General features: G+C 45.1%; 1 gene segment (V, D, J or C); it reads right to left on the reverse strand.

Moving 5' to 3' along the window:
- Positions 1–34783: 34783 nt before the first annotated feature.
- LOC149992552 (immunoglobulin heavy variable 4-30-4-like) lies at positions 34784–35519 on the reverse strand. The segment is given in 3 exon segments: positions 34784–34855; positions 35075–35388; positions 35474–35519. Coding segments are annotated over 3 exon segments (432 nt in total).
- Positions 35520–72089: the final 36570 nt, after the last annotated feature.

Consider the following 72089-nt stretch of genomic DNA (forward strand, 5'->3'; position numbering starts at 1 on the left):
AAAAGGCCCAACATAAGAATCATTGGTTTGCCAGAGAGCGAGGAAGATGAACTAGAACTTGAAAAATTGAGCAAAAATATAATAAAGGAGAACTTCCCAGACTTGGGGAAGGAAATAGACTTACAGGTCCAGGAAGCACAGAGAGTTTCAAAAAAACTGGACCCAGGGAGAACCACTCCAAGACACATTATAATCAAAATGTCGAGGATTAAAGATAAGGAGAGAATCTTAAAAGCAGCAAGAGAGAAGAAAAGAATTATGTACAAAGGGGTCCCAATTAGACTATCAGCTGACTTCTCAAGGGAGACCCTGCAGGCAAGAAGGGACTGGCAAGAAATATTCAAAGTAATGAAAATCCAAAACCTACAACCACGAATACTCTATCCAGCGAAATTGTCATTCAGAATAGAAGGACAGAGAAAGTGTTTCCAGGACAAAATAAAACTGAAAGAGTTCATTAGATCCAAACCACTGTTATATGAGATGTTAAAGGGACTGGTTTAGAAAAAGGAGGATCAAGACAATGAAATCTAAAATGAAAACTGCATCACAAGAAACAACAGAAGCTAGGGAATTGAAACAAAGGCAAACTAAACAGGCAACGAGAGTGGAAAAAGAACTATAGGTACGGGGAACATATTGGAGGGAGGTCAACAAGGAGGGGGTATGGGGAGAGGGAGGGAGATGATATAGGAATTAAGGATCATGGTAGGAGGGAATGGAATAGACAGAGAGAGGTTGAGAAGAACTGTATGCACAACTAATGGACATGATCTAAAAGGGGGGGACAACTGGAGGGAGGGGGGCCACCGGGTGGAGGGGAGCAGAGGGAAGAGAAATTGGCACAAATGTAATATTATAATCAATAAAACACATTAAAAAAAAGATTCAGTGGATATATTTCAGATGATTCAGATTATTCACATCTGATGATTCACTGGATTATGCGCAAGTGTCAAAAGGACACTCTGTCTTCTGTGCACTGTGCATGTTGCCTTCCTTTACAACAGACTTTTCTAATCAGAGACTTCAGAGGTGAGCGCAGAATCAGGAACCATATCAGGCTTCCTGAGTGAAACTGTTACAGGAAGAGGAAACCACACAGGAAACCAGCCCAAACATCCCACAGCACCTGCTCCTGGGACAGTCCTGGTGTTCAGAGAACCTGAGTGCACTCTGCTAGCTGTAGCCCCTCCCGCAGGGAGGTTTGTGTCTGGGATGAGGTTGACTCCCCGTAACTGTGTCTCCCCGCACAGTAATACACGGCCATGTCCTCGGCTCTCAGGCTGCTCATTTGCAGGAACAGCGTGTTCTTGGCGTTGTCTCTAGAGATGGTGAATCGGCCTTTCACAGAGTCCGCATAGTATTTCTGACTTCCATCATACCATATAACTGCCACCCACTCCAGCCCCTTCCCTGGAGCCTGGCGGACCCAGTGCATCCAGTAGTCACTGAAGGTGAATCCAGAGGCCACACAGGAGAGTCTCAGAGACCCCCCAGGCCGCACCAGGCCTCCTCCAGACTCCACCAGCTGCACCTCACACTGGACACCTGCAAACACAAGGATGTCAGGTCAGGGAACTGTCACCCATCCACTGTTCCTCTCAGTAATATGTACTCACGTACTCAGTGTCTCTCTTTCTCCATAAATTACCTTTTAAAATTGCAGCAAGGAAAACCCAGCTGAGCCCAAACTCCATGGTGAGTGGTCTGTGTTCTGTCCTGACCAGGGACAGGGAACACCTAGTAATCCTTGTCCGGGCTCCTGTCCCAGAGCTGCAGGGTCGGGGCTGGGCTGCTTTTCATGAACAGAGAGGCCCTATTTGCATGTCCTCCTACTACATAAAGAGTTCTGCCAATGAAGACCTGCAGAGAGGGCTGTGCCTCAATGCAGATGTGAGTGTCCTGGGGAGGGTGGTCATGATATTATTTTAACAACTAAACACAGAATCCCAAGCTGGCCTGGCACATGTCCAGGAGACCACATCTGATGACATTTACATAATTAAGACCCTAGCTACCAGCCAGAGACATGCAAAAGCATCTTCAAAGTTGTTTCCCTTCCCCCATCCTCCAAACTACAGGCTTTGGGGTATTCTGGGGGACCCCACTCTGTAACAAGAGGTACTGTGGACATGGGTGTAAGTTCAAGTATGCCTCACAGTCTGTACTTCATACTCTTCCTGTGTCATTTTGTCATCAATAGAGATTCCCAGTGCCAGGCAAATATGACCACTGTGGAGTGGAGGGCAGTATAGCTCAACAAGGATGGGGCCGACCTTTTTATAGGTTCCCCACTTAGGAGGAACCCTGGGCCCTGACTGAGGGCTGTACCTGTCGGGGTCCCCCTGGGAAAGTATTGAGACTTGGAACCCCACACAGACCAGGTAAAGGAAATGAGCCTCTAAGATCTGACTGGAGAACTGGGAAAGCTGGGTGCATACATGCCTCGATGTTATAGCTATGGGCCCCAGTGGGAATCGGGCCATGAGAAAATGCTTTATGTCATTGAAAGCTTGCCCTGTTCCTTTACTTCACTTAACTGCTTTAGCATACCAGCAGGAGACGTTTTAACTTTAACTCAGAATGAACTCACCCTCCCTATTTTTCAGCAATCCGAAGGCCTTGTGTCCAATACACCATGACCTGAGGGAGATCTCAACGTTCCTTCAATTGTTAGCCCTGAACAATAACTGTTTTCTGTAATCAGCACTGTTTAACATTGATTGATTAATTTTACGTGCATGCTATATGCCCTTAAGCTGACTGCACTCTATAAAAGACTTTGTAGGAAGGCAGTCGAGGCATTTGTCTCTCAGACATTGATCATCCTTCTCTCCCCTAGCACAAGTTGCCTGGGAAGTCTTCCTTTCATCCATGACACCAGGAGATCTCTGTGGGTCAGGTGTCCCCAAAAGTAATTACTCACGATGGAGTAACCAGAGGCAGTGCAGGTGAGTGAAAGGGACTAGGAAGGCTTCACCAGCCCTGGGCCTGACTCCTTCAGCTACACTTAGGACAGAACACCTGGGGACAAAGAGCATCAGTCCCAGTCAGTCAGGTGCAGTCACCACCATCCAATAGACCCACATCTGCCATCTGAGACATTCACCCTGAGGTCTGTCACCAGGCACAGGAGGAGACCCAGCAGTCTCATCTTCTCTAGAGAACAGCCCTGCCTTCCCCAGAGACCTCAGTCCCATGTGAGGAGAGAGCTGGGAGCCCCCACAGCCCAGGGGAGAATATACCCTGGCAAAAGAATAAATTGCTTGTAAGGGACTCTGATCCCATAAGTGGGCAGGGACTGGTTCAGAGTCACCTCTGGGTATCTCTCCTCCTGACCACATATCCTGTGTGACCTGGGTTGAGAGGACTGTTGGGTTGTGAGGTACATTCCAAACAGGTCAAAAGATGGCCACAAATATTTTGGTGTAAAAGGAAATTTGGAGTACCATTTATTTTCCTGTAGATATTATAATGGAGTAGCTTTATGTTTATACACTTTGCAAAACCATAAATATTAAAATATCCATGATTGGGAAAAATTTATAATTATAATATCTTGTTTAGTAATATGTTGATTTCAAGTTAGTTATAAATAAGGTCCCAACACATAGGACAGTTTTTCCCAACCCCATTCCCTTTAACTCAAACACCTATGGCCATGTTTATCTCACTGACTACAAAGCATGGGCAGGATGGTCCCCTTGAACCTTGCTGTGTGAGTCTTGCACTTGTGTCCAAGGCTCTCTGTGCTAACTCTCCCTTGAGGCATCAAGGCCTACAGCAGAGACCCTCACAAATTACATCAGTCAGAAGCACAATTTTTATGCAAAAAAAAAAAAGCAGTCACTACACCTCTCTATGTAGCAGCAATGTCCAAATATTGACAAGATGATGAGGGCAGAGTCATGACTGACTCATGTCCTCAGATTCTGGCATGAATGGTACATTGTTCAGAGGCAGATGAGTGGGGAGGGGCCCGTTATAGCTTTGCTCAGAAGGAAGGTCACTGTGACCCTCAAAGGAACTCTCTCCATCTGCAGCCTCCCTGGGAGAGCTGGGACCTGTGGCCAGAGGGTCCTGGGCTCCTGCATCACATGGAAAATCCTTCATATTCAGGAGACAATATTTTAAAAACATAGCAATTGAAAATATGCTCTACAGCCTATGCTTGTTTTTCATTCCCTTAACAGGACCTCAGTGGGACACAGGAGTTTAATTTTAGCTAAATTTAATTCATCACTCTCATACCTCAATATTTCAGCTTAAAATTGACCAGACAGCTCACTCTCACAGAGACTGTACCTTTATCTCACTAATGTTTTGATGAGAAACGCTGAGGCCCTGTGGTTGGGGAGAGGAGTAGCATTGCTGGTTCACAATTGGTGAGAGTCCTGTACAGAGAAGAAGCACACTGCCTTCCTCCAGAGTGATGCCCCACAGGCTGCCCATCTCTGTGATCATAACAATAAATGCCAGACAGCATGAGCCAGTCACCATCATTCCAATTTCAGGGACCTTTCAAGTTGCTATTACAAAGGATGAACATTTTGTTCAGAAATTATTTGAATTTTAAGCATCCCATGAAACATATGTATCATTGTAAAATTTTATGATCATAATTCCCTGTACAGTCACATGCACATAATGGCTTCATCATCAGCAACAGTGCATGCATCTGAGGGTGGTCCCATAAGATGCTAATGGGGCTAAAATATCCCACTCGCCTGGGGACGTCGTCGGTGTTGTAATGTCATAGCGCCTCATGGTGCTCACAGGTGTGTGTGCTGATGGTCATGAAAACCAACCAGCTGCACTGCCAGTCATGTAACAGCACAGTCCATACAGTCACAGGGGTGTCTGAACCCTCCAGGTCTGTGTAATTACACTGTGAGGTTCCCACAGGACAAAATTGCCCAAGGACGCATTCAGGGCCTATTCTCTCCTTAGCTGCACAGGACTTTAAAACAATTTGTGACATCAGCCTCTCTGTAAAAATAACCTTATATAAAGGACAGTCCTTCATGAACTCCCATTTCTTTTGTTTTAAGTGATTAAGACGTTCCTTATACCTGAGCACCTGCCTCCAAATAATAGGGATGCTCAGAGAGGCTGGTGTTTGATCTTGAAAGGTTTCTAATTCTGGTAGTCTTATTACTATTGTGTAGTACCCATGTGTTACACCTTTTGTTTCAACTTCTTTGTAAAATAAAGGTTTTAATTATATTTTTACTTGTGCTTTTCTCTGAATTTTCTTAAATGCATCTTTCAAACCTGCAACTATTAAAATTTGGGTGGAAAGGAACGTATTGATTTCCTCTGTCTGGCTTTCTGTGTCAGTCTAGTACGCACAGGCCCCAGCCAAGGTCACACTTACCCTGTACCATTGGTTTGTGTCCACACCTCCAGCAATGACACTCAGTCTTTCAATTGTGGGTTTTGATGTGTCTCCTCCAACTTGTACAAAGTCCTCAATTATATCTTTACATATTCAAGTGTGTGATGAGATGGATCTGTAGGTCCTTGAGAAAGAAGCAGACACAATCTACTTCTTGGGCCATTACCTTAAGTGCAGACACACACATCCTGTCTACAGGTCTAATCCTCTCCATCCTCTGTTACCAGTGGAAACACAAGTCAGGTCACAGGACCTTGGGAGTCAAAGATGCTGTGGATCTGGGTGTGAGGTTGAACATGCCTCATGGTTCCATGCTTCAAACTCTCCCTAAACTATCTGGCCATATATAGAGATCCCCAATGCCAGGCATAAATGACCACCATAGAGTGGAGGGAAGCGCAGTCCATCCTTGGGTGGGGATGACCTTGTTCTTGGTTTCCTGCTCAGGAGGAACCCACAGTCAATGCCAACCATGACTAAGTGCTGCACTCTCTCTGTCCTGGTGAAATGAGATCCTGAGGGAGCCAAGAACAGAAAGAAAAGTGATTTGTGTGAGCAGATTAGGGCAGAGCTCGTATTCACAGTGGTAACATCTGGATGACATCTGGAACACATGAATGAAAGCCAATATTTCAGTTCTGCACAGAGATTTCCACCCATTTTTACTCTTCTAACCTGTACATAAAAACTTTGTTTTTTTTCTTATCCCTGAACAAAAGTATTGTTAAATAATGTTACTATGGACTCTTCTGCATCCCTATGACTGTGTCAGATGGAATGAAGGCACAGTCCACACCATCAGGACTGTAGGAATTCTGACATGAAGGTTGAAATACATAGTCCACTGGGCCTTGCTTGCTTAAGGAAACCTGCTTCTAAACCCCGCAGAACCAGGCCGATGGCATCCTGTAGGAAAAGAGAAGGTGAAATGCTGTGGGGTCCTACCTGCCTGGGCCCCCACACTTCCTTCTGCAATGCTTTGGACAGTGGCAGAGTCTGTGCAAAGGAAACATCCTTAGCCCCCTAGTGGTGAATGTGAGCACATGCTCATGATCCCTGTACACCAGCCCTCATGTCTTTATCTCCTAGTATGCACACAACACGTGTTTCAACAGCTCTTGTCAATTCCCTTCACCAGGACTATAAAGATGCTGTGGAGTATGGCAAGTCCTCCTGATGGGGTGGGTTTTGGTCATTGTTAGAAGCTATGGAAAGAAAAGTGTCCATCAACATGAGGAAATGTAAGTCAGCTCTCCCTGGCGGTGCCCTGTCTGCACTGAATTTCCTTCACAGCCCTTCAGCAGTGGCACCTGCCATGGGGTCCGTAGTATGAAGAACAGAGAAAATGTCTGTTCCTGTTGGGACACATTAACAGCTTCCTTGGGCCCTGGATGTGGCCTGACCTGCCCATGCTGAGCTGTGTGGTCTGTTTCCCAAAGACATTGGTCCCATGGCCAGCTGCAGTCTCTGTGGCTGGAAGACAGCACTGTGGTTGCTGACAGTTGGCTCCTCCACTGTTGCAAGAGAAATACATGGACATTGAGTCCATCACTGCCTTGTACAAGGTCTTCCGTGTCCTTTCACCTGAGGGCACCAGGCGGTCACTTCAACAGGGACACAAGGAAGTTCCCTTGCTGACTCCTGTCACCTGGAAATTTTCCCTGATGGATTTAACAGGCTCTACTCAATGTGCCCCCTATACCCCTAGTGGTTTCTGTAGGCTCGGGCTCCATATGGTCACCTCTATAGTGACCATGTTTCCCCTACCATGTTCCTGACCTATGGTCAGGACACTGGGCAACACCCCTATGTCCTCACACCCAAGCACAGGAGCTGTTCATGCTAATCAAGGAAAAGAGCCCATGATTTATCCAACTGAGCTGATCCACTCTTACTTTTCCACTAGTATTTTCCATAATCCATGTGAGAGCTAGTCCATCCACCTAAAAATGCCACCTGTAACCCAAGCAGCATCTCAGTGGTCATTTGGGAGATGTTCAAGACTAGTAGCCACGTGACAACAGGAACTGACAGGGCCCCAGGTTCTCCAGGGTCAGCCACTGAGGAATAGAGGTTCCCTGATCCAGAACAAAAGGATCATCAGCTCCTTGCATTCATCAGGTGGCACACCCCAGTTTAAATAATTCCCATTTCAACACAGAGACATTCTGGGCACAGCTGACCCTAGGTAAGTGCTTGTCTTTCTGCCCCAAGACATTATGGATATTTTAGGTTCTAATTACTTCATGTTTTCATCATAGGGGACTTTTTATGGTAAAGAGTCAGCTTTTAATAGTCTCTACAGCAGCATTCCTCCACCCCCATATTGGGGAATTTCTGTTCTAAAATCCCAGCACTTTCCACAAGTGGACTCATGAACATTCATCACACGGCCCAGAGTGTATGAGTGCAAGCTGTACATACATCCTCAGTCATGTCCAAGTGTGAGTGTTAGTAGCCAGACACAATGACCAAGGCATCGCAGGTGAGAATGCAGACACTGCTGGTTGTTACTGAGGCTCCCATTCAAAGGTGGTCTTCTCCAGGGTCGGTCATGGAAGAGCTGTGGTCATTTTCCATATGTGGACTCTGCGTCCTCCAAATCCAGCAGCTCAGCAGGCACTGAGTTTCCTATTAGGTCCAGGGATAGAGAAGAGCATCTGATTTGGTTTTCAGTGTGTGGGGAACGTCACAGGTGGCTCCTACCTGGGAGAGCACTGAGAAAGTCCCCGTTCCCACAGGACCTGGGATCTGTGCTGCATTGATCAAGCAGGTGTCAGTTATGTGTGCCACCATGTCATTTCAGTTAGTGCATATTTATTGTTTATGCTGACCTTGTCTTTAAAATGTATTATCACACTTGGGATCAGCATCAAGGAAACATCCTTCTAACAAACTATCACAGTAATCATATGAATCAAATAAATCTATATTTTTCAGTAAATTGATGTCACAAATGTTCCCTCAGGAAGGCAAATTGCTGTTGGTTATTATCCAAGATCAATTTGGAGAAAAATGCTTTGCGAGATCAATTACGTGTGTCATGAGCGCCCCCTGGTGCTTCTGAGCGCCCCCTGCAGCCCAGCCTTCCTGTCTCCCTCAGGGAGGTTTGCGTCTGGGCTCATGCTGACTTCCCGGCTGGATTCCTGTCCAGCCCCACCAACTGCCACACCCTGTGACTGTTACCTAGTCCCCTCAGCTGACCCACTCAGGGTAGGATTTCTCTCACTCTCTTCTTGGTAGCAAGTGGCCACAGCAGATGGTTGGGACCTGGCTTCACTGAGGATCCTCCCTTTTCCATTCCCACTGACAGTGTCCCCAAGCAGGCACAAGATGAGGGCAGGGGGTTCAGTCACCATGAGGATGCTGCTCTTGCTACCTGGGCTCTGGGTGGTGCTGGCTCCAGTGAAATGTTCTCAAGGTCGTCCCTCATGGTGTGACAACTCTGAGGTCGTGATTCCCAGGGACGAGCTGCACTGTGGTGAAGGCGTTCAAATGCCAGACTGGCTCTTCCACATCCTGGGTTTAGGGGTCAGGGACACGTCATCCACATGCTGCGCAAGAAACTGTTTTGACCCCAACATCTGGTGACGATGACTCAGCATGACCAGGGAGCCTTGTAGGTGAGTGACCCCTTTGTCCCTCTCGACTGTTACTCCCTCAGCTACCTGGAGGAGATTCCTCTGTCCATGGTCACTGTGGATACATGCTAAGGGGACCATAAAGGTGTTATGAAGTTGGATGACCTTGCCTATTATATCAAACCCTTCAAGGATTTCTGAAGTTTAGATCATGTAGTTTCTCAGATAGTGGCCAAAACCAACCCAACAAAACCCACATATATGCTGGGGTACAAAGAAGAGAGGCACCCCCTCTTGTCTCAAGCAAATGCCAGTGCAGCCTCCAGGCTCAGCAGTAAGATTTATGAAGAACATCTAGGAAGTGTAAAAGGCTTCTCATGGGTTCCAATTCAGTTAATCATTTCTTCAATTTTGTCTGCAGTGAGAATGAGGTAAATCAGAGCCACAAAAGAGGAAGAAGTGTCCCTGGGTGCAGCTGAGAGATTTGAAGTGAACACCTGCTCCCAAGAGGAAGTTCCTTCCTTCACCACCAGGCCCTCACCTGCCTCTGGGGCTATACTCCATGCTCAGGGGTCAAGATCGCCCCTTGGTGCCCTGCAGCCCAGTCCTCTCCTGTTCCCTGCCACACACACTGGAGTTTTACTTCTGAGCTTCAATTGACTTCCCCTCGCTGTGCTTCTTGCACAGTAATACACGGCCGTGTCCTCAACTCTCAGGCTGCTCATCTGCAGGTACAGCGTGTTCTTGGCATTGTCTTTGAAGGTGGTGTATTAGCCCTTCACAGAGTTGGCATAGTACGTGGTACCTCCACCCATACTAATGTATGAGACCCACTCCAGCCCTTCCATGGAGTGTGTCAGACCCAGCTCATACAGTAACTATTGAAGGTGAATTCAGAGACACCCCCAAGGCTGCATCAAGCCTCTCCCAGACTCCACCATCTGCACCTCACACTGGAGATCTGAAAACACAGAAACGTCCTCGTCAGGAACCTGTTGCCTGTTCACTATTCCTCTCACTCATATCCACTCACATAGTCAGTGTATTGCGTTCTCTATAAATCACCGCTTACAATTACAACAAGTAAAACCCAGCTGAGCTGAAGCTCCATGGTGAGTAGTCTGTGTTCTGTCCTGACCAGGCCCTGGGAACACTTGGGAATCCTGGGCTGGGCTCCTGTCCCAGAGCTGTAGGGTTGGAGCTGGGCTGCTTTTCATGAGCACAGGACCCTATTTGCATGTCCTCCTCTATAGGGAGATCTGAGGTTGGACGGTGACATGAAGGACATGGTCCCAGAGTGTGATTGTCCAAGAGCACTGGTCTTTTAAGAATTACTCCCAAGCGTTTGACAATTTGGCTCAGTTGGTGGTAGCATAATCCTTTTAGCAAATACTGTGGGTTAAATCCCAGGTCTGGACATGTATGGCCCTCTATCTGGTCAGGTAAGGGAGAAAACCAATCTCTCTCTCTCTCTTCTTTTCTTTCTCTTCGTTTCTCCCCTTGTTTCCCTCTAAAAAGAATGAAATAAGTCCTCTGGTGAAGATTAAAAGTAATATGAAAAATAAAAGAACTACTTCCTACATTTGGTTGTGCCCTCCCCAGTGACCCAACTCCTCCAGGAGATGAGTACATGACCTAGAAAAATAAATTGTCATAAATGGAGAGGGATTTAAAATGAGAGATGCCTTTGATAGTCACCAGTAATGAACACAGCAAAAGGATTCAATTCTCATTAGCAGAGGAGGTCATGTTCAAGAGGTTGGAAGTTCCATCTGACCCTATTTCACCTACAAGTGATCAGAGTATAAACTAGAACAGAGTGGGACCCTAGAGCATGTGGACCCAGTGTTGGAGGAGGTGGAGCGTCTGTGTGGATCATTGGGAGACAGAAGCGTGAACCCTACAGAGAAGCAGACAGTGCTCCTGGGTCATGTTCCTTCAGTGGCATTTGCTGTTCAATGTGCAACAAACTCACTCCTCAGTCTTGTTTTTATTCTCTAGACTCTGTGCTAAAACCAGTTAAAAAAAATTGGGGGCAGAAGGAAACTCATTTGACTGGAACTGCTTAGGTGAGGATGTAGGTAGTGATTGTGGAGTAAGCATGATTAAATTATAGAAATTACATTATGAAAAACCTTGATGCCAATGATGAATATGAAATAACTGAAAATAAATTAAATCATAACTGATATGAAGAGCATCCTTTTTATTCACTCATTAACTATATTTCAATATCCTCCCCTTCCTGGGGCTGGTGGATCTAACTTTCTATATAACTGGTCAGCCACAGCTGTTCAGTTTTATTTTCACCATCAACATCTGTGGCTCTGTGGAATTGTGATGTAGTTCTAATCAGGAGGGCAAGAGACAGGTTCACCACTGTTTAAGCAGAAGTAAATTTCAGAAGTATTAGATCTGTGCCCAGGAGAATGGAGGAGTCAGGTCGATCATTTAAAGCATTTATTGAAAGAGTTTCAAGCAGGCAGGCTGAGTCTGAGCAGACTGCAGCCCTGAGGAGAAACAGAGTAGGCTTTTTAATAAGAAGCTTCATCTCCTACTTCTTTCATTTATTTTCATGTCTGCACATGACCTTCAGAATGCTGTCAACTTGTCCATATGAGATGTGTGTAACCTGGGCGTGAAGTCACATGCTGCATGGATCAGTGTGCAGAACTGTGAAGAGATACACCCAAGTACATGGATGGAGAAATTAAGCAAGCCTGGAGTCAACACTTCCAGAATTCTTATCTATTTATTTTTAGAGAGAGGGAGAAAAACATCAATGTGTGGCTGTCTTTCACACACTTCCCAATGGGGAACTGGCTGGCAACCCAGGCATGTGCCCTTGTTGGGTATTGCATCAGCAACACTTTGGCTTGCAGGCTGGTACATAATCCACTGAGCCACAAAGGCCAGGGCAGAATTCTTGTTCTTTATGTTGTGATTTTTCTTCTCATGTAGCAAGACAAGTTTTCTTATGTCACTTTCCTCAGCAATAACCTCACATAGTAATGCAGTCATTAATATAAAAAAAAAGAGTTGATTTGGAAATTAATTCTTCTAGAATGTGGATGGACCTGGTGGGTATTATGCTGAATGAAATAAGTCAGACAGAGTAACACAAATACCATATAATCTCTCTGTATGTGGAATCTAAAGAACAAAATAAAGAAACAAGCAGAATAGAAACAGACTCATAGAACTAGAGAACCAACCAGAGGTTTATAGTTGGGATGAAATTTTGGAGCCTGAGGGAAAAAGGGAAAAGGGGTAAGAAGTACAAATTGGCAGTTACTGATTAAGTGCAGGATGTGAAGCACAGCACAGGGAATAAAGTCAGTGATATTGTAACAGCTTGTGGGGAGCCAGGTAGGTACTGGGCATATGGTGTCATTACATCACAAAGTGTATAAATGTCCAACCACTAAGCTGTAGGCTAGAAGCTCACATAAAAGAATATACAAAATGTCACGTGGAATTGAATGAAAAGAGAATTACCCCAAATTCCAGGGAGGTTAAGTTTAGGGTGTGGAACAGAGTGTGACAAGAAGAAGACATGACTGAATACCAGGACTGTGCTCACATGTATTATATGTTTACTGAGAAAATTACAAAGATCCTGTAGGTTTATTAGAGATCCCCATTGAGAACCCCAACCTTGTATTACACACCTGTGGTTCATACTTCAGTAACTAACTGGGGGTTCTTACCAGGACTTACTATAATACGTAATCTGATTTGCTGAAGGGCCTTTCCTGTTTCTCTTAGAGATTTCAACTATGTGAGTGACAAGTGCTCCATGTCCCCTTGGTGTTATGATTGTTGTTAGCCTGGACGTCCACCAAGCTGTCATGGGTCACTCAGTCTCTCTGTGGTGCTGTGACTATAATGTCAAGCCAAGGACCATGATCAATGGGACTCTTTCTCCTCCGGCGTGTGATTCATATGCTTCTTGTGCCTAATGTCCATCCTGCACATTCCCTGCTGCTGGCCGGCTGTATGGGGCTGTGCTGCACTGTAGGGTCCAGCAGTCTCCGGTTACATTTAACTGACATCAGTCAGAAGGTTTAATAATTCACTGGAATTATGCGGAAGAGAGTCTGAAAGAGCCTTTTGCCTTTTGTCCACATGAGAATCTTGTTTTTCTTCACATCAGACTTTTCTAACTCAGATTCATAGGTGACTGCAGAATCAGGGACCATGGCAGCGTCTCCGAGGAAAACTGTTACAGGAAGAGGAAAAGAGACAGGAAACCAGCCCACACCCCCAACTGCACCTGCTCCTGGGATGGTCCTTGTGCTCAGAGACCCTGAGCGCCCCCTGGTGGTCGCAGCCCCTCCTGCAGGGAGGTTTGTGTCTGGGCCCAGGCTGACTCCCCGTCACTGTGTCTCTCGCGCAGTAATACACGGCCGTGTCCTCGGCTCTCAGGCTGCTCAGCTCCATGTAGGCTGTGCTCGTGGACTTGTCTGCGGTCATGGTGACTCGGCCCTGGAACTTCTGTGCATAGTATGTGCTACCAGTGTTGGGGTGAACTCTTCCCATCCACTCAAGCCCTTGTCCTGGGGCCTGTCGCACCCAGAAGCCTTGCAGGAGACCTTCACCGAGGCCCCAGGCCTCCTCACCTCAGCCCCGGGCTGCAGCAGCTGCACCTCGGAGTGGACACCTGTGGAGAAGAGACAGGAGTGGGTGGAAATCCCCCTTGACTGTCCCTGGTCCCCTCCTCAACCCGGGGACTGGGGAGTCTCCTGTAGCCACTGCCACCAGGAGGAGGGCTCTCCAGCTCCAGTCCATGCTGAGGGGCTGTGCCGTCAGGACCTCTGTAGGGGAGGGTGTGGCTGTGGGTGATGCTCTCAGGGCACAGACAGACCCACATTCTATCTAGTCTACCTCTTCTCATTTGCATATTCATAAGGCAAAGTTTATCATAGCTGAATATTGAACTCCACCTGAGAGAAGGTAGAGGACACAGGGACCCTGCTCAGTGGGAGACTCAGGGTCCAAGTCCTAATCTGTGTTATCTGATATGTGTCCCCCTGCCAGATCCCTAAGCTCTGTGAAGACATAGCTCCTCCCACTGGGGAACGAGCTGCCACAGGACACGTTCCTCATTGAAATTCCACCTTTGAGTGACACACAGACAACCTGGACCATACGTAAATGTCTTATAGCTGGGCCAGTTTGTCTCCAAACTCCTGCATCTATTGAGCTAGTAAAATCATCCCTCTCCAAACACTTTAGAATTCAGGTATAAAGAAAGCACAGAAATACTCCCATTGTTTATGGTTCATGTCTTATCAAGATGTAAATGCTCTGATAAAAGAGAATATTTTCAATCACTGCCTTTCCAACCCTTATTTTAAATGTTTTGATGGAAGGAGAAAGACCCAGGCTCTCAGGTGCGGATACAGTAAGAGCAGACACCTAAAAGTAGGTCTGGCTGGTCACAGTCCCTGTGGTGCACTGACTGGGACCTTTTGCACTTTGAACCCTGGAGTCCTGAGTGCCCCCTGCAATTCAACCCTTTTGTTTTTCTACAGGAAGTTTTATGTCTGAGCTCACTCAGACTCTTTCTGAGTCTCTCACATAGTAATACTTGGAGGTGTTTGTCTGCAAGCTGGCAACATTTGTGAATGATCCGTTTAGACAGAGGATTTTTCTTTCACAGATGAAGCATAATGTGTCATATAACTAGATTCATTCTGATAAGACCTACCTTCTCTGGTGTTTTCTTTTCTTTCTTTCTTCTTCTTCTTCTTCTTCTTCTTCTTCTTCTTCTTCTTCTTCTTCTTCTTCTTCTTCTTCTTCTTCTTCTTTTTCTTCTTTTTTTTAGCATGTCGTCGGCAGCCGTCCGTCTCGAGAGACGATGGTGTAGCTTCTTAAGAGTCTATCTGCACCGCCGAGAATGGTTGTGCAGTCCGACTCGGGAGTGACACGGTATCTGTCTCCTCCCGTGTTGAATCGACATCTTGTGATGATGCTGAAGCTACAGAGCCTGGGCAGGGTGATATGGAGGGTCTGCTGTTGCCCATGCAGCAGACCCCCCCTCTCTTCGCAGCTGAAGGATCCAAGGGAAAGACGGAGTCAATACAGCTTGGCTTCAGGTGCGCCGCAGGAGTTGCCGGTGTTGACTACAACGTCAAACCGCCTTAGGGACTCCGGCTCCGGATTTTCTGTCGGGGTTTACTCCCTTAGCCTTTCCCCTGAAGAGGTATGCCGCAAGGCAGCGGAGGTTTTTTGGAGTCAGAGTTTTCCTTCTCTGATTTAGCATGTAACATGCAGTTAATATAATATCAGTGAGTGTAAATCTAGCATATTTACAAGAGAATATCAGAAACACTGAGGGGCAGGAGCAGCTGGAAGTTCACAGCCCAGACCTGGACACATCCCTGCCTAAGATAAGGCTGTGTGAGGTCCAAGAATGATTCTGACCCAGTCACACCACCACACCCAGGACCTTCCTGTCAGCATAACAGTGGGATGCACCTGGACAAGCAGGAGCAGAAAGATGCTCTGGAGGGAGGACAGAAGCTTCTGACCCCATGCCAAGGAGGGAACACAATCAGGAAGTCACTGGGAGAACTAAAATCTTTGGAGCCAGTGGCAGAAACCAAATTCCACAGTGGTCTCTATGACAACCAGAAGCTCCAGAAAAGGCCCTGAGAGATTTACAGAGACAGAAAATAGAGAGCTTGTGTCCTAGGTGAGTTAATTAATTATGATCACAAAGTACTGACATACTACAAAGCACTACAGGACACCTGTAGGTACTGACCTTTCTATCAGGTCTGGGTGAACCAGGAACTATGGGAATGACAAAGATGAGGACCAGAGTCCTAATGGACATACTTTCAAATGACATTCCCATGGAACTCAGTAGTGGGACTGACAAACACCAAATTCTTAAAAACCTGATTACTTGTTAGAAGCTAATAGGAAAGAGTAGGCAGCCTACAGGTCATAAAAGTAAGTGCAGGTGAGAGATGGGAACTAAAAGGAAGAAGCAAATGGAGAAAATGACAACAGTACCGACTGAGAATTGAACAAAACTATCAGCAGGCTCACAAGCAGACCCTTAGTCATCAGGAACTCCCGATAAGAGGTCCAGTAGGAAATCACCTCCCCCCTGACAGGACGGCTGCTGTCAAAGGACACAGAATGGAAGTGAAACAGATCAACGCTGGTGACCGCGTGGGGAAAGGTAGCCCTCACCCACTCTGGATGGGAAGGAAATAAGGATGAAATTATATCTTCTATTTTTTATTTCTGTACTTTTGCCTTCTTATGGTACATTTCTCATATAGTATATTTTACATGAAATGTTTCTTTTACAATTATAAAAAGCCAAAATATTTTTTAAATTTTGTCATAATTAAATTAGAGACTTATAAAAACAAAAGTGCTTTTTATAATCATTGACAGAGTTAATAGGAACTTGTGTTCCAGTTTTCCTCTCAGTAATTAGTTGTAATCAGAACCCATTTACTTTCACTAAAAAGATATGAAGTGCTTGAACATCTAATACAGAATCACGTCAGTAAGTGCTTAATTAATACTTATTGTATGTCTGGGACTTTTAAAGAAATGCCTCATTCCGGCCCATAAACTACTTGTTAGCTCCCTTTAGCCCTAAACTAACTCAGGAGGTGTCGGCAATAACTGTCCCCTTTGCGGTCAGGCTCCTCTAGCCTCTTCTCAACCATGTCATGGCCTCGGGCTTCAGTGTCTATTTTTGTTGAACCTACATTGCCCACTTTTAGCAAGAATTCTGTTTAGAGAGAATCCACCCCCCCCCCATGATATCCGATCACCCTGGTCTGCGTTTACCAAGAATCCTGTCAAGTTGCTTCCACAAGAACCCCCTCCTCAGGAAGTCTTCTCTTAGTAATTTTCATCCGCTGACATCCATGACCTTCTTCTTGCTTGCAAATCCCTCTTTGCCCAAGGTATTCAATATAAAGCCTAATTCTATACTAAGTCCTCTTTCCCCTGATTGCAATTGTTCTTGATTAAAGTCTGCCACATGGAGTCCTGACTTGTGTGGCTCAGTGGTTGTGTGCTGACCTGCGAACCAAAGGGTCACCAGTTCAATTGCCAGTCAGGGGATATGCCTGGGTTGGCAGCACGTGAGAGGCAACCACTCACTGATATTTCTCTCCATCTCTTCCTCCCTCCCTTCCCTTATCATTAAAAATAAATAAAGTATTTCTAAAAAATCTGCCACATGGAAAACAGCAGGTTGGTTTTTACAAAAAATAAAAAATAAAATTTGAAATACTGGTTGATTGAGTTGTGCTGCTACTAGGTTTTCATCCAAATAATAAAAACAACTACTTGGAAAAGGTATTTGCACTGCTCTGTTCTTTGCCGCATTATTCACTGTAGTCAATTAATAAAAACCAGCTCAGTGTCCATCAATGCGACAATGGATAAATATGTGCTATGTCCTCACAGCAGATTGTTAGTCTTAAAACACGGGAACTCCTGTCCTCAACCTCAGCATTGCTGAAAGTAGGTGACACTATGCTCTGGGAAATAAACCCATAATGGGAAAGCAAATGTATGATTCCACTCACGCTACAAATTTAAATTAGATTTCACTTCCAGCAGCATATGGAGGCACTTGAGGCCTGGGTGTGGTGAGAGGCAAAGGCAGGAGATGGGGAATCTTGGAGTGTCAGCTGCTCTGGAGTCCTGCACCTGCAGGAGAACCACAGACGGAGGTACCTGGAGGAGACAGCTGCTGTCAGGACCACATCAGACCTGGTCGTGGACGCTGTGCATTCACAGGGGCCTGGGGGTGTTTGCTTCTGTGTGTGGAGCCGTCCATCCCTCAGGGCCCTGCTGACAATGAGGGGACAGTCAGCCTGCATGGAGTGCAGCTTCCCACCTGGGAATGAAAGAAAGGGACATAAAGCCCAGGTAACCATTGACATCCATTGATTACAGAGTGAAAAAAAAAATTCAGATATTTTTCCTTTTCTGGGGCTGGTAGATAAATTTTTTATAAAACTAGTCATCCATGGTGATTTGGTCTTATTTTCACGATTAGCATCTATAGCTCTATGGACTTGTGATGTAGTTCTGATCAGGAATGCAAGAGACAGGTTCATCCCTGGTTCATCAGAAGTGAATTTCAGAAGCTTCTTCTCCCTCCTTCATTTGGTTTCATGTCTTCACATGATCTTGGGAATGCTGTCCCCTCATCCACACGAGATGGGTATGACCTGGGCATGAAGTCACACGCTGTGTGGATCAGTGTGAAGAATTGGGAAGAGATCCTCCCAGATACAAGGATGGTGAAATTAAGCAAGCCTGAAGCTGACACTTCCAGAATTCTTGTTAATGTTGTGATTTTTCTCCTTGTGTGGCAGGTATAGTTGTCTTATGTCACTTTCCTTAGTAATAACCTCACATAATAATCTAATCATTAATATAAAAAAGAATTGATTGGAAATTAATTCATCTAAAATGTGGATGGACCTGGAGGGTATTAGGCTGAATGAAATAAGTCAGACAGACTAACAAAAATACCATGTAATCTCTCTCACATGTGGGATCTAAAGAACAACATAAAGAAACTAACAAAATAGAAACAGACTCATAAACCTGGAGAAGAAACCAGAATTTTACATGTAGGAGAGGAGTTGAGAGCCTGAGTGAAAAATAAAGAAATCAAGAAGAACAAATTTGCAGTAAATGATTGAACACAGTGTATAAAGAATAGCACAGGGAATAAAGTCAATAATACTGTAATAACTATCTGTGGTGCCAGGTGGGAACAAGAAATATTAGGCCATCACATCACAAATTGTATAAGTGCCTGACCACCCTGCTGTATGGTAGAAGCTGATATAAAACAATACATAGAATGTCAACTGTAATTGAAAAAAATGGGAATTAACCTATATTCTAAGGAGGCTAAAGATAGGATGTGGGGCAGAGTGTAACAGGTGGGAGACATCGCTGAATTCCAGGACTGTGCTAACATGTGTTATGTTTACTGGAAAATTCTAGCATCCTGAAGATTTATTAGAGAACCCCACCTCACATTATTCGCCTGTTGTTCATACCTAAGTAACTAACTGGGGGTTGCTAACCAGGACTTAGTATAACAATGGGACTTGTTGAATGGCCTATCCTGTTCCTCCCAGAGATGTCAACTATGTGAATGATAAATGCTCCATGTCCCCCTGCTGTGTATGATTGTCATCAGCCTGGACCTCTACACCATTCTGTCATGGGTTCCTCTGACTCTGTGTGGTGTCACCTACACTTGGTGCTGTATGATGCATAGTCAATGACCATCACCACTGGAGGTCTTTTTCCTCTGGTGTGTAGTTCATATGTCTCTGGTGCCATCTGTCCAGCATACATGGTCCTGCTCTTGGCCAGCTGTATGGGGCTTGGCTGCACTGTAGGGTCTGGCTGAGTCCCTGGTTAGATTTAGCTGCCATGGGTCAGATAGTTTGATGATTCATTGGAATTGGGCACAAGAGAGTCTGAAAGAGACTCTGACATTTGTCGAAGAGAATGTTTTCTTTCTTTACAACATACTTTTCGAACTAAGAGGCTTCAGAGGTGATGAGACATCAGGAATCAAGACAGGTTCCCTGAGGACAGCTGTTTCAAGAAGAGGAAGCCAGCTCAAACCTCCAACTACACTTGCTCCAAGGATAGTCCTTGTGTTCAGGGATGATGAACAGCCCCTCCTGCAGGGAGGTTTGTGTCTGGGCCCAGGCTGACTCCCCCTCACTGTGTCTCGCACAGTAATACACGGCCGTGTCCTCGGCTCTCAGGCTGCTCAGCTCCATGTAGGCTGTGCTCGTGGACTTGTCTGCGGTCATGGTGACTCTGCCCTCGAACTTCTGTGCGTAGCTTGTGTCACTATCTTCAGGGTCAATCCTCCCCATCCACTCAAGCCCTTGTCCTGGGGCCTGTCGTACCCAGTGCATGCTGTAGTCTGTGAAGGTGTATCCAGACGCCTTGCAGGAGACCTTCACCTCAGCCCCAGGCTGCAGCAGCTGCACTCGGAGTGGACACCTGTGGGGAGGAGGCAGGAGTGGGTGGAAATCCCCCTTGACATCCCTGGTCCCCTCCTCAACCCGGGGACTGGGGAGCCCCTTACCTGTAACCACTGCCACCAGGAAGAGGGCTCTCCAGCTCCAGTCCATGGTGAGGGGCTGTGCTGTCAGGACCTCTGTAGGGGAGGGTGTGGCTGTGGGTGATGCTCTCAGGGCACAGACAGACCCACATTTAACCTAGTCTACCTCTTCTCATTTGCATATTCATGAGACAGAGTCTTTCATAACTGAAGACTTGAACTCACCTGAGAAAAGATAGAGGGCACAGGGACCCTGCTCAAAGGACTTAGGGAGTCAAGCCCTAATCAGCGTTGTAGGGTCTGTGCCGCCTGGAAGGTCCCTGAGTTCTGTGATGACATAGCTCCTCACACGAGGAAGGAGTCCCCACAGGACATGCTCCTCATTGTGGGCCCCCTTCTGAGTGACACACAGACCACCTGGACTAGTTCTGGGCTTTAGTACCTGAAGGTCTTATTCCTGGGATCAGGGTGTGTCCAGAATGCAGGACTGAATTAATTGAAAATGGCATCTGCCATCCCTGTCTCCAGCTTCTCAACATTCAGATATAAAGAAGCCCTAGCAATACCCCCATTGACTGTGCTTCTCTTATCTTATTGCATTTGATAAATGCTCTGATGGAATAGGATATTTACAGTCTCCTTAAGTCCAACACTTATTTTAGGTGTTTGTTTGTTTGTTTGTTTTTTAATGAAAAGAGGAATACACAGGCCCTGAGAGGAAATCCCTTTCTACATCCCCCTCCACTTGCTCCTGGGGAAGCAGCCCTAATATCATAGGCCCCGCATACCTCTTGTTGCCCAGCACAGGCCCTGCAGTGGTGGGTCCTGTCTGGCCTCAGAGGGCATTGACCTCTCAGTACAGATGAAAGGCTGCACCCTGACTTCAGGAGGACCTCATGTGTTTAGACATCTTAGGACACAGAGAACTGGCCTCTACACCCCAGTGAGTCTTCAGGGAGGCCCTTCCCTGGAGCTGCCAGATGCACTGACTCAGCTGACACTCCTGAGTCCAAAAGATCTCGGAGGCTTTGGGGGACTCTGATGTCCTCAGGTTCCTGTGCTTGCAGGTCGCATCTGTGTATCCCCGCATGTGGCCCTAATGTCACTGCACTTCTGTTGCTCAATAAAACACACACACACACACACACACACACACACACACTGTGATGGTTTCATGGTAATGACGCCAGGTCTCCCCTCTCCCCTGTCCCCAGCACATGGGCAGCATCCCCACTCTCACCTGAACCGAGTGAGTGACTTTGTGTAACTGTCGTCACCATCCACACCCAGAAATTCTCACTTCCCCAAATTGACTCTGTGCCCATTGAGTAAGAACTCCCCACTTCCTGCTCCCACCCCAGCCACCCCTTTCTGTGCTCTGTCTCCATGCCCTGACTGCTCCGTCTCTCACAGACATGGAAGCACAGCCTCTGAGAATCTGAGAGTGACATGTTTCCCTGGGCATTGTGTCTCCAAGGCTCATATCTGTGTTCTTGCATCTGTCCACTTTCTCGTCTTTTTAAGGGGGATGATACTTTGAGATGAGGAAGGAGCACGTCTTGCTATTGTGTTTCCTGTTTCATCTCTTATTTGCACAAGATGCAGTTGCTTGTAAATAAATGTTTTTGCTGTTTTCCTGATCAGGAAGAAGAGGGCTTGGCCCAGAGAAGGTGGACAACAGACTCAGGTGAAAGAAGTCAACACGTGATCACATGACACTGACTGGAAGCACCTGTGAGCAGAGGCTGTGCTGAGGTAGGACACACAGTAACAGTTTCCATAGTGTGTCTGTCGTCCTCTGTCACAGGCTCCCATCTGTCCTGGAAGCAGCAGGGTGAGGGGAAAGGGGAGGTGGAGACACAGCCTGTGTGACAGGACAGGGCTGATGTGGCCCTGGGTCTGACAGGAACCTGGTCCACCTATGGGTCACACCTGTCTCATCCTGGAGTTCCTGGGACAGGGACTGACACCCCAGCCCTGCTCTGTGGCTCTGAGGAAATAAGAAATTGTGACAGAAAGGAGGGTCAGGGAAATCATGGAGTGGGGGTGACGTGATGGTCACAGAAGAATCTCAAAGTTAGTGTCAGTCTGAGGATGCAGGCCTGAAATGCAGGAGGAGCCCATGTGGCATGGGTGCTGGAGGCTGGACCAAAGCTCATGTGGACACTCCAGTTCCAAGGCCATCAGACAAGATGGTCATATTGGTCCCCTGTAGACCTTCATCCGTCAGGCAGGGCCCCACACATTAGGGAGGGTCATCTGCCTCACCCAGTCCACTGATTTTAATCACCCTCACAGAGACCCACAAATAATGTGGGGCATCTAAATTAACTGGATCCCTAAATTAACTGTCACATGACCCACACATCTCACACTCTCAACACAATGAGACGGCCTTCACCCCACATCTTTCTTAACAGCGTCTTAACTAGGAGCTTTATCTGCTTAATGAGGAGTCAGGGGAAATGGCTGATTAAGCTCACGAGGAGACCTTAGCGTGTGTGTTAACAACAAAGCCTGCAGTAAACTCCAGGGTAGTCCCTGGGTTCACACCTTACAGCTCATGGAGCAAATGTGACTCCATACCTCTGGGAACAGCTTTATGCAGGGCACCTAACTCAGGACTCTGAGGTTCTCCAGGAGCTGCAAACCTTGGAAGGAGGCAGCTGAATCATGACCTTTGATACAATGAGAAAATTTTCACAGGAGAGACTATGACTCAAGATGTCCCACCGAGACCCCTGTCTAATCCCTTGTCTGTTCTCATCTGCTTGCTCATAATCCAGGATTGCTCTGCACCCCAACTCAAGACTATCTCCCTCTCCCTTATTATTGCAATTATTAAGTGGACTCAGCAGTCTGACCCAGGCTCTGATGTTGGATGTCTGGAAGCTTTTGAGCCTCACCCTCCTGTGTCCACATCTGCCCTCATCTGGACACACTGATAAGAAAGCCTGGGTGATCGCTCCTTTACCTCTGGTGGGACACTCAATCACAGAACTCTGTCCAACACAGAGCCCTCACTGGCCCTCATTCTCTGACCACAACAAATGCTGAACCAGGCTTCTGGCCCAGCTCTTAGAAGCCTTTTCACCCCAATGGAGAGGCCTGAACAGCCTTCCTGAGGCCTCGGTAATGTCAGAAATGAGCTCCATCTGATACCTTGGTTTGTGGGCATCATCAGACTCAACCTCTGAAGCTACTTTGGGTGCACAGAAGCCACAACATCTGTGCTGTGTGCAGGGCACTGGGACAATGACCACCACCACCGGTTCTTTCTTTTCCTTCAGGACTGACCTCTGCTCTGCTAACTGATGGCAGGGGGGCCCTGGGAGCTGCCATTTACTGCTGAGGTGCCTGTCCTGTTGGTGTCTTGATCCTGATGCAGGAGCAAATGTCAGATGAAGAGGAAACCCCAGACTAGCAAAGGAACTGAGTGCTAGATGCCACTTGCACCTGATCCTGGGGTGGATGATCCTATCTCTGGGTACAGAACGCCCCCTGGTGTTCGTAATGCCCCTGCAATCCAGCCTCCTGTCACTGGCAGGAAGGTTTGTGTCTGGGCTCCGGCTGACTCCCCCTCACTGTGTCTCTCGCACAGTAATACACGGCCGTGTCCTCGGTGGTCACGGAGCTCAGCTGCAGGGAGAACTGGTTCTTGGATGTGTCTCTGGAGATGGAGGTGCGGCTCTTGAGGGACGGGCTGTAGTATGTGTTTCCATTATAACATATGCGCCCGATCCACTCCAGCCCCTTCCCTGGCGGCTGGCGGATCCATTCCCAGCAGTAACCACTGGTTGTGATGGAGAATCCAGAGACAGCGCAGGTGAGGGAGAGGGTCTGCGAGGGCTTCACCAGTCCTGGACCCGACTCCTGCAGCTGCACCTGGGACAGGACACCTGGGGACAAAGGGCATCAGTCCATATCAGTCATGTGCCGTCACCACAATCCCATAGACCCATGTCTGACATCTGAGACACTCACCCTGGGTGGCTGTCACCAGGCACAGGAGGAGACCCAGCAGTGTCATCTTCTTCTAGAGCACAGCTCTGCCTTCCCCAGAGAACTGAGCCCCGTGTGAGGAGAGAGCTGGGAGCCCCCACAGCCCAGGGGAGGATTTACCCAGGAGCTGGCAGAGAAATTTGCATGTGGGGCAGCCTTTCCCCTATAAGAGGAGAGCGAATGAGGTCTGGCTCTCTAGTCATTCTGGTGCCTCTGGGAACATTTCTATCTTTGAAATCACTCACCATGTAAATCAGGGATGGGGGATCTTCTGGTTTATCAGAAAAATTGGAATTATTTCAAAGAATGGTTTCACCTTTCTGAACATTAGAGGAAATAGTGGACTAGAAGAGTCTCTGTCAGTTTTAAATACTCATGCACCTTTCACACAGATTTAAACACTTTACTAGCATTTTCTCAGGCAGTGTCTTAATCACAAAACTCCAGTATATTTACAAGCTCCTAATTTTTACATCATTATTTAATATACAAATAAGGTTTATTTTAGTGTATAAAATAAAATATAAAGCACTGCCATAGTTAATATAGTATTTTCTACATTTATTCCATCATTTTTATCTGAGTAATTACTTCCCAATCCCAGGCAGGTATGACATTCTTAATTCTTGATGCTGGAAATTTTGTAATTGTGTCTATTTTTCCCTCTGTAATCTCTTTTGTTATTACATAAGCCCAGGGCACATTGCTGTAACTTCAAAATAGTTACATCAGATGTAATCCTGTTTGCACATAGGAAAAATATGAAAATTAGAAGAGTACATATTAGTCTCTACAATCAGAATCTGTCCATGACAGCTTCCATTGTCCATGTTCATTGGTTACAGCAGTCATAGGGACCAGACAGGCTCTGGTTCCAGGACTTGAGTGCTGCTGGGACATTTACCACAAATCTGGGAGTCACAGTGGAGCTGTGTAAGGCTAGGATGTTCAATTCTTTTGAGCCACCTGACAGAAATATGTCTAATTTTCATGAACATATTTTTACTAAAAATATTGGTGAAAGTCTCTTCCACTGAGGAATACAAGAAAGTATAGGGCATGAGACAGATTATGTTTATATTTGTCTTTTCATTCCCTTAATGAAATCCTTGTTGGGACAAATGAATTAATTTTAGCTAAGTATGATTTATAAATATTTTCTCAAGTGTGTCCTGTGTTGGGTGTTAATATAAATACCCAGACATTGGTCAGCCTCCATTCCCCATGTAGATTGGTTGCAGCAGCCATAGGGACTGGAACAGGGTCTCGTACCAGGAGTGGATGCTGCCAGAAAAATTACCCACAAATCTGGGAGTGACTTTGAAACTGGGTAAGGGGAGGATGCTGGACCTATTTTGAGTCTCATGCCAGAAATATTCCTGACTTTCATGAACAGAGTGTTAGTAGATATATTGGTTTAAATGTACTTCTAGGAAGTACAGGGCACGATAGAGGCAAATTATATCATCTTATAGATACCTAAATAGTTATGGACAGGGGTTATTTAAAATTAGAAATGTTAAAGATTTCTGCAGGTAGAGGTCAAGGGAAATAAGGCACTCGACATTGCCAGTGGGTAAAAAAGGGGTCCTTGTTACGCACACTCACATTTTCACAACATCTCTGTTACATTTGGTACAATTTCACAAGTGCAGGGGATTAGGCATCGGAGGAGCCCTGGTGATGGTGTGTCTGTATGAGGAGCCATAGTTTCTTTGCATCAAGACCCTCATCTCAGTTCATGATCATCATTATCACCATCACCATCAGCACTGTCATTATCATCATGCTAATCATCATTTCATCATCATAACATTTGTCACCATCATCATCGTTCTCTTTCTCATCCTCATCATTACCGTCATCATTATCAGTTCATTACTTATTAAAATCCTTATTTTCTCTATACATGGTGGTTGTCAACACACCATGACCCTTTATTGAAAATAATCCAGGTGCCTCCTCATTAGATGACATAGGGGAATTGAAAAAACCAAAGTCCAACCTATAAGTAGATCCAAGGCCTTCTAAAAAGCTGAAGACCTTGGAGAAAGCAACGTTTCCATCCATTACATTGGACCAAGATCCCTATCCAATTCCATCATCATCACCAACATCACAGCCACTATCATCATTTCATTACATGCAGTCATTCCTCTCATTTTCTATGGAAGTGGTGATTGTCCTCATATAATTACTGTTTATCTCTCTTTTTGTAGATTTTTTATAATCATTAGGTGGAATAAGTAGTCAGGCTCAACATAATTTTATGTTCAACTGCTGCCAAATAAAAGCTCCTTCCATCCTCTTCTCCATCTGCCCCCCACACAAAATCTAATTAGAAAGGCTGGGTCTCCTCTTTACATGTCACTGGGAGACTGAAACCATACAAGTCCCTGTAAGTAGAATTCCCCTTGCTCACCACCTCCTTCCTTGGTTCTGTCGAAGCGTATCTGACTGGCTGAAGAACATTTCCTGTTCCTCCCAGATATTTCAACTATGTGTGTGATAAAGGCTCCATGTCCCCTTGGTGTGCATGCTTGTTGTCAGCCTGGACATCCACACCAAGCCGTCATGGGTCTCACAGCCTCTGGGTGGTGTCACTTATGCTTGGTTCAGTGAGCATGATGTGATGTATGTGACTGTCACTACTGGGGGTCTTTGTCTCCTGGCATTGGGTTTATTTGCCTCTGGAGCCCACTGTCCAGCATGCACCTGTCCAGGTGCTGGCAGCTTAGGCACTGAGTTGTGTGGAGCTGGGGTCCACTGTTGTGTCCAGCAGAGCCACCGGTTTGTTTTAGCTGACAACATAGTTCTAATGAGGAATGAAAGAGACAAGTTCATCCCTTTTTAACCAGAAGTAAATTTCAGAAGCTTTTTCTCCTCCCTCTTTCATTTATTTACATGTCTGCACATGAACCTCAGGAATGATGTCACCTCGTCCACATGAGATGGGGGTCACTTAGGTATGAAGTCACAGGTTGCATGGATCAGTGTGCAGAACTGGGAGGAAATTCCCTCAGGTACATGGATGGTGAAATTAAGCAGGCCTGGAGCTGACACTTCCAGAATTCTTGTTCTTTATCTCCTCCTATGGCAAGTTCAAGTTGTCTTATGTCACTTTCCTCAGAAATAGCCTCACATAGTAATATAGTCATTAATATAAAAAAGAACTTATCTGAAAATTAGCCCACCAGTTTTGCTCAGCTAAGAAAAATTGTATTTTACCATCTGGGACAAATTGGATGGACCTAGAAGGTGTTATGCTGAATGAAATAAGTCAGACAGAGTAAAACACATACCATATGATCTCACTTATATGTGGAATCTAAAGAACAAAATAAAGTAACAGGCAGAAAAGAAACAGAATCAAAAACCCAGAGAACGGACAAGAGGTTTACAGGTGGGAGCAGAGTTTGGAACCAGGGTGAAAAAGGTAAAGGGATTAAGAAGCACTAATTGGAAGTAACTGATTAAACACAGGATGTAAAGCACAGCACAGGGAATAAAGTCAATAATGATGTAACAGCTTGTGTAGTGCCAGGCGGGTACTGGAAATATTGGGCCATTACATCACAAATTGTAAAAATCTTAGACCACTCTGATGTAGGCTAGAAGCTCATATAAAGTAATATAAGGAATGGAAACTGGAATTCAAAAAAATAAAAATTAGCACAAATTCCAAGGAGGCCGAGGTTAGGGTGTGGGGCAGAGTGTGACAGACAGGAGTGATGGCTAATTCCAGGACTGTGCTGATGCATATTATGTTTATTGAAAAAATTCACAAGACCCTGTATGTTTTTAGAGAATCCCACTGAGAACCCTGACCTTGTATTATTCACCTGTGGTTCATGCTTCAGTAACAAACTGAGCTGTTACCAAAACTTACTATAATAATCTGATTTCCTGAAGGGCCTTTCCTGTTCCTCCTGGAGATTTCAACTCTATGAGTCATAAATGCATTTGGGACATGCATTTGTCATCAACCTGGACACCCACCTCAAGCTGTGTGAGTCCCTCTGCCTCTATGTGGTGTCACCTACTCTTGGTGCTGTGAGCACAATGCCAAATTCATGACCTTCACCACCTGAGGTTCTTGTTCTCTGGCATTTGGTCCTTATGCCTTTCTTGTCCACTGTCCAGCATGCGCGTGTCCTGCTTCTGGCCCGCTTGAACACTGAGCTGTGTGGGGCTGGGTTCCGCTGTTGGGTCCAGTGGTGCTTAAGCTGATGTGTGTCAGAACATTTGATGATTCATTGAAATTGGGCACAAGAGGATCTGAAAGAGACTCTGCCTCTTGTGCACAGAGAAGGTTTGTCTTTCTTTACAACAGACTTTCTAACCCAGAGACTTCAGAGGTGAGCACAGAATCAGGAACTCAGACAGATTTTCTGAGAGAAACTATTATGGGAAGAGGAAACCTCGCAGGAGACCAGCCCAAACCTCCACCTGCACCTCCATCTGGGATGGTCCATGTGTTCAGGAACCCGGAGCGCCCCCTGGTGGTCGCAGCCCCTCCTGCAGGGCGGTTTGTGTCTGGGCTCGGGCTGACTCCCCCTCACTGCGTCTCTCATGCAGTAATATACAGCCATGTTTTCGTTCTCAGGCTGTACATTCGCAGGTACAGTATGTTCTCGGCGCTTTCTCTGAAGATGTTAAATTGGCCCTTCTCAGAGCTGGCGAAGTATGTGCTGCCACCACTCCAAGTGATGAATGAAACCCACTCTAGTCCTTTCCTGGACCCTGGCGAACCCAGGACATGTTACTGTCATCAAACATGAATCCAGATGCTGCACAAGAGAGTCCGAGAGACCACCCAGGATGCACCAAGCCTCCTCCAGACTCCATCAGCTGCACCTCACACTGGACACCTGCAAACACAAGGATGTCAGGTCAGGAAACTGTCACTCATCCCCTTTGTCTCTCAATCATATCCACTCACATACATACTCAGTGTCCTCATTCTCTATAAATTACATCTTAAATTAGCAACAAGGAAAACCCAGCTGAGCCCAAACTCCATGGTGAGTGGTCTGTGTTCTGTCCTGACCAGGGACCAGGAAAACCTGGGCTCCTGTCCCAAAGCTGTGGGGTCTGAAATGGACTGCTTTTTATTAGCAGTGTGACCCTGTTTCCATATCCCCCTCTGCATAGGGAGCTCTGGGGTTGGAGACCTGAAGAGAGGGCCATGCCTCAGTGCAGATGTGAATGTCCTGGGGTGGCTGGTCCTGATCACATTTCAGTAACTAAACACAGAATCTAGAGCAGGCCTGGGTCATGTCAAGACGCCACATTTGTAACACTGAGACCAGCATCTGGGCCTGGCCATAAACTCCAGCCCCCTACACTGGCCCGCACTGCTTCCCAGAATCTGATCCAGGGCAGAGTGGGACATTCACTGTGAGGTCATAGGACATCTTTGCTGTAACAAGGGCATGAATGGGTGTCTGTACCTAGTGTTACCTGTACTGCAGGGCTCTATACACTGTGAACTCAGTCTTTACTACAGTGGTGAAGGCTGTGCATCACTTGTGACGTGGTCTTCGATCCGCTAATGTGAGCCAGGTTCACCCAGAACTGTCACAGACAACCTCTGCTAAAGTCTGTGTTGGGCTCAGAACCATGATCATGGATCCACTCAGGCCCTGTTCTGTTCTCACTGTTATCAAGGTCCTGAGACAATTTCAGACCCTGATGTAAATGGAATTACAGTGAGTGTCCGGTCAGGTGTAACTCTCACTGCTGCAGCTGGCCCTGTGCTCAGATTTGGCATCCATCATTGTCCCTTCCCATGCACACTCTGGATCCCCATAAGACTATCCCACATGATGGGGAGTAGGTTGCTGTGTGTGGTTTTTGTTGGGAAAACCCAGACCCAGGGCACACGGGGGCTGCGGGCCTTGGTTACCTGACTTCAGTAAGGCATTTGAATGACGCAAGTTTTCTTCCTTCTCTTGAAGGCAATTAGAAAAAGGAATAGATTCTCCTCTGGCCAGACTGACCCCTCTCTGTACTTGATGGGAGGTGCAACCTTGTCTGCAAAGGGAAACAAAGTGAAAGGTCACCACTGGCACAGAAGCTTTGTTCTACAGCTGGTGCAGAGCTGTGTGGGCTGCCATGGATAAGGCAGCAGTCACGGTCTCAACAAATGTGCCAACCTTAGATGAACACATTTCTGAGGAGCAGGATCTCTAATTCATTTCAGGTTATGACTGCTGAGATTAAAATAAACATTCTGCAAGTCGTCTCCACGGCCATGTTGGGGGAATCATCTTCCTTAGCACCCCGAGCCAGACCACGTGCTGTTGCACCCTGTTCACTGTAATGTCGCTGTGTTAGGGGCATGGAGAGCATCCTCGGGGAAGAGCGTCTACACCATGGACTTAGTTAGGCCTTATAGTGTCTTCCGGGAGATACAGCCATGAGTCAGCTGGTCCAATACATGAAAGACAAAGTCCAGAAACTGGGAATCTGCCCTCCACATTTCTATTATCCTGTCTGCTCCCAGAATATCTAAGTGACTCAGGACGACTCTGCCCCATGCTCTTGTTCTCATTGTGCAGCTCTTACCCCTCTATGACCAGCCTGGCTCATGGCTTGGGCCACGATTCCTGAGACCACAAGGAGCGGTTCCCCACAGTTCACTGGCCCCAGAAGACCTCATATCAGGGAATCAGACATCAGCATCTTGGAACCTTCTTGTAACAGAAGCGGTCCAATAGCAAAACTATAGCCATGTGTAAATAAGGTCAATTTTGGTAAGGAGAAAATTATACCTCTCCATGGTGGGCTGGGCCTGAGTTTATTGACACACCTGGCAATGACTGGTGGGCAGCCCACAGGATGAGGCCACAGTGACAAATGGGTGTGGTGTCTATTCTGTGTCAGCTCAGGTGTCCCAAGGGACCTTCCACACCCCAGTCCCAGGGATGCCCTGATATGAACAGAGTTGGCCCCAGAAACAAAGGAGATGTATTGGAAAGACCACTTCAGATCCCTGAACTCTGCTATCCCCTGACGTTTGACCTAGCAGAACAATTTTCCTTTTCTTAGGGCTGTGGGCTCTCTCTAATATTAATACAAGTGAATTGGACTTCACAATGTTAATTACTTAAGAATATCATCAATATTGGCTAAAAAAGTTCGTGTGTCTTTTTCTGTAAGATGGCTCTAACAGTCTTTAGTTGACTTTGAAACAATTTTTTAGATTATATTATAATAGCTGTCATATCAGCATGCATTTTAAAAGCTTATCAAAATTGTTGAATTTTTGTGTGACTTTTAATTTTGATGATGGGAGAAAATAAGCAACATTTTCAGCATACTATGCCTTATTATTTCAAGAAGGTAAAATGCAGCTGAAAAACACACAAAAAATTTGTGCAGTGTATGGAGAAGATGCTGTGAGGGAACAAATATTGCAGAAGTGGTTTCTGAAATTTCATCATGGGGATTTCTTTTGGGATGATGCTCCAGGTTTGGGGAGACCAATTGAAGTTGATAGTAATCAAATTGAGACATTCATTGAGAACAATCAATGTTATTGCACATGGGAGACAGCTGATATACTCAAAATATCCAAAGAAAGGTCTGAAATCATTTGTATCAGTTTGGTTATGTTAATCATTTTGATATTTAGGTTCCACATAAGTTAAGCAAAAACCAAAAAAAGTCAAAACAAAAACCTACTTGACCATATTTCCACATGTGATTCTCTACTTTAATGTAACAAAGTGCTCCATTTTTAAAACAAACTGTGACAGACAATTAACAATGGATACTTTACAATAATGTGGAATGGAGGACGTTGTGAGGCAAATGAAATCTAGTCTCTGGTCTTCCTCCAAAGATGGCGATGTTGTGTATATGGTGGGATTAGAAGGGAGCCTCTATTATGAGATCATTAGAAAAAACCAAACAATTACTTTCTACAAGTACTGTTTCAAATTAGACCAACTGAAAGCAGTACTTGATGAAATGCACCCAGAATAAGTCAATATAAAGCACACAGGATAATGCAAGTCTTTCTGTTTATTTGATGACCAGGCAAAAACTGAAAAACTGTTCCAGCTTGGCTAGGAAATTCTGATTCATTGGCCATATTCACCAGATATTGTACCTTCACATTTACATTTATTTCTGTGTTTTAAAAATTCTATTAATGAAAAAAATTTTTCAATTCCTTGAAAAAGTGCAAAAGGCAGCTGGAACAGTTCTTAGCTCAAAAAGATAAAAAATTTGGGAAGGTGGAATGATGAATTTATCTGAAATATGGCACAAGGTAGTGGAACAAAAAAGTGAGTATGTTGCTCAATTAATTTATTGGCAAAAACATTTTTAAAATGTCTTTTATTTTTACTTAACAAACCAAACAAGCCCCAGCTGGTGTGGCTCAGTGGATTAGATGCTGGTCTGCAAACAAGAGGTCACCGGTTCAGTTACCATGTGGAACATGTCCCTGGGTTGCAATCCAGGTCCCCAGTGGGGGTATGTCACAGGAGGCCAATTGATGTTTCTCTCCCTCTCTTCCACCCCCCCTTCCCATCTCCCTAAAATTAAATAAATAAAAATCTTTTAAAAAATCTGAAGGAACTACTTGGTGAACCCAATAGCTTAAGTTTCTAGAAAATATGACATTAAATACAGCCAAAATGGAGGACCTGTGAAACAGGCATGATAAAGAACAGTGCCTTGAGAAAGCTAACAGAAGACATTAATTCAAGAAGTTGAAAGTGGTCCGTGAGGACGGAAGCTGTGAGGAGGCTGCACATGGCAAAGATGGAACCAGCTCTGGGTCACCTGAGATTTGCCCTGTTACGGTAGATCCTGAATGGAAGCAGCAACTGGACTGACACTGTTAGAGTCTGAGTGGATTTATCAAAACACAGAATCCTCCTTTCAAATGTGTACTAAGAGTTATAATCATTTCAAACACACGTTCCCTGACTTTACCCAGTTGATAAATGCAGCTCTTAGCTCATGATATTTGCTATTTATCAATGTTCCCATAAAAGTATTCCAGATATGGATGCATCACTCAATTGTCTCATAGGTCTATTCCCTACTATGTAGCTTCCAGACATTGACTATATAACTGGGCTGTGGTCACTGGGGACATTGGTGACATAGGGAGTGGCCAGACCACCTGGCCTCTTCATAGACTGTCTTCTGCTGAGGTGATTTATGGGCTTGACCATCATGGTGTCCTGCAGCCAGTCAGACCACCCAGTCTCCTCTGAACTAAGGTGTATGACTTGTTAGAAGTGCCCTGGTGTCAGCAGCTTACTGGACTCACCCATGACACAGACATGACCTGCACCAGGGTCTAGGGCACATGCCATTGTGACTGATAGCATAACAACCCTTATGGGGGATTTAATGACAGCAGACACTCATATTATACATTCAAATTGCATAGTTGATGAAGGCTTAGTGTCATTTAACTCAATATTAATTTGCAAAAGAGAAGATACAAAGTAACATAAGCAAGACATAGTTACAGACACCTGCCCAAATGATGCAGCCATGTGGAAAGCAGCATGGTATTTCTCCCAAATCATGAAAACATAAGCCCCCGTGTCCGTCAACCCAGTGTCCAGTGCTCTCTTCCAATAGACTACAACCGGGTATGGAAAAGAGAGTCCCCTCGTCATTGCTGCTTTGCCCACTATGGTCAAGGCATGGGATCCCTCTGAATTCCCATGAAGGGATGAGTAAATGAAGGGTGTTATAGACTCACAATGTAAACTTACTGCTCAGCCTTAAAACAGAAGGAATCCTGTCATGAACCACAACGTGGATGACACTGCAGGACACTGGTCCATGTGCACTGAGCCATCAGAAAGGACCAACACTTGTGAGCCCATGGAGGTGAGGTCTCTGGTCAGCACAGCTCACGGACACAGGTGACTGCAGTGCACGAGGAGGAACTTGGGAAGTGGGTGTTCCCTGGTTGGAAGTTTCCATCGTGAGCTGGAGTCCACTCAGACTCTCAGATCCTCCAGAAGCTGCAAACCTTGGAAGGAGGCAGCTGAATCATGACCTTTGCCACCATGAGGAAAATTTCAGGTAGGGGAGACTATGACTCAAGATGTCCCACCAAGACCTCTGTCTAATCCCTGGTCTGTTCTCATCTTCTTGCTCATAACCTCAGATTGCTGTGCATCCCAATGCAAGATTATCTCTCTTTCCCTTATTATTGCAATTGTTAGGTGGGCTCAGCAGACTGAACCTGGGCTTTCATGCTGGGCTTCTGGGAGCTTTCGAGCCTCACCCTCCTGTGTCCACATCTGCCCTCATCTGGACACGCTGATAAGAAGGCCTGGATGATCACTCCTTTACCCCGGCTGGTACACTCAGTCCACCCAAGTCCCTGACAAATATGAGAACCCTCACGGGCCCTCACCCTCTGACCAAAACAAACCCTGAGCCAGGATCTTGGTCCAGCTCTCCATATCCACTTCAATTCTGGTGAAGAGGATGAGCCTACACACTTGAGACCTTGATCAGTTCAGAACTGAGCTACACCAGATACCTTGGTCTGTGGGCATCATCGGACTCAATATCTGAAACTACTTTGGGTGGGAGCCTCTCTGGGTTTTCACAGAGGCATCAGCATCTGGTGCTGTGTGCAGGGCCCTGAGACAATGACCACCACCACCGGTTCTTTCTTCTCCATAAGGTTTGACCTCTGCTCTGCTAGCTGATGGCAGGTGAGTCCTGGGAGCTGCCATTTGCTGCTGACATGTCTGTCCTGTTTCCCCCTTGATCCTGATGCAGGAGAAGATGCAGGAGCAAGTGTCAGATGAAGAGGAAACCCCAGACTAGCAAAGGAACTGAGGGCTTACCCTCCACCTGCACCTGATCCTGGGGTGGAAACTCTGATCTCTGGTTCCAGAGTGCCCTCTGCTGTCTGTGTAGCCACTATAGTCCAGCCACCTGTCAGCTGCAGGGAGGTTTGTGTCTGGGCTCAGGCTGACTCCCCCTCACTGTGTCTCCTGCACAGTAATACACAGCCGTGTCCTCGGTGGTCACGGAGCTCAGCTGCAGGGAGAACTGGTTCTTGGATGTGTCTCTGGAGATGGAGGTGCGGCTCTTGAGGGACGGGCTGTAGTAAGTGCTTCCATCATAACATATGTACCCGATCCACTCGAGCCCCTTCCCTGGCGGCTGGCGGATCCATCCCCAGCAGTAACCACTGGTTGTGATGGAGAATCCAGAGACAGTGCAGGTGAGGGAGAGGGTCTGCGAGGGCTTCACCAGTCCTGGACCTGACTCCTGCAGCTGCACCTGGGACAGGACACCTGGGGACAAAGGGCATCAGTCCCTGTCAGTCATGTGCAGTCACCACCATCCCATAGACCCGTGTCTGACATCTGAGACACTCACCCTGGGGGGCTGTCACCAGGAACAGGAGGAGACCCAGCAGTGTCATCTTCTTCTAGAGAACAGCTCTGCCTTCCCCAGAGAGCTCAGCCCCGTGTGAAGAGAGAGCTGGGAGTCCCCATAGCCGAAGGGAGGATTTACCCCAGAGCTGGGAGATAAATTTGCATGTGGGGCAGTCTTTCCCCTATAAAAACAGAGGGACTGAGGTCTGGCTCCCTGGTCATTCTTGGACCTCTCTGGGGGGACATCTCTTCTTATAAACTCACCCACCATATAAGTCAGAGATACTGGATCACCTGGTTTATGAAATACCTAGCAATTAGATCAAAGGATGTCCTCATATTTCCTAGTATAAGAAGAAATGGTAGTCACCCTGGCTGGTGTGGCTCAGTGGATGAGTGCAGGCTGGTGAACCAAAAGCTCCCCAGTTTGATTCTCAGTCAGGGCTCACACTTTATTTATGGGCCATGTCCCTAGTTGGGGGTGTGCAGGAGGCAAACAATCCATGTTATCTCACTCATGTTGTTTTTTTCTCTCCCTCTTTTTCTGCTTACTTTACCATATCTGTAAAATTAAATAAATAAAATATTTTTAAGAAGAAAAAATGGTAGTATAGATGAGTTGGTGATACTTTTAAATTCCCATGAATCTTTCAAATAGATTTAAAAGAGATTAACACTTGTTCAGACAGTTTCTGTAAAAACACCTAAAGATGTCTACAATTACCAAATTTTCAGCATTGTATATTTATGTGCAAATAATATCTACCATGGTGTAAAAATTTTAAAACATAAAGCGAGTCAATTTCAACCTCATGATTTCATTATTTATGGCATTACTTTTATCTGAGTAACTTCACCTCAAGTACAGGCTAGGAAGTGTCATGATTTTAAAAAAATTTTTGGAAGATTTTGATTGTGGCTACAGCTCCCTGTGCAGAGTTCCTAAACCAATTATGCCTGCGTACCACTGAGAATCTTTCATATGTTGAAATGATTATGGCAGCAGATTAACTGACCTGTTTTTCAGTATAGCACTAAATGTTGGGGTTCAGCGGGAGGGAAATGAAGAGAATTGCTCACAGGAAAGGGAACTTCTGCCCAGACAGAAAACCCCCACTCTCAGCCTCCCTGTGTCCTGTTTCTGGGGATGCTCACTGTGGTCAGAGGGTGCTGGGTTCTCCCACAGGACATATAAGCTTCTTAATGTATAATTCACTCATTCTTCCATCAGACATAATGAAATATTATCTGTCTCAGCTTGTCTTTTAGCTCCATTAATATAATTTGTGTTGGCTTGGTTGGACATATATTTTTTACTTTAATGAATATGAAATCACCACCATTTTAATGGGTTCCTTATTGAACTTTTTTACAAAATATCCTGAGAAATTGATCAGCCTCCATTGGTGTTGATTGATTGGTGTCAGCAGCCACAGGGACTAGAACAGGCTGTGGTACCAGGAGTGGATGCTGCTGCAAAATTACCTAGAAATCTGGGAGTGACTTTGGAATTGACTAAGGGAGGGATACTGGACTTAGTTCAGGTTTCATGAACAGAGTGTTACTAGATATATGGGTTTAGAAACTCTTCTAGAAAGAAAATGATATGAATAAGGCAGATTATATGAGCTTAGAAAACACCTAAATATTTATGGACAGGAGTGTCCCTGGATTTCACACGTTCAGGGAGAGAAAACAGACTGAGATGTGAGAAGATGGTTTTCTGTCACTGGGACTCAGGGACACTGAGAAGCTGAGGTTCCTGGAGCTGATGGGGAGGCTGTGTGTTTACAACAACCAAAGGGACTATTTTCAGAGGGTATCTCTGAACACACAGTAGAGAAACACCTTAAAGAAGATAATAGAATATCATAATTTGTGAAGTAAATGTGGATCATAATACCTATGATCAGTGAGTTTGGCTGTGGGGTTGTCTGAACTATGCTTGGTAGCTGTGACTTCTATATGGCAGAGGGACATTGTCATGTTTGATTAATTTAGAGATCTTGGGATCCAAGGATTATCCAGGGTAGTCTGTGTAGGTCCTAGTATGAAAAGTGTCTCTATTGGAAGGAAGCAGATGGAGATGAGACTCCAAGTGAAGAAGTAAGGAATGACCACTGATGTCAGGTGACCTGTTTCTGGCTTTGGAGGATGAAGAGGTTAAGAGACAAGGATCTGAAAAGACACACAAACAGACCCCCTGTATGAGACTGTACAGGCTGCTATAACGGTGTGGCAGGGCCTGGGAAGCTGATAAACAACAAATGCTTATGTACCTCTGACCTGAAGCCTGAAAGTCCACAGTCCCGGTGTCAGTGTAACAGAATAAAACTTTATACTACTCTGAGTTAATATGAAATGGAGTCGCAGTAAGATGGAATACCCAGCTGATGAAAATGCACTTACAAACTGACAGCTTTTTGTTGTGAGCATATTGCAAGCCCTGAGAAGTTCCAGTCCTGCTTATAGAAGAACATCCTTGGCCACAATTTTACACGATGCAGATCCCCCAGCTGCAGGAACATGGCTGCCATGGACCAGCTCCAGAATGCTGACATTCAAGATCCGTATCGGGACCAGTGAGGACACTGCCTGCATGTCCACAGCTCTCCCCGTGATCTCTTTGCTCTCCTTGTCCCTCTCCCTCCTCATAAACCCTCCTTCCTGCAGTGAGACATTTAAGGGCAGGTTTGTGATGAGAGTCCTCATCTTCCAGGATGTTGACACCTATAATAAAACCACTTTCCTTTTCATTAGCACCTGTGTCTCAAGTATTGGCTTTCAAAGCAGGGGCAGCATGACCTGCTTTTGGATCCAGTTTTTGTCAAACCAGATAAGACAATGTGGACCTTGGTAAGGCCCAGTTGGCCCATCCTGAGTTCCCTGCTGCTTTTGGCAGGCTGGCCCGATGGCAGGGCTTGCAGTAATTTCCCTACAACTGCCCAGAGTTCTTTTATCTTGGGAACACTTCCTGCTCTCCCTCTCAAGGTATCAGCTGCCTAAAACCTTGTTGATGAAATGAAACGAGTCTCTGGGGAGTTGAAGGACTCCAAGCTGGATAAGGTCCCTGCTGTGCACAACCATTACCCCCAGCCCCACTACTGGTGTTTCTTGAACCATCTTGGATGCCACAGGAATCAGTAGGTGCCGCACGGCGGTAGGCGCAGCTCAGTGACTAAGAAAAATCCCAGTTCCCTGGTGGGGGTTTGGTGTTGTGGTTAATGGATTTCTTCGTTTTGCGTATTTGTTCTCTTTGAAAGTTCTCACATCATCTCTTTGGGGATCCGTGAGAGCTATGACCTGTCCAAAGTAAAACTTTGACCAGAGTAGTTATCTGCTTGCTTTCTTATGTTTTAAGCACTTGACTTGGTCTTTGCTGGTTTTTTCACCCAGAGAATTTTCTCTCATTGTCTTCTGGGTGTGGTGCCATTTAAAGCTTGTGAAGGTGTTTGTGCTAATGTCCCAGTCCCTCCTTTTAGAGGATTTAGGTGAGAGCACTCATTTGTTTGAGGTTTGTCTTTTCTATAGATGTTGTTTTTCTTCCTGTTTCGAAATGGTAGGCTGGGTTTGGATCCCATCAGAGAGTCCAGCCAGTCACATTTTAGCTGATTGGTCAACTTCCAGCTCTAAGTCAATGACTAATTAGAATTGTTTTGCCAAAATCCTGATAAATAGAATAAAATCTCTCTGTTGCAAACTTTCATGTTTTTCCATCATAAGGATTCTACTCAGAAAGGATTTACGTTGACGGTTCAAAGAGGCAGAAAAAATTCTCACTACCCTCCCAGACTGTAAACTCAGAAAGAAGAAAAATGAGAAGATAAGTCCTTTAAACACTCTGAATCTTTCTCCTGGAGGGTTAGCAGCTGTGGGGGTCCTGGGACCAATGGGAAAGTTAATGCCACCCCCAAACTCTGTGCGGGTGCAGAAGCAGCAGGGACAACTGCCTCATTTCAATGTGAAGAGAAGAAATGGCACTTTTTAAGTCAAGCCACTCTCCACCCAGGCCTGATATCTCCCCGCCTCTCCTCCAGCCTCCTTGCAGTTGTCCAGGGCAAATGAAAAACAGGAAGTCTTGTTTTCGCTACTATTATTAATCATACTGTTTATATGTATGATAATAAAATAACTATAAAATATGTTATTTTTCAGAATCATGTGGTCTGGAAAAATAATTGATATTCAGGCTGGTTTAAATGTAACTGATATATATTTTAGTTATTAACATAAAATATTTGTTTGTTTTGCCTGGGTTTGCAGGAATAAATTCATGTTATTTATTTCTGTTACAGAATTTGTCCAAAAAATGGCTTGGGTAATAGTTGACTTTAAAATTTCATGAAGTTGTTAAGAACTAATAAATCAATGTAACTAAAATGTGACTTGGAACTTTGGAGGTTTGCTTGGTTCAATGGTGAAAATGATTAAATATCTAGATATTTTGAAATAACATCTTACTAAAATATTAATTATCTGAGTTTACCTGCTTTGGCTTCTTAATGAAGAGAAACTAGAAAGTAGATTTGGATCTGTTAATGAATATATCTTGTACTTTATTTTAAATATGTTTCTTAAAAATATAAATATTTGTCAATGGGAAACATCTGTTTCTAAAATTTATGAAATGTTCATAAAAGTATCAATGTAAATAATGCTAATTACTTTCATTTAGTTGTCATGAAAAGTTTCTAAGAATTACAAATTCTAATTAAGTTGGAAAGAAATTGTATGGTTTTAAAAGAGAAGGTATGTTATGAAAACTCTTGGTGAAAAAAAAGTAGAACATTCTTTTTAAATTTGGATATTTCCCAATGAATTTTTAAAAGCAAACATAAATGCACTGTGTACATTGCAGAAATACTGTACACCTCACAGAGTCTATTAAAATTAAAGAAGGTTTGTAAAACGTGATCTTAAGAGGAAACTATACAATTAAGATGTATAATTAATTTAATTAGGTAAATTAATCTAAATATTAAAAGTAGGTTAAAACGGAATGTTTCATTCTTCTTCAGTCTGCTAAAAGGGAAATGGCTTTTCCCTTTAGTGTAGAAAAAAATGTTTATTTAAAAAAATAGTTATGTGTTAGATTATGTTAACTTGATACTTGATTATTTAAAAACCTAAATCTTTATTTTAAGAACTAAAGTTTTGCTAGCCTGCATTTTCTAGTTGATACCTTTATTTTCACTTTGTGTAAATAAATATCCAATAATTTAATATTGTTTCATAATAATATTTTGGTCAAATAAGTTTGACAAATTTCCCAGGGTTCACATTTTAAGGGACTTTCTCTCAACCTAAAACTGGCTCTGGGTCATTCCAGTGGGTTCCTGGAATGCCACGTAGATTTTTTCTTTCTTTTTATGAAGAAGAAATCTTGAACCAATTAGGCCTATCTGATGTTCTTATAGTACATGGGAAGCTTTGTCAAATAATAAAATAATAAATATGTGCTATTTATATGCACATATTTTTATAATTAAAATGGATGTTCAGAGATTATATAAAAATCTCCAAGAGTCTACAAAGTTCTGATATAATTTCATTTGTAATTTTAAGGTATCTTAAAATGTTGTTACAGAGAAGCACATTTCTTTGTCAATTGCAGTATAATCAGATCTATAACCATGTCATTTTTTTCCTATTTCTTTTTTTGTTATTTAGGAACAGTAATTGTTTGATTCTAATGCATTTACAAATATGTCTCATCTTCAGAAAGAGTGATGGAAAGGTCTATGACTTACTGTAAATTCTGTATTTCTGAGAATTAATTTTCAGATTATATTTTTGAACAGGATAAAGATTACTAGAACTCAATGGAATAACTGGATTTATAGGAATATTGACAAATAACCAGCACAGAAAAAAGTGATTATAGGACAGAATAAACTGAAAATAATAGTAGTTATAAAACTTTTGTTGAAAATATTGCTAAATTTTAATCCTTTTGTTTTTCAGACGTGAGAAATATTGAGCAATCACATCACAAATTATATAAATGTCTGACTACTCTGCTCTAGGTTAGAAGCTCCTATCAAATAATAAGAATGTCAACTGAAATTGAAAAAGAAAAAAAGTGAATTAGCACAAGTGCCAGGGGGACTAAGACTAAGGTGTGGGGCAGAGTGTGACATGCAAGGGACATGGCTGAATCCAGGAATGTGCTCACATGTTGCATCTCTACTGGAAAGTTTCAGAGCATCCTGTAGGTTTATTAGAGAATCCCATTGAGAACCTCGACCTTGTAGTATTAGCTGGTGACTCAAACCTCAGTAAACAAACTGGGGGCCACTACCAGGAGTCTCCTTAACAACCTGACTTTCTGAAGGACCTTTCCTATTCCTCCCAGAGCTGTCAGCGCTGTGTGTCATAAATGCTCCATGTCCCCTTGGTGTGTGAGTTTGTTGTCAGCCTGGACATTGACACCAAGCTCTCCTGGGTCCCTCTGCCCTGTGTCATGTCATCTATGCTTGGTGCTGTGAGCATGATGCCAAGTCAAGGACCATCACAACTGGGGTCTTTCTCCTCTGGCATTAGGTTCCTAAGCCTCTGGTGGGTGCCCACGGGCCAGCTTGCACTTATCCTGTTGCTGGTCGGCTTGGACACTGAGGTGCGTGGGGCTGGGTTGCACTGTTGGGTCCAGCAGAGCCTCAGCCTTTATTTATTTATTTATTTATTTATTTTTTAATTTTATTTTTTGTTATTCAATTACAGTTGTCCCATTTTTCCCCCACTGCTCCCCCCACCCAGCCCATCCCTTCTCCCACAATCATATCCCTCCCCGTTGTCCATGTCCATGAGTCCTTCATACACGTTCCTTGACTAGACCTTCCCTTACTTATTCTTCTTCTTTCCCTCCCCCCTGCCCCCTACTGACTAGTGTTCTAGTCTTTGCCTGTTTAGTTCGTTTGTTTGTGTTGCTCTTTAGTTTCCTGTATTAGGTGATATCATACGGTATTTTGCTTTCTTTGCCTGGCTTATTTCGCTAAGCATACTTCTCTCTAGTTCCATCCATGTTGTCGCAAAAGGCAGGAGTTCCTTCTTTCTCTCTGCTGCATAGTATCCCATTGTGTAAACGCACCACAGTTTTTTGATCCCCTCATCTACAGATGGGCGCTTAGGCTGTTTCCAGCACTTGGCTATTGTAAACAGGGCTGCTATGAACATAGGGGTGCATAGGTTCTCTTGAATTAGGGTTTCAGGATTTTTCAGGAATAATCCTTATTCACATGAGAATGTTTCTTCCTTTACAACAAACTTTTCTAACTCAGAGCCCTAAGAGGTGAGCACAGAATCAGGAATCTAGACAAGTTCCCTGAGGGAAACTTACAGGAAGAGGAAACCAGATAGGACTGCAGCCCAAACCTCCAACTGCACCTGCTCCTGGGATGGGCCTTGTGTCCAGGGACCCTGAACAGCCCAAGGGGGTTGCAGTGCCTCCCAGAGGTGGGTTGGTGTCTGGGCTCAGGCTGACCCCCCCTCACTGTGTCTCTCGCACAGTAATACACGACTATGTCCTCATTTCTCTGGCTGCTCAGCTCCATGTAGGCTGTGCTCATGGACTTGGCTGTAGTCATGATGAATCTGCCATGGAATTTCTGTGTGTAGTTTGTGAACCACTGTTAAAGTTAACACACACCATCCACTCAAAACCTTGTGCATGGCCTGTCACACCCATTACACCCAGTAACCTGTAAAGGTATATCCAGAAGCCTTGCAGGAGACCTTCACCGAGGCCCCAGGCCTCCTCACCTCAGCCCCACGCTGCACCAGCTGCACCTCGGAGTGGACACCTGTGGGGAGGAGGCAGGAGTGGGTGGAAATTCCCCTTGACCTCCCTGGTCCCCTCCTCAACCCGGAGACTGGGAGCCCCTTACCTATAGCCACTGCCACCAGGAAGAGGGCTCTCCAGCTTCAGTCCATGCTGAGGGGCTGTGCAGTCAGGACCTCTGTAGGGGAGGGTGTGGCCGAGGGTGATGCTCTCAGGGCACAGACAGACCCACATTTAACCGAGTCTACCTCTTCTCATTTGCATAGTCATGAGGCAGAGTGTCTCATAGCTAAAGACTTGATCCCACCTGAGAGCAGACAGAGGACACAGGGACTATGCTCAGGGGAGTCTGAGGCTCCAAGTCCTAACCAGTTTTGTAGGATCTGTCTTATTCCAGGTTCCTGAGTTATATGCTGACATAGCTCTTCCTACTGAGGAAGGAGCCCCCAGAGGACATGTTGCTCATTGTGAGCCCACCTTTGAGTGACACACAGACCACCTGGAATAGTTCTGGGCTTTAATGCCTGAATGTCTTATCCTGGGATCAGGATGTCTCCAAAATGCTGCACGTAGTGAGCTAATAAAACCATCACTGTCCCTAGCTCCTTACAATTGATATATACAGATGTCTTAGAAATACCCCAATTAACTGTGATTCTCTTGTCTTATCGAATTTGGTAAATGCTTTTATAGAATAGGACATTTCCATTCACCTCTTGTGCAAACTCTTATTTTAGATGCTTTAATGAAAAGAGGAAGACCCAACCCTCAGAGGTAATCCCTCCACACCTGCACACAGGGCAACACTCTTGAGCTCATGTGTTAGGCATGCACCCTTATTCCTGGACTGCACCCTACACTGGAAGGTCACATCTGGGCTCACAGGGATGGGCCTCTCAGCAACCTGACTCCAGAATTAGAGGCTGCACACTGAATTTGTTACGCTCCCTCTGGGACACCATGTGCTTTGACATCTCTGGAAACAGAGGAGTGGCCTTGTGAAACCCAAGGTGACTCTGCAGAGAGCCCCAAAGCTAGGGCTCTGTGATTCCACCAGGAAGACCCTTCCCTGGAGCTGCCAGATGCACTGCCAGAGCCGACACTCCAGAGTCCAGGTGTTCTAAGTGGCTTTGAGGGCTCTGATGTCAAGTTCCTTTTATTGCAGGTCCCATCTGAATTTCCTTGCATGCGGCCCTAAACTCAGTGCATTTCCTTGTTCACTGAATATCACACACACACACACACACACACACACACACACACACAGAGTGACTTTCATCATAATGACTCCAGGTCTCCCTTCTCCCCTGCTCCTAGCCCACGGGCAAGATCCCCACTCACACCCAAACCGAGTAAGTGACCTGCTTTAATGACAGAACAAAACCAAAGAAGATTGATATGACGACTGGAGAGGGCCCACCCTTATGGTTTCCTGTTCTCCCAGCACCTGGAGCCTGCAGAGGCCATGGTGGGATGGGTCCTACCTTGTCCTGGGGAGGGTCCAACCCAGGAGACCCTTGTCCAGTCAGTGGGGCCAACACTACCCAACATGTGTGGGGGTCACACTGACTAACAGCTCACAGGTCCTGTTCTCGGAGTTCACAGCCAATCACCCTGAAGGAGGACCATGGGACACAGGATGGGTGTCTCCCCAGGAGCAGAAGCAGGTGCTGATGCAGGAACAGAGGACACAGAAATGAGTCTGGACCAGTGTCAGTGTTGTTTTCCACGGGGCACCTTGTGTCCTGAGCGCCCCCTGGTGTCCTGAGCGCCCGCTGTAGCCCAGCCCTCCTGTCTTCCGAAGGGAGGTTTGTGTCCGGGCTCCTGCTGACTTTCCCACTCTGTGTCTCTCGCACAGTAATACACGGCCGTCTCCTTATCTCAAAAATATCAGTTGCAGGAATAACTGGTTCTTGGATGTGTCTCTGGAGATGGAGGTGCGGCTCTTGAGGGTCGGGCTGTATTAAGTGCTTCCATCATTACATATGCTCCCATCCACTCCAGCCCCCTTCCCTGGGGTTGGAAGATCCAGCTCTAGTAGTAACCACTGGTGATGGAGTAACCAGAGACTGCAGAGGTGAGGGAGAGGGTCTGCGAGGGCTTCACCAGTCCTGGGCCCGACTCCTGCAGCTGCACCTGGGACAGGACGCCTGGGGACAAAGGAGCATCAATCCATATCAGTCTCATGCAGTCACCACAATCCCATAGACTCGTGTCTGTCATCTGAGACACTCACACTGGGGGGCTGTCATCAGGAACAGGAGGAGACCCAGCAGTCCCATCTTCTTCTAGAGCACAGCTCTGCCTTCCCCAGAGACCTCAGTCCCATGTGAGGAGAAAGCTTGGAGCCCCCCACAACCCAGGGGAGGATTTACCCTGGAACTGGGAGAGGATTTTGCATGTGAGGCAGCCTTTCTCCTATAAGAGGAGAGGGACTGAGGTCAAGCTACCTGGTCATTCTGGGGCCTCTGTTGGGGCATTTTGTTCCTTGACTTCACTCACCATGTAAACCAGGGATAGGGGATCTCCAGGTTAATGAAAAAAAAATGGAATTAGATCAAAGGACAGCCTCAGCTCTCTGAGCATAAGAGGCAACAGTGGACTAGAAAAGTCTGTGACACTTAAATTCTCGTGCATTTTCCACACAGTTTTAAACAGGTTTGTAAGCATTTTCTCAGGCTTAAAAAATTTCCAATTTTTTACATCATAATTTATATACACTAAATAAAAATAAATCACAGCCATCTTTAATATAATAATTTCTACATTTATGACATCATTTTATCTGAGTTATTACCTCTTAATCACAAGCAGGTGTGACATTCTTGATTCTTGATGTTGGAAATTCTATAATTGTGTCTACTACTCCCTCTGTAATCTCTTCTGTTACACAAGCCCAGAGTACATTGCTGTAACTTCACTTTAGATACATTGGATGTAATCATGTTTTACATGGAAAAAAAGAGGAAAAATTAACAGAGTACATATGAGTGTCTACAATCTGAATCTTCACATGTTGAAATGATTATAGGAGGGGATCTACTGACTTGTGTTTTCAGTCTAGTGTTGTCAGTGATGTTGGGGTTCAGTGGGAGGGAAATGAGGAGAATTCCTAGCACCTATTTGATCACAGGAGAGGGAAATTGTGCCCTGACAGGAAACCCTCACTCCCAGCCTCGCTGTGCTGTTTCTGGGGATGGTCACAGTGGTCAGAGGATGCTGGTCTCTCCCACCCAACACATAATGTATTTATTGTATAATAAACACTTTCTTCCATCAATAATATGACTTGAATTTATATTATCTATATAGGTTTACTTTTTTATTTCCTTAATGGAAATTTTGGTGCATTGTGGGACAATTATTTTTAATTTTAATAAAGCTCTATGCATCACTATTTTTTAAGTATATTTTATTGATTATGCTGTTACAGTAGTCCCAATTCACCCCTTTGCTTCCCTCTGCCCAGTATCCTCCTTCTCTCCAGCAATCCCGCTCCCCTTAGTTCATGTCCATGGGTCATGCATATAAGTTCTTTGGCTTCACCATTTCCTACATTATTCTTAACTTTCCTCTGTCTATTTTGTACTAGCAAATTATGCTTCTTAATCCCTACACCATTTCCCCGTTTCTCCCCTTTTCCCCTCCCAGCTAAAAACACTCCAAATGATCCACATATCTATCATTCTGTTCCTATTCTGGTTTGCTTAGTGGGATTTTGTTTTTATTTTTTAGATTCCATTGTTGATAGTTGTGTTTGTTGTCATTTTAATGTTCATAATTTTGATCTTCTTTTTCTTAAGTAAGTCCCTTTGACATTTCATATAATAATAGCTTGGTGATGATGAGCTCCTTTAGCTTTACCTTGTCTGGGAAGCACTCTCTCTGCCCTTTCATTCTAAGTGATAGCTTTGTCTGATAGAGTAATCTTGGTTGTAAGTGCTAGCTTTTCATCACCTTGAATATGTCTTGCCAGTTCCTTCTTGCCTGCAAAGTTTCTTTTGAGAAATCAGCTGAGAGTCTTATAGGGACCCCTTTGTAGGTAACTATCTGCGTTTTTCTTTCTGCTTTTAAAATTTTCTCTTTATCTTGAACCTTTTGCATTTTAATGATAATGTGTCTTAGTGTGATCCTCTTTGAGTCTAGCTTGTTTGGGACTCTCTGTGCTTCCTGACTTGTATGTCAATTTCCTTCACCAAATTTGGGGAGTTTTCCTTCATCATTTTCTCACATAAGCTTTCAATTTCTTGCTCTTCCTCTTCTCCTTCTGGCACCCCTATGGTTCACATGTTGGCATGTTTAAAGTTGTCCCAGAAGTTCCTAAACCTCTCCTCATTTTTTTTCAGTTCTTGTTTCCTCATTGTGTACTGGTTGACTTTTGTTTTCTTCCTTATGTTCCAAGTAATTGATTTGAACCATGGTTTCATTTCCTTCACAATTGTTTTTGTGTGGATTTTCCTTTGTTTCATTTAGCATAGCCTTCACTTCTTCTTTTATGTGTTTGTCATACTTAAGGATATCTGTCAAGCCTGTGAGCATCTACGTCTTAAATTCTGCATCTGTTAGGTTGCCTATCTCCTCGTCGCTTAGTTCTCCCACTGGAACCTTGATCTGTTTTCCCTTTTGAGCCATACTTCTCTGTCTCCTCATCTTGACAGGCTCCTGTGTTTCTTTGCCTCTGTGTCTTAGGTAGAGCTATCACTCCTGTTATGTTGTAAGGGGCAGAGCTTTCGGTATTCATCAGTAGAGGATAATCCATTTCACCATGTTTTGGTGCTGTTTGTGGGGGAGGGGTCTGAGAAGGAACAATGCCACTTGCTCAGCACTCGCCCCTTTTCCAGGCACTTCTTCCACTTTGTATGGGACTGGCGCCTCTCTAGCTGTTGCCATGGCTGTCTTTCCCAGAGTGGGTGGGTCTGTGGATGTTCTAAGACTATGGGGGCCCTTTAAACAAGCACATTCTGCTGAGGGACTGGAAGTTACTTCCTCCACTCAGCACCCACTGGTTTTCACAGTCAGAAGCAATGAATGGCCTGGGTTGGTGCTGGGAGTTATTCCCAGGTGTCCCTTCCAAATTTTTAAAATGTGTGACTGCATTTTCTGCTGGCCTGCCACTGCCACTGCTGCTGCCACCACCACCACACTGCATCCTCTCTGCCCTGGCTCTGCCCCTCCTACCTGTCTGAATGAGTATTTCTTCTTTATATCTTTGTTTGTTGGACTTCCATACAGCTCAGTTTTCTGGAACTTCTGGTTGTCTCTAGTTTCGAGGTAGTTCTATTACTTCTTAGTTGTAGACAGAGATGCAGCATGTTTGTCAACATTTCCATCTTGGCCAGAAGTCCTATGCATCACTATTTTAATTGGTCTTTTCTTTTCTTTTTTTTTTTTTCAAAAAAACTCCACAGAAAATTGCCAGCCTTCATTGTCCATGTTCATTGGTTACAGCAGCCATAAGGACTAGAACAGGCTCTGGTCCCAGGAGTTCAGTGCTGCTGAAACATTTGCCCACAATTCTGGAAGAGATTTTGGAGTTGTATAAGGGTAGGATGTTAACTTTCTTTGAGTCACATGACAAAAATATGTCTTATTTTCATGAACAGGTTGTTACTAACAATATTGGTGACTCTTCCACTGAGGAACCACAAGGAAGTATAGGACATGAGGCAGATTATGGTTATGTTTGTCTTTTCATTCCCTTAATGGAATCTTTGGGGGGGGTGTCAATATATTTAATTTTAGTCAAGTCTAATTTATAAATATTTCCTTTGATGGATTCTGATTTGGGTGTTAATGTAACCACCCAGAAATCAGTCAGTCTCCTTTGTCCATGTTGATTGGTTACCACAGCCATAGAGACTAGAGCAGGCTCTGGTACCAGGAGTGGATGCTGCTGGAAAAATTACCCACAAATCTGGAAGTGACTTTGAAACTGGGTAAGGGGAGGATGCTGAACTTTTTCTGAGTCAGATGACAGAAATATTCCTGATTTTCAGGAACAGAGTGTTACTAGATATATGGGTTTAAATACTCTCCCAGAAAGTACAGGGCATGATAAAGGCAAATTATATCATCTTATAGATACTTAAATACTTATGGACAGGGGTTATTTAAAAATAGAAATGTTAAATATATGCAAGCAGAGATCAAGGGATATAAGGAACATGTCATTGCAAACAGGTGGAAAGAGGATTCATTGTTGCCCACCTTCACATTTTCACAGTCTCTCCAGTATATTTGGTAAAATTTCACAATTCTAGTGGATTAGGTATTGAAGGAACTCTGGTGATGATGTGTCTATAAGAGGGGCCATAGCTTCCTTTCATCGAGACACTTGTCTCAGTCAATCATAATCATCATCAACCTCTTTACAGTTTTGATCATGTAAAAAATCATCATCATCATCATCACCACCATAACCATCATCATCATCAGCATCATCATTATAATCTCATTACTTATATGTATTATTATTATTTTCTTTATACATTGTGGTTGTCCACACACCATGACCCTTTATTGAAAATAAACAAGGTACCTCTTCATTAGATGACATTGGGAAATTGAATTCACAGAAACCTATCCTGTAAGTTGACCAAAGGCCTTCCAAAAACAGAAGACCTTGGAAAGGGCACAGTTCCCACCTATGATGTTGGACCAAGACCCCTATCAAATTCCATCATCACCACTATCACCACCACCATCATCATTTTATTACTTATCATTCTTCTTATTTTCTATAGAAGTAGTTATTGTCCCCAGATTATGACAGTTTACCTCATTTTTAATAAATTTTTATACTTGTTAGGTAGGTAAGTACTCAGACTGTATTTTATTTTATGCTTGGTTGCTGATAAATAAAAGCTCCTTCCACCATCTTCTCCATCTTACGACATGGAAAATCTGATAAGAAAGGCTGGGCCTCCTCTTTAGATGTCACAGCAAGATTAAAACCCCACAAGGCCCAGTAAACTGAATTCCCCTCCCTCACATTTCCACAAAATGAAGGCCTGAACCAGTTTCCTTTCCTTTCCTGGCTCTGTCCAAGCATGTTTGAGTTTCTGAAGGCCTTTCCTTGTCCTTTCCTCAACTATGTGCATGATAAAAGCTCTACGTCCCCGCAGTGTGTGTGTTTATTGTCAGCATGGGCATTGACACCAAGCTGTCATGGGTTCCTCTGTCTCTTTGTGGTGTCTCCTAACCTTGGTGCCATGAGGTGGGTCAATGACCATCACTACTGGGGGTCCTTGTTTTCTGGCATTGAGTTCATACACCTCTGGTGTCAACTGTCCATCATGCACGTGTCATGCTGGCCAGCTTGGACACTCACATGAGTGAGACTGGTCTTCACTGTTGTGTCCAGTAGAACTTCTACTTGACTCAGCACACTTGGGTCAGAACATTTGATGATTCATTAAAATTGGACATAAGAGTGTCTGAAAGAGGCTCTGCCTTTTGTCTGGGTGAGAATGTTGTCTTTCTTTACAACAGACTTTTCTAACCAGAGACTTCAGAGGTGGGGAGACATTAGAAATCCAGACAGTTTCCCTGAGGGAAACATTTACAGAAAGAAGAAACCACTAAGGAAACCAGACCAAACTTCCAACTGCATCTGCTCCTGGGATGGTCCTTGTGTTCAGGAACCCATAGCGACCCCTCGTGGTCACGTGCCTCCTGCAGGGAGGTGTGTGTCTGGGCTCATGCTGACTTCCCCACACTGTTTCTTTCCCAAAGTAATACACGGCCGTGTCCTCGGCTCTCAGGCTGCTCACTTTCGGGTACAGCGTGTTCTAGGCATTGTCTCCGGATGTGGTGAATCGGCCCTTCACAGAGTTGTCATAGTTCTGAGTAGTTCCAGCAGGATTAATTTCACCAACCCACTCCAGCCCCTTCCCTGGAGCTTGGCAGACCCAATTCATCTAGTAACTACTGAAGGTGAATCCAGAGGCCACAAAAGAGAGCCCCAGAGTTCCACCAGGCTGCACAAAGCCTCCCCCAGATGCCACCACTGCACCTCACCTGGACACCTGCAAACACAAAGACATAATTTCAGGAAACTGTCACTCATCCACTCTTTCTTTCAGTCATATCCACTCATATACTCAGTATCTTTTTCCATAATTTACCTTTTAATATAGCAACAAGGAAAACCAAGATGAGCCCAAAGTCTATGGTGAGTGGTCTGTGTTCTGTCCTGACCAGGCACGGGAACACCTGGTAATCCTGGGCTGGGCTCCTGTCCCAGAGCTGCAGGTTCAGGCTGGGCTGCATTTCATGAGCACTGGGGCCTTTATTTGCATGTCTTCCTCTATAAAGGAAGCTCTGCCATGAAGACCTGCAGAGAGGGCTGTGCCTCAGTGCAAGTGAGTGTCCTGGGGAGGGTGGTCATGTCAGCATATCAATAACTGAACACAGAACCCTGAGCAGCCCTGCATCATGTCAGAGGCCATATCTAAAAACAGTGAGCCCAGAATCTGGGCAGGTGCTCTCCCCACTGTCCCTACTGCTCCCCTGAACCTGATCCAAGGGAGATTGTAGCATCCCTTTGCTGTAATGAGAACATGAATGGGTGTCTGTATCTAGTGTTATCCACACTCTAGGACTCTATACACCATGGACTCAGAGTCCTCATTACTTGTAACATGGTCCTTGATCAGCTAAGGTGAGCCAGGTTCACCTGAAACTGTCACAGACAATGGCTGCTATTATCTGTGCTGGGCCCAGGACGATGACTGTGGATCCACCCAGTCCTGGTTGTGTCTCCCTGCCAGCAGGGTCCTGAGATAATCTCAGGCCCTGATGTAATGGTCATCACAATGTGAGTGTTAGAAGCTCAGGTGTAACTGTCACTGCTGCAGTTGGCTCTGTGGTCAGACTTGGTGTTCGTCATTGTCCCCTCCCACATGACTCTGGATCCCCTAATTCTGTCCCACACGATGGGGAGTGGATAGCTGTGTATGGCTACTTGTTGGGAAGACCTAGCCCCAGAGCACACAGGGGATGTGGGCCTTGATCACCTGGCCTCCATTGGGCATTTTAATGATGAAACTTTCCTCCCTCCCATTGAAGGCAATTAGAGAAACAAATAGATTCTGCTCCAGCCAGACTGACCCTTCTCTGTCCTTGCTTGGAGGTGCAACCTTGTCTGCAAAGGGGAACAGAGTGAAAAGCCGCCACTTTCACAGAAGTTTTTGTTCTACAGCTGGTCCAGAGCTCTGTGGACTGCCATGGATAAGGCAGTGGTCACCGTCTCAACTTAATTGATCCCTGAAAGTGCCAGCCATGGACAAATCCATTTCTGAGAACCAGGACCCCTAATCTACTTCACATTATGACTGTTGAGATAAAAAAACATTCTGCAACTTGTCTCCACGGCTGTGTTGGCGGAACTGTCCTGCTTAACTCCCTGTGCCAGACCAGGTAGCTCCTGGTTCACTGTAGTGTGCATGGTATTAGGGGTGTGGAGAACATCCTGGGGGCAATGGTGTCTATAACATGGAGTTAGTTAGGACATACAGTGTCTTCTGGAAGGTGCTACCATAATTTGGCTCATCCATACACATGCAGAAACCACCTGCCATGGTTCTACTCTCCTGTCTTCTCCTGGGATATCTAAGTGACAAGAATGACTGTGCCCCATACTCTTGTTCTTAATGAGCACCTCTTATCCCTCTATGATTGCAAGGCTCACTGGTCTGAGAAGACCTCACATATAATCTTGTATCAGGGAATCAAACATCAATATCTTGGAAACTTTTTGTAACAGAAGATTTCCAATAGCAAAATTAGAGTCATGTGTAGATAGGGTCAATTCAGGCAGGTAAGGAACAATTTATACCTCTCCATGGTGGGCTGGGCCTGAATTTGTTTACTCACCTTGGCAATGACTGGTGGGCAGCCCACAGGGTGAGGCCACAGTGAGAAAGGGCCATGGTGCCTGTTCTGTGTCAGCTCAGGTACCCCAAGGAATCCTCCATGGCCCAGTCTCAGGGAAGCCCTGATGTGAACAGTGTTGATCCTGGAAATAAATGCTGGAGCAGTATGGGAAGGACCACCCCAGATCACCGAACTCTGCTATCTTCTGATCATTGAAACAGCAGAACAGACTTTCTTTGCTTGGGGCTGTGGGCTCTGTCTAATATTAATGCAATTGAATTGGACTTTACAATGTTAATTACTTAAGAATATCACCAGTGTTGGCAGAAAACTTCATGTAGGTTTTTTTTTCTGTGTAAGATGGCTCTAGTAGCACATAATTGTGTTCACCTTCATTCAAAACAATTTTGTTATATTGCATTATGACAGCTGTTATAATTTTTGTGTCATCGTCGGCAGCCGTCCGTCTCGAGAGACGATGGCGTAGCTTCTTGAGAGTCTATCTGCACCGTCGAGAATGGCTGTGCAGTCCGATTCGGGAGTGACAATCCCTGGCACACTTGTTACAGGTGAAGGCAGATGGCTGTTGTTGCTGCTGTTGACGCTGCTTCCGCCTCGATCTTTTCTGGGCCGCCTCCTCGTTGCGCGCAGCCTCCGCGCGTGACGTACCTTGCCTGACCGCGAGCCTCCAGGCTAGGCGGTCGTCTGCTTGAACTTCCCATGTGTTGAGATTGATGGAGCATTGTGTCATGTCCTTTTTGCAGATGTCTTTGAACCGCAGTTTTGGGCGCCCTGTCATCCTCTGGCCTTCTGCTAGCTTGCCGTAGAGGAGGTCTTTGGGAATACGGCCTGCATCCATTCTTTTGACATGGCTGAGCCACCTGAGGCGTCTCTCACTAAGAACTGCATGCAAACTGCTCATGCTGGCTCGCTTCAGCACCTCGGTGTTGGGGACCTTATCCTGCCAGGCGACATGCAGGACGCGTCGCAGGCACCTCATGTGGAAGCTGTTGAGTTTCCTTTCGTGCCTTGCGTAGGTGGTCCACGTCTCGCTGCCATAGAGGAGAGTGCTGAGTACGCAGGCTTGGTAGATGCGCAGTCTGGTTTTCTCAGTGAGGCTGGAATTGTTCCACGCTCGCCGGTTCAGTTTGGCCATAACTGTGGCTGCCCTGGCGATTCTCCGGTTGACCTCCAAGTCGACTGACAGAGAGCTCGAGATGGTGGACCCGAGGTAAGTGAAGTCGTTGACAACCTCCAGGGTGTATCCGTCGATGGTGATGCATGGGGGAGTCCCCGTGCCTTGAGCCATAACGTTCGTCTTCGTCAGGCTGATGGCTAGTCCGAACTCCTTGCATGCGTGGGAAAACCAAGTGACTAACTGCTGGAGTCCCTCTTCGGGGTGTGATGTCAAAGCTGCGTCGTCGGTGAAGAGCATCTCACGGATGAGCACCTCTTTGACTTTGGTCTTGGCTCGTAGACGGGCCAGGTTGTAGAGCTTGCCATCGGATCTGGTGTGAATGAAGACACCCTCGCTGCAGTCCTTAAAGGCGTATTGGAGGAGCATGGAGAAGAAGATTCCGAACAGCGTAGGCGCGAGGACGCAGCCCTGCTTTACTCCGCTGCTGACTGGGAAGACCTCAGAGGTTGCGCCGTTGTAGGACACCGTGCTGTGCATGTTGTCGTGAAAGGACATGACCACAGCAAGCAGATGTGGTGGACAGCCAATCTTCCGTAGCAAGCTGAAGAGTCCGCTTCGACTGACCAGATCAAACGCCTTTGTGAGGTCGATAAAGGCGAGGTAGAATGGTTTATGCTGCTCGTGACACTTCTCCTGCAGCTGGCGTAGGGAGAAGATCATGTCCACTGTTGATCGGCCAGCTCTGAAGCCACACTGGGACTCTGGGTAGACGCGGGAAGCAAGGGTCTGCAGGCGGGCAAGAGCGACCCGGGCGAATACTTTGCCGACGACGCTGAGGAGAGAGATGCCCCGGTAGTTGTTGCAGTCGCTGCGGTCTCCTTTGTTCTTGTACATGGTGATAATGTTGGCGTCTCTCATATCCTGGGGGATGTAACCCTCCTTCCAGCAGAGACAGAGTAGATGGTGGAGCGGCTGTAGCAGGACTGGTTTCCCGCTCTTTAGGATTTCTGGAGGGATTCCGTCGCTTCCTGGTGCTTTCCCGCAAGCGAGGCGGTCGATGGCTTTGCCGAGCTCTGCCGCAGTAGGTGGGGTGTCTAGCTCCTCCATGACTGGTAGGTCTGGGATGGCGTTAAGAGCAGTGTCTGTTACGGTGTTCCTCGTTGCGTACAGCTCGAGGTACTGCTCGGTCCACCGCCGCATTTGCTGTTCTTAGTCAGTGATGACCTCACCTGTCTTGGACTTAAGGGGGGCGCTCTTGGAGGGGATTGGGCCTGTTGCCTTCTTGATACCCTCATACATTCCTCGTGCGTTGCCTATATCGGCGGCTTCCTGGATGCTTCTGCACAGGTTTAGCCAATAGGTGTTGGCACAGTGGCGGGTGGTCTTCTGGACTTTGTTCCTGGCAGCCCGTAGAGCTTGAAGTGTACTGGGAGTGGGCGTGGCCTTGTAAGCCAGTAGGGCCTTCCTCTTAGCCTCGATCACAGGTTCCATTTCTTCCCAGTGAGCCTCGTACCAGTCAGCGTTCTTCCGCTCTTTCTTCCCATAAGCTATAATGGCGGAGTTGTATATGGCGTCGCGGAGACGTGGCCAATTGGATTTGATAATGTCATCTGCCGCCATTCCCTCGCCGAGTGCATCTTCCATCCTGTTGATGAATTGCTGGGTCTTAACTGGGTTGCTGGCACAACTGGTGTTGATGCGTGGGCGACCCTTCATCTTGGAGTGGTGCAACCTCTTCGGCATTATGCGCACCTTGCTTACCACGAGGGCATGGTCCGTGTCGCAGTCTGCACTGTGGTAGCTGCGGGTGAGGAGGGTGCTGCCAATATCCGTTCTTCTGGTGATGACGAGGTCAAGCTGGTGCCAGTGGCGGGAGCGGGGGTGCCTCCATGACACCTGGTGGATCTCTTTGCACTTGAAGAATGTGTTTGTCACGCACAGGCCGTGGTGACACGAAAGCTCAAGCAGTCGCTGACCATTCTCATTGATCTTTCCTCTCCCAAAGTTTCCGAGGCAGGTGGGCCAGGCCATGTGGTCGGCTCCTACTCTTGCGTTGAAGTCTCCAAGGAGATAAAGAGCGTTACTTCTGGGGATCTTGGATAACGCTTCGTCCAGTGCATGGTAGAACTGTTCTTTCTCTTCGGTGGTGGCGCAGAGGGTTGGGGCGTACGCGCTAAGAATGCTGACTGGGCCGAAAGTTGTTGACAGTCGGAGGGTAAGTAATCTCTCTGTGCCTCCTGTGGGTGGCTCTATGGAGTTAACAAGCGTGTTCTTCACAGCGAACCCAACACCGTGCTGTCTTGGTTGGTCCGGAGACTTCCCTTGCCAGTAGAAGGTGTAGTTGGTTTCTCTGATAGTTCCGTTGTCGGCCAACCGGGTCTCCTGTAGAGCCGCAATGTCGATGTTTAGTCGTGCCAGTTCCCTGTCGATGACGGCGGTTTTCCTGGCACCATTGATCCACGGAAGGTCTGCAGTAAGTCCGGGACACATGGTCCTGATGTTCCAGCTAGCGAGGCGAAGAGCTGGAGGCTTCTTTCTTGTTGTTTGCTTGGAATTGCCTGATGCGAGTGTTTTGTGGCCCACTTTTCAAGAGACGCCTCTCTGATCCCCACGCACCCAGTGGGGCAGGCGAGCCATGGCGAGACGGCACCTAATTGGCTGGGGGCTGCCCAGCTTGAGGCGGGCGGTAGCTGTCCAGTGAGGTGCGAAGACCTCTCCCACCGTCAGAGGAGACCCCTGGCGCTCGTTTCCTTCGCCAATCGGATGAGCTTATAACCGGTATCTGTCTCCTCCCGTGTTGAGTCGACATCTTGCGATGACGCTGGAGTGTCCTCTCCAGTGAAGCTACAAAGCCTGGGCAGGGTGATATGGAGGGCCAGCTGTTGCCCATGCAGCAGACCACCCCTCTCTTCGCAGCTGAAGGATCCAAGGGGAAAGACAGAGTCAATACAGCTTGGCTTCAGGTGCGCCGCAGGAGTTGCCGGTGTTGACTACAACATCAAACCACCTTAGGGACTCCGGCTCCGGATTTTCTGTCGGGGTTTACTCCCTTAGCCTTTCCCCTGAAGAGGTATGCCGCAAGGCAGTGGAGGTTTTTTGGAGTCAGAGTTTTCCTTCTCTGATGAGCCTACATAAGGGTCTGTGAATGGTCAGAACTGTTTGTAATGCCCACTGCGTCAGAGGACGCAGTCAGGGATATATAAGCAGCTGCGGACATTTTAGCTCTCGCTCTCGCTCTCTCGTGTGCTCCCTCCACGTGCCTTGGTGAAGGGGTCTCCAGGCTGCTTTAAGAGGCTCTTGCCATGCGGTTTTGAGGAGAGGAGATCCATGCGGTTTGCAGGAAGGAGGCTGAGAATCCAGGCGGTTCTGCATTGAGAGCTGGAGGGCACCACAGCACAGAAAGGACCTCCCCAATCAGATCGAATGATTGGCAGCTGCCGGTAAAGCCGAACTGTGTTTGGAAAGTAGGGAAATGGTTTCTCTAACTTTCCTAAAACTAGCCTGGTCTGGAAGAGGGGGAGGCAAGGATATGTGTTTGTGGGTGTTTTAAAGAACATAAGACTTAACAGCAGAAATCCGCAAATAACTAAATCTATATAACTGTTAAATAAACAATTCTTTTTCTTTTCCCTAAACTCTGGTATTGAGAGTTATAATTTTGGCGGCGGGCAGTCGGGCCCCTAACTAAAGAGCCTGTGGGTTTGTGTTCAACTGGAGTAGCCCAGGGGTTCTGTAACACCACCACACCACGTCCTCTCTGCCCTGGCTCTGGTCCTCTTATCTGTCTGAATGAGTATTTCTTCTTCATATCCTTGTATGATGGACTTCCACGAACTTTGATTTTCTGGAACTTCTGGTTGTTTTTAGTTTTGAGGTAGTTGTATACCTTCTTAATTGTGGAGGGAGATGCAGCATGTCTGTCTACACATCCATCTTAGCTGGAAGTCCGAAATGCTTTCCTGATGAAAGGAAATAGAACCCTTTGGAGTTGAAAGACTCCAAACAAGGTAAAGTCCCTGGTATGCAGGACCATGAACCCCCAGCCCCTCCCTTTGTGCTCTTTGAACCATCCATAATTGACTGGAATCTATGGGTGCCGCATGGCTGTGGACACAGCTCAGGGACTAAGGAAAACCCCAGGTCTTCAGTGTGGGATTTGGTGTTCTGGTTATGGGTGTCTGGGTTTGGAATATTTGTTCTCTTTGAAAGCTCTCATCTCTTCTGTTTGGGGCTCTGTGAGAGCTATGATCAGTCAAATGTGAAACTTTGGTCAGAGCAGTTCTCTGCTTGCTTCCTTATGTTTTAAGAACTTGGCTTGGTCTTTGTTGTTTTGTTCATCCACAAAATTTTCTCTTGTTCTCCCCTGGGTGTTGTGCCATTTAAAACTTGTGAAGGTGTTTGTGCTAATGGCCCAGGATTTATTTTGAGAGTACTCATTTGTTTTAGGCCTTTCTTTGTTGTAGATGTGGTTTTTTGTTTGTTTGTTTCTGTTTGGAAATTGGGAACCTAGGTCCGGACCCATCAATAGGTCACATGTTAGCTGACTGGTCAACTTCCAGCTCTAAGTCAATGACTAGTAAGAATTGTTTTGCCAAAGTTCTGTTAAATAGAATAAGATCTCTTTGGTGCAAGCTTTCATGTTGTTACATCATAAGAATTCTATTCAGAAAGAATTTAAACTGATTTGTCAAAGAGGGGGAAAGGACTCATGCCCCTCCAAGACTGTATGTTCAGATAGAAGAAAAATGAGAAGATAAGTCTTTAAACATTCTTAATCCTCCTCTTGAAGGGTTAGCATCTATGGGTGTCCCAGGAACAATGGGCAAGTTAATGCCACACCCAAACACTGCACAGCTGCAGAAGCAGCAGGGACGACTGCCTCATTTCAATGTGAAGAGAAATAAATGGCACTTCTTAAGTCAAGACACTCTCCGCCCAGGCTTGATATCTCCCCCGACTCTCCTCCAGCCTCCTTACAATTCTCAAGGGCAAATGAAAAGAAGAAAGTCTTGTTTTCATTACTATTATTAATTATATTGTTTATATGTATGGTAATAAAATAACTATAAAATACGTTATTTTTCAGTATCATGTGGTCTGGAAAAATAATTTATATGAAGAAATTCATGTTATTTTTCTCTGTTACAGAACTTGTCAAGAAAATGGATTTGGTAATAATTGACTTTAAAATTTGTCATTTGTTAAAATCTAATAAATAGATGTATCTAATATAAAATATTTTTGACATAGTTTTACAAAGTCTTTGATGATATAGAACTTTGGAGTTTTGATAGGTTAAATGGTAGAAATTATTATATAACTTGATAATTTGATGTCACAGGATACCAAAATATTAATTGATCTAAGTTTTCCTGCTTTGGCCTCTTAATGAAGAGAAGTTAGAAAGTGGTTATAAATCTGTTAGAGAATATATTTTGTACTTTATTTAAAATATGTCTTTTGAAAATATGTATGTATTTTCCAATGGAAACAAAACCTATTTCTTAAAGTTATGTAATGTCCTTAAAAGTATTAATCTAAAGAATGCTAACCCTTAATTTTAGTTGTCACTACAAATCATGGTTTTGTTACAGAAACAGGGGTGTTCCAAAAATCCCCAGAGTTTGTGGCTGGGAGATGGGGAGGAGGAAGCAGCTTTTAGAATGCCTCCACATGCCTGAGGCTGGTGGCTAGTGTCTTTCTTATGCAAAATGGCTTTAATGCATCCAAAGCCTCAGGTAGATGGGAGGAGTCTTGAACCAGGGGATGGTATGGAGAAAGCACACAGAGCCTATGTAAGGGTCTGTGAATGGTCAGAACTGTTTGTAATGCCCACTGCGTCAGAGGACGCAGTCAGGGCTATATAAGCAGCTGTGGACAGACATTTTAGCTCTCCCTCTCGCTCTCTCGTGTGCTCCCTCCACGTGCCTTGGTGAAGGGGTCTCCAGGCTGCTTTAAGAGGCTCTTGCTATGCGGTTTTGAGGAGAGGAGATCCATGCGGTTTGCAGGAAGGAGGCTGAGAATCCAGGCGGTTCTGCATTGAGAGCTGGAGGGCACCACAGCACAGAAAGGACCTCCCCAATCAGATCGAATGATTGGCAGCTGCCGGTAAAGCCGAACTGTGTTTGGAAAGTAGGGAAATGGTTTCTCTAACTTTCCTAAAACTAGCCTGGTCTGGAAGAGGGGGAGGCAAGGATATGTGTTTGTGGGTGTTTTAAAGAACATAAGACTTAACAGCAGAAATCCGCAAATAACTAAATCTATATAACTGTTAAATAAACAATTCTTTTTCTTTTCCCTAAACTCTGGTATTGAGAGTTATAATTTTGGCGGCGGGCAATCGGGCCCCTAACTAAAGAGCCCATGGGTTTGTTTTCAACTGGAGCAGCCCAGGGGTTCTGTAACATTTCCTAAGAATCAAGAATTCTCATTAAGTTGGAAAGATATTGTGGGAGACCAGTATGTGTGGTACAGGTGTGGAGCTGGACTGAAACATGGGCCCATAAGCCTTAACTGGCTGGCAAATGAGCCCCACATAACATACTGCTGGTCCCACACTCCAGGGGGTTTTAGAAGTAGAACAGGAGTGCAATGTACTCTTTGAAGCTGATGAAGCCTGCTCTGTCTGCTCTGGTAGCCCCAATTTCTCATCAGTAGAATGTGAAAACAAAATGTTTAAGAAAAAGAGGCTTCTGGAGTTCTATGATATGCCTTCCCACCTCACAGTCTTGCTACCTGTCTCCCTGTGCTGACTTATGCTTCCCTTTGTCGTTACTCCCAACCATTTGGGGGAGGTCTGCATGCTTACCCCATGCATTTCTGCACGTAGCAAACTCAATAAAAACCCTGACTGAGAAAAGAGTGATCAGTGATCTCCTCTGAGAGACACTCACCCTTCGCTCTCCTCAGACAGTTAGTCTCTGAGTCAGTTCTGTCATCTGCACTGAGGGATCTGCAGGACGAGAAACCCTCACAAGTGGGACCAGCGAGAAGGACTCGCGGGAGTGCTGCTGGCTGCGACCAAGCGTGCGGACTGCACGACTAGACGGAGGGGGGCATTGCCCACATCCGTCCCGAATGGAGGGACGGTGGCACCATTTTCATTGGTAAGGCCGCAGGCTATCGTAGTTAAGAGGAAGGGATTTCTTCTCAGCTTGCAGCATTCCTTTCCACCCCAGGTAACTTTTAGCAACTCAGTTTGCATCTGAATACTTCTTGCCAAAGCAGCAAGGAGGGGCAACGTTAACTTTCCCAGGTAAAGGTCTTGATCTCTCCTGGAGAAACTGCCACACTTTGCAGGCACCGGTCAGTACAGTTCTCCAGAGGAAAAAAGCAAGATCCTAGCCTGCAACAAGAAGCCTTGGCTTTTCCAGGAACTAGTCTTTTAACCAAGCCTTCTCTTTCAAATTACCTGGCTCAAGAGCCTTTTTCTCTTTTCTCTGACCACTCCTTTTAGGAATCTACCACCCCCATTGCTATCTGCTTTACAAAGTAATCACTGTATTTGTTTTCCAGCCAAGCAGCCACCTAACCACCCAACAGGAGGTGACGCTATTCATTGCCTGCCTGACCCAAGCCTTGACAAAAAAACTGTAAAAATGTTTTTCCTCTATTTGCCTAAAAGCTAAGGTTCTGTTTAGTAAAATAAGTGTTGTGGTATATTACTCAAATACTTAATATTCAAAAATTCATGTCGCTCAATGCTAAGAACTGAATTTTTGTCAGCCTGTATTAATGTTATATGTCAGAACATGGAGGCAGCTAGAATGCACACCTGGACTTCTGGTCTATGCTAATCAACCTGGTCCTGGGCTTAGCTGTTCCCAAAGGATATGTGGATGGACCTATCAGTTCCCAGAAGATATGGTGATGGACTGAAACAATTCCCAGGGGAAATGGTAATAAACGGAGCCCAATATGTTAACTAACCTGCGGGGGGGCGGGGGGAAGCAATCAGATGTAAATGACCTACTGAATATGTTGATGAGCAAACTCACTGTCACCAAAATGTGTGGTTGACAAGTATACAAAAGGTGCCTGCAGAAGTGCAGGTGGGACTTCTACGAGCCCACAAGGGGGAACAGGAATCCCCATCCCCCATTCCCCTTGCTCCTACTGGCCCTTGAGTTGTTCCGGGAGCTGCCTCCCCCCTTCCCCCTCTTTTCCCTCAGTAAACCCTTTTCCTGCTCCCGCAGTGGTCTCTGGGTGATTTCTCAGAGCAAAGCTGCCTGACATTATATACCTCTTATTATCAATCACTTTTCTAAATAGTCAAATATCATTTCATAATATATATTCTTTAGTTGACAAAATTTCCAAAATTTAAAATTTAAAAGACTTCCTTATAGCTCTGAGATATTTCAAAGGGCCCTTGAATATCTCAAGAATTTACTATTCTTACCAAAAAGAAGAAACTCTAGACAAATCAAGCTTAATACATTTTGAAATACTTGGAAATCTTTGTCAAATAAAAATATTTTACAAGAATCTCCAAAAGTCTACAAAATTCTAATTATTTATAGTTCTAATAATTATTTTAAGATGTTATATTGCAGAATTGCATGTATTACAAAGCATCTAAGCATGTAAGTTGTAAATAGTCTGTGTAAATTTAAAAAGGTGAAAAAAAAGAAGGAGAAAACGAGGAATTAAAAAATTTTATAAAGACGTATGCCACATCCATGTGAGGCATGAAAAAGAAAAACATTGAAAATGAAAAAAATAATAAGGAAAAGTAAGCATATACGTCTTTAAAACAGTAACTAAATTCTAAACCTAGGAACTACTAAAACCTAGGAACAATAGGGTAATTAACCTGCTATTCAAATCCATACAGCAAATAGCAGGGTGCCTGCCTCTCCATGCAAAGAAAAAAAAAAGTGACACCTTTAAACTCCAGCCGTTTTTCAGCTGCAGCCTGTCATCTCAGCCGCCTCTCTCCAGCCCCTGCCCTGAGAGAGCAGGACAGGAGTGGGGGAGGCCACTCTAGGGTAGAAACTCTTAAAAGTTACCTTTGTAACAGAACCTGGCCTAATATTTGTAAAAAAAAAATGCAGAAGGTAAAGGAATGGGCCGATAGAACAATTTAAAACTCCCTAGAAAAGCTCAGAAAGTGTACATTAGAAGAGAGGAGGAATAGCAAAAACTTTAAAAAGCTGCAGGATATCTCTGCAAATATAGAAACTTTTAGCTTCCAGATACTGAGTTTGAGTATAATCCTTAACAGTGTGGAAAAGAAAAAGAAAAAACAACAATGTTATGGTTAAATTTACGGAAGTAAAGGATATTTACAAAGTTTGTAAATGTTGCAAAAGGCCTGTGAAAAGTCATGATAATAATAAGGATACAATTATGGAAGTTTTAAACCTGGGAAAGGAAACCTCAGCTGCTTGTGTTCTAATTTCGTAGAAGTGTACTTTGGTCTGTTCTGTTGTGGAATTCTCTGTATCTGTTTTTGACCAATAAAACCTAGGAAATGTCATCTGTAAACCAGTCGGGGAGTATGCCTTTTACCACTGAGGACCCAGAAAGGGTGGTTCAGGGCTAATGAGCATCCAGCCTGGGCGAGGGAGTATGTCTGCCGAGGGCATGTCTCTCTGAAAGGCCAGTGGGTATACCAGTGAGAGAGGGCCTACCTTTCTGTGTTTTGGGGTTATCGCTCTGTTTACTTTCTGAAAGGAAAAATTGAGGTTTCCCAGGGAAAATTAAAATTTCACATAAAAGAAAGCGAACAAGGAAAAGTGTAAAGCATGAAAATAAAAAAGGTTCCTTAAAATATTATAAAAGTTTTGAAAAGAGCCCTGGCTGCTGTGGCTCAATGGGTTGAGCATCGGCCTGTGAGCCAAGCATCGCTGGTTCGATTCCCAGTCAGGGCACATTACTCGGTTGCACGTCAGGCCCCCAGTTGGGGGCACAAGTGAGAGGCAACCACACAGTGATGTTTTCCTCCCTCTCTTTTTCCTTTCCCCACTCTCTAAAAATAAAAAAAATAAACAAACAAATAAATAAATTCTTTTTTAAAAAAAAGTTTTGAAAAGAAATTGTATGGTTTTAGTAATGGATGCTATAATTCATGAAAGTGCAATGTTGAAGGACAAGGATTGTCCTTCACACTTATATTTTTTTTCCCTACCTAATGCCTCCAGTATTTGGCATTATAAAGAAGTAAGCAATGACATAAGGTTTTTTTTGCATAAAACTAATAAGATCAGTTCCTAATGCTGGTTTTGTCAACTGAGCTTTGACTGGAATGTCATGCCTAAAGTAGTCATGCCTAGGCTCTGACTGTTACCAGAAAGCCGTGGGGAATGGGAGTTGACTTTCAAGGCTAATGAAGGCCAAGGAGGAAAAATCCTGACACCATGGTTGGTTGTGCGGTTCATGGCAATCTTTCTAAGGAAAGAATGGAAGTTGCTTTCCTGAAAGACATCTAGGAGGAACCTTAAGGCAAAATTAAAAACCTAAAGGACTTGTAAAAAGCATGAGTTTTACAGGCAAGACCAAATGGCAGGTGTGTGGCTAAACTTCTGTGTCCAGAAGAGCAGACTGAAAGTCAACCTGAAGATTCCTAGTGTGAGTTCCAGCAAAGCAGACTTAAAGATGACATGTAATCAATTCCTGCTCTTGTTATGTTTATACAAATAAATGAGCTAAATTAAAACTGGACTTAATGCAGTCCCTTTAATGAGAAGGAGGGTAATCTTAAAGAGAAAAATCACAATGCTCAATGGTAGACTATAAACTAGTACAGTTAACTGTCTTTAAAGTTTGTTTCCATTTAGAAGTTAAAACTAGGCTTGTACCATCATCAAAAGTGTTCAAAATATAAGCAAGAAGGACCTGTCAAATTGCCAGTGTTAAATATCATTCCAGCAAAGGCCCTGTGACTGGATGTCTCCACAGACTTACAGATTGAGAGACTGGTTTGTGGGTTATGTTGTGTGAATTAACATGTGTGTTCTTCCTTCTGTTTGCATAAGGCATAAGCCTATGATCTCATTACCTGAATAATTATCTGTAGGTATAGTCCTCAGTTAAGAAGCCTATCAACATCACGGCCTCCTGAGACTCAAGGGTTTGGCTGAACTAAGTGGTCGGATTAGTAAAGTACAGGGCAGTCTTTGGACTTCACTTTAAAACTGATTTCTCTTTTCTGTCCCACAGCTTGGACAGAATGGTCCCAGGGGTCTGAGAAGGGGGAAATCCTAGAATAGTCCCCTCAGCCCAAACTAAGTTTAGTGAGCAAAAGGACTTTGAACAGGTGTGACATGCCCTGCACACCTTCTGCCAAAGAAGCCAATTTTTTTCCTAGTTAGGGACATTAAACATTAGTTCCTGCCTATTGTCATCTAATGGTTACAACTTTAATTATGCCTTTTAACCCTGTTGCCAAATCTGTTGCCCCCAGAATATGACAAGAATGCCTGTTTGTTCAGCAGTGCCAGCCACTGGAAAGTGAGCATGCTGCTACCCAGGGACAGCCAATTGATCTGGACTTTAAAAAATCCTTCCCCATGTGGAAAAGCCATCTTCCCCTCATCATTTCTACTCTATTAGGAATTTCTAGACCCAAGGGTACAAAGGACGACAGCCATGTGCAGCTTGAAGCAGCTAGAGGAGCACGAGACCTTCACCCATTGTCCTTTATAAGATTATAAAGGGTTTTAAGTCTGAAAGGGGGAATCGTTTCAAGGAAAAGTCCCTGAAAATTCCCAGAGCTTGTGGTTGGGGGGTGGGGGAAGGGGACAGCTTTTAAGATGCCTTTGCAAATGGTTTGCTCATGAAAAAATATGTGAAGAGCAAATAACAGGTTTCATTGGCCTTACCACTGTATCTCAGGTAATTAACAAAAAATGGGGAAGATATTGTTTGATTTGATAACAGAAGGTATAAGGTATGAAAACACTTGAAGAAAAGAAGAAAATAATTGTTCTAAAGTTGGTTACTTCTAAAGGAATTATAAAGAGCAAATTAAAAGGGATTGTGTACAGCAGAGAAAGACTATGTTTGTCACAGAGAATTTATGCAAATTAAAGATTTGCGAAAAGAGACCTGGCTGGTGTGACTCAGTAGACTGAGTGCCATCCTGCAAACTGCTTCAGTGATCAGTCGGGGCACATGCCTGGGTCATGAGCTCGGTCCCCAGTTGGGGGCATGGGAGAGGCAACCAATTGTTGTATCTTTTGCACATCAATGTTTCTCTCCAGCTCTTTCTCCCTCCTTTTACCTCTCTAAAAGTGAATAAATAAAATCTTTTTTAAAAGGCTTGTAAAAAGAGATCTTGAGAGGAAATCATGTAATTAAGCTGAATAGTAAATTTAATAGGTAAATTAATCTAGATATCAAAAGTTACCTAAAAGAATTTGTTTGGATTTTCTTCAGTCTGTTAAAAAAGTTTCCCTTTGTCTAGAAATAAAAGATTCTATATATATTTTGAAATAGATATCTGTTATATTATGTTAATCATATACTTTTACTAAAAACCCATATTCTTTATTGCAAGATAAAGTTTTGCTAGCCTGTATTTATGTTTGATACCTTTATTGTCACTTTGTGTAAATAAATATCCAGTAATTTAATATTGTTTTGTAATATTCAATCCTTTGTTTACATATGTTTGACAAACTACCAAGGGTTTAACTTCTAAGACTTTCTCTCAACCTAACATTGGCTTTGAATCATTCCAGTGGGTTTCCAGAGTGCCATATAGATTTGTACTTTCTTCTTATGCAGAAGAAAATTTGAACCAGTTAGGTCTATTTGATATGCTTATAGTACATGGGAAGCTTTGTCAAATAATAAAATAATAACTATGTTCTATTTACATACATATATTTGTATTATTACAATTAATGTTTAGATATATAAAAATCTCCAAGAGTCTAACAACTTCTGATATAATTTCATTTGTAATTTTAAGATACCATAAAGTGTTACACAATAGCAATCATTTCTTTGTCAATTCCATTATAATCAGATTTATAACCATGTCATTTTAAGTTTTATTTCCTCCGTCATTTAGAAATCTTGAACTTTTTTCTGAAAGCAATTTGATAAAGTATACTTTAATAAGCAATATTTGTATTTTCCTCCTGTTTGATTTCTCTGGATTTTGGAAACTGTTAATGGATAAATATTATTATTTCCATGGAAATATATTTGTTTGCATTGATTGATCAGGAATCTGATTGATTTATAATAGGACACCTAAAGCCAGTTTGCAATTGTGGTATTGTTAATCAAGACTTTGACTGGACTCTCATGTCAGGGAGAGACATGCCTAGACTCTGGATGTCAGCAAAAACTATAAGAAATTATTTTTAAAGCTGATAAAAGAAACTTGGAGAAAACACCTGATGCTTGCTTATTCAGAAGGTGCACGGTAGCTTTTCCAAGCAAGCAGTGAAAGCTGCTTCCATGGGAGAGGGCAAGGAAGAACTTAGAGACACATCAGAGGACCTTGAGAATTTGAAGAACTCCCCTAAAGATACAGGTACTGCAGACAAAGCCTAGTAGCAACCAAGTGGATTGTCTTCTCTGTCCATTGGGGCTAATTAAGGTCAATCTGCAAATTACTGATAAGACTCCAAAAAAATCACACTTCAGAGAGCCTATATAATCAATTGCTAATCCTGTTATGTTTATGCAAATAATCAGGACAAATCAAAACTGAAATTGATGCAGTAAATGAATTAGTGTTGTTTTTGATTTTTGATAATAATGAGGGTGATTCTACATAGAAAAATTATGTTTCTATGAACTCTGTAATCCACAGTTATAAACATTAAACTCTAGTTCAGTGACTCTCTACAAAGTTTTATTTTTCACTTATGAACAGACCTAGACCTTAAATTTTTCTGCCCACTTCCTCAGCAATATTGACATTAAGAGCACAATTTGACTCCTCCAGGTTACAAGCTCTACTCCTACTCAGGGAATACCACCTCTAGGCACCGTCACTACCAAAAGGGTACAACTGGGGTCTGGAAGATGGAGTTCCCTCATCTTTACTGCTTTACCCACCATGGCCAAGGCATGTGCTCCTTCTGAATGTCCATCAGGGGATGAGTAAATGAAGGGTGTTAGAGACTCACAATGTAAACTTACTACTCAGCCTTAAAACAGATGGAATCTTATGTAAACCACAATGTTGATGGCACGGCAGGAGGCAAGACCATGTGCACTAAGCCATCAGGAAGGACCAGCACTTGTGACCCCAAGGAGGTGAGGTGTTTTGTCAGCACAGCTCATGCACAGATGTAGCAGGATGGTGCCTGCAGCGTGGGAGGAGGGACTTGAGAAGAGGATGTTCCCTGGCTGGAAGTTTCCCTCATGAGGCAGAGTCAGGGCTGGGTCCGCTGTAGTGCTCGAGCCTGCAGTGAGTCACACTGTGTGGTGCACTCAGGGGTTTGTGGTGGGACCTCACATGGGAAAGGGTTCTTACTGGGAGAAGGTGACAGGAGAGAAGCCTGGTTAAAATGGAGCACAGGCAGCCATTCCAGAGGAACCACCTGGCACATCTTCCTTCTCCAACCTGTGATGGGCGTGGTCTCAGCACAGTCACCTCTGCACTGGGCCCCCAACACTGTGTTTCAAACAACTGTTTCCACAGCTAACAGGGAAGAGGCTTCCTGATTACAGCACTGAAAATTGCAGGCAAACTTCTGAAATATGCAGACAAACTTCAGAATTTGCACCACCACGTGCAGCTGAAGACTAACTTAGCTTCTCTGCAATGAGGGAAGTTCTTCCCCTCTAGTCCTGTAACTGCATCCCCCCCTTTCTCATGAGCACCCCTTGCCTTCACCCCTAGTCAGAAATGCATCAGGGCTTCTGCTTGAATCCCGCTTCACAAATAGCTTTTCTTTTTTTATCTCAGATAAACACTAGCTGCAACTCACTTTGTTATTTTATTTTCACAGTATCATTACAATAATTAAAAAGATATCCTGCCATAATCAACTACACAGATGCACTTTGAGGACATTGTGTTGAGTGATGCAACGCAGGCACAGCCGAGCAAACACTAAGTGGTCCCTCTTATGTAGGACTCTCACACAGTCTCCATGCAGCAGTGAAGGGGAGCATGATGGTTGCCTGGAGAAAGAGGGAGGGGATGGGGGAGCTGCCTTTCCAGGGGAGAAGCATCCTTTTCTGCAGGGCGTTTATGTTCCAAGGCCTGCTGCAAACCGCTGCACCTGGGGTTAGCAAGCAGTGCAAGCACTTGGTTTGTGTCAAGAGTAGATCCCACATAGGCGTTCTCACCAACACTCAGTAAGGGCAGACAGGAATTCAAGTCCAGCAAGAGGATATGAAGAATTACAAGGGCTTCTATCCTGGTCAGAATGCATAAGTTGTTTAAAAGTCTTTTTATAACTGGAGATGGTCCTATTTGAACTCTGATAATGAAGAAGCATTTACAGCAGAAAAGATGCTAACAGTGGGAACAGGCAGACAACATAAATGAAAGTATCATACAGCCCCCCCCCATTTCCCTGTCCCAGTGCAGCTATGGAAACTCCCCAAAAGAATTTATTCAAGAACGAGGACTCTGCTGTCAGCCCTGATCACAGAAGAGGAAGACATCAGTGTCTCTCATTCAGCTCCAAGCTGCTGGTGGCTGAGTTTGAGCTCCAGGCTGATGCCACCAAAAGGTAGGACTCACTCTGTCCAATCAACCCCATTCCTGGGATGGAGATCATATCCTGGGCACAGCAACACTGGGACCTGGTGTCCTTGACTGCCCCACAGTGACATGCCTGACAGGGTTCACCCACCAGGACTGGAGCTGCCAGCACCCAGCTCTGAGCACTCAATTCTTTACTGAGTGAGGAATGAAGTCATCTTTGTCCCCAGTGGCAATAAAGAAGCTTCCTCAGAGTTGTCAGGCTGGAACAGCTATCAAGTAGGTTTCCTGATCTCTTCCCATGGAGATGATGTCTGTCATATCCTGGGTTGAGGATATGACATTGAGGAGCCCACCTCAATGCACATGTATGTCCCTAATCATCCTTATTCAAGAGTGTCCTAGTGCGCATGTGCTGTGCTATCTCACATTCTTGTTGGCCTCGTGCGACCTTTGTTCAATGCTCTATATATGGGTGCCCCTGTTGCTCAGGTGGTGCATATGCTCTGCTGCTGTTCTCATCTGCTGCTGGAGTTACCCTGGCATTACTTCTTTCCCCAACATTCTACTTTTCACTTTTTGGTCTCACTGAATCCCATGTTAACCGGCCTGGAGCTGAGCTCTTGCGATACACTGGGTTGAGTTGGGATTCACCACAGTCCCAAACTATGGAGCAAGAGTCAGCCATGGCCCTCAGGGTGGGCTACTGGGTTGGCCATCCACAGATATGTGTTTCGTGGTGGTGACCCTCTTAAAGGCTTAGGTGCCCCTGCAGGATTGGGAGGTGGCAGAAGTTCCTCCTACGGTGACAGAAGATGCTCTTTTGGAGAGAAGGGACTCTGTAGAGGAGAAAAGTGCTTGGGCAGCAGCCGATGTCATGGGGTGGTTATTCATCACTGCCCTGAATAAAGTGGTCCAGGAGTCACTGGTATTGGAGGCAGAGGACTCAGAGTTGAGGGAGGAACAGGAAATGAGGGCGACCTGGGAGAAAACATGGGAACTCGTCGGCAGCCGTCCGTCTCGAGAGACGATGGTGTAGCTTCTTAAGAGTCTATCTGCACCGCTGAGAATGGCTGTGCAGTCCAACTCGGGAGTGACACGGTATCTGTCTCCTCCCGTGTTGAATCAACATCTTGCGATGACGCTGGAGTGTCCTCTCCAGTGGAGCTGAAGCTACAGAGCCTGGGCAGGGTGATATGAAGGGTCTGCTGTTGCCCATGCAGCAGGCCCCCCCTCTCTTCGCAGTTGAAGGGTCCAAGGGAAAGACGGAGTCAATACAGCTTGGCTTCAGGTGCGCCACAGGAGTTGCCGGTGTTGACTACGACGTCAAACCGCCTTAGGGACTCCGGCTCCGGATTTTCTGTCGGGGTTTACTCCCTTAGCCTTTCCCCTGAAGAGGTATGCCACAAGGCAGCAGAGGTTTTTTGGAGTCAGAGTTTTCCTTCTCTGATGTGCCCTGACTGGAAGATCGAACCAGCGACACTTAGCTCGCAGGCCGACGCTCAATCCACTGAACCAAACCAGCCAGGGTTAAACATGGAAACTACTGGAGTCGGAAGTGGCCACCCCGAGGGGCAGGGTTGGGCCTGACTCTGTGACAGGAGCAGAGCCACAGGGAGTAGACTCTTCAGAGGATGAGGATGATGGGGAGGGCAGTCCGCCCTTGTTTGGGCACAACCGTTGGTGACACAGATCACCAAACGGAGTGTCCCCAGAGTCCTCTGGGCAAGCTCAGCCTCCTCCACCAGGGACTGAGCTCTCCACCACGCACTCGTATTTGCAAGCGGAGCCGGCGGACTCAGTGAGCCTGTTCTGGCACAAGGCACTGGAATCTTTAGCTGCTGGTTGGTCAGACTGTGGGGCGTGGGGGAGACAGCATTTCCCTTTCCAGCCTGGAAATGGGTGAACTTGCATCCATCACCACACACCTGGCGCTGAGATAGCAGCTGCAGAAATCACATCAGCCCGCAGGTAATTGTTCTGTTAGACTGGGTCATGGCGTCACCTGTGACATAGGAATGGAGAGTCATGCAGTCACTGACTTCCACTCACAACTGGCCTCTGCCTGCGGCACTCAGACGGGAAAAAAGATGAAAATGATCCATATTTTATAGCCTCTGTCACCCACTGATTAAAGGTGCCTTTCTGGTTCAAGTTTCTAAGAGGTCTGTGGTCTTCAGTTGTGGGAGACCAGTATGTAT

Source organism: Furipterus horrens, unplaced genomic scaffold (assembly GCF_987537825.1).
Source record: "Furipterus horrens unplaced genomic scaffold, mFurHor1.1.pri manual_scaffold_15, whole genome shotgun sequence".
NCBI classification, from domain to species: Eukaryota; Metazoa; Chordata; class Mammalia; order Chiroptera; family Furipteridae; genus Furipterus; species Furipterus horrens.